The sequence below is a fragment of the Acipenser ruthenus genome, chromosome 32 (assembly GCF_902713425.1).
Source record: "Acipenser ruthenus chromosome 32, fAciRut3.2 maternal haplotype, whole genome shotgun sequence".
In the NCBI taxonomy this organism is placed as follows: domain Eukaryota; kingdom Metazoa; phylum Chordata; class Actinopteri; order Acipenseriformes; family Acipenseridae; genus Acipenser; species Acipenser ruthenus.
In genome coordinates this window covers 2,077,254-2,129,635 of record NC_081220.1, presented here as the reverse complement: position 1 = coordinate 2,129,635, position 52,382 = coordinate 2,077,254, and the positions used below count along the sequence as shown (strand labels likewise).

Below are 52,382 nucleotides of genomic sequence, written 5' to 3'. Positions count from 1 at the left end.
TGAGGATTGAGGGGAGGGGAGAGCTAGTACTGAGGATTGAGGGGAGGGAGAGCTAGTACTGAGGATTGAGTGGAGGGGAGAGCTAGTACTGAGGATTGAGGGGAGGGGAGAGCTAGTACTGAGGATTGAGGGGAGGGGAGAGCTAGTACTGAGGATTGAGGGGGGAGAGCTAGTACTGAGGATTGAGGGGGGGAGAGCTAGTACTGAGGATTGAGGGGGGAGAGCTAGTACTGAGGATTGAGGGGAGGGGAGAGCTAGTACTGAGGATTGAGGGGAGGGAGAGAAAGTACTGAGGATTGAGGTGGGGAGAGCTAGTACTGAGGATTGAGGGGGGGAGAGCTAGTACTGAGGATTGAGGGGGGAGAGCTAGTACTGAGGATTGAGGGGAGGGGAGAGCTAGTACTGAGGATTGAGGGGAGGGAGAGCTAGTACTGAGGATTGAGGTGGGGAGAGCTAGTACTGAGGATTGAGGGGAGGGAGAGCTAGTACTGAGGATTGAGGGGGGAGAGCTAGTACTGAGGATTGAGGGGGGAGAGCTAGTACTGAGGATTGAGGGGGAAGAGCTAGTACTGAGGATTGAGGGGAGGGAGAGCTAGTACTGAGGATTGAGGGGAGGGAGAGCTAGTACTGAGGATTGAGGGGAGGGAGAGCTAGTACTGAGGATTGAGGGAAGGGGAGAGCTAGTACTGAGGATTGAGGGGGGAGAGCTAGTACTGAGGATTGAGGGGAGGGAGAGCTAGTACTGAGGATTGAGGGGGGAGAGCTAGTACTGAGGATTGAGGGGGGAGAGCTAGTACTGAGGATTGAGGGGGGGAGAGCTAGTTCTGAGGATTGAGGGGAGGAGAGAGCTAGTACTGAGGATTGAGGGGGGAGAGCTAGTACTGAGGATTGAGGGGGGGAGAGCTAGTACTGAGGATTGAGGGGGGAGAGCTAGTACTGAGGATTGAGGGGAGGGGAGAGCTAGTACTGAGGATTGAGGGGAGGGAGAGAAAGTACTGAGGATTGAGGTGGGGAGAGCTAGTACTGAGGATTGAGGGGAGGGAGAGCTAGTACTGAGGATTGAGGGGGGAGAGCTAGTACTGAGGATTGAGGTGGGGAGAGCTAGTACTGAGGATTGAGGGGGGAGAGCTAGTACTGAGGATTGAGGGGAGGGGAGAGCTAGTACTGAGGATTGAGGGGAGGGGAGAGCTAGTACTGAGGATTGAGGGGAGGGGAGAGCTAGTACTGAGGATTGAGGGGAGGGGAGAGCTAGTACTGAGGATTGAGGGGAGGGGAGAGCTAGTACTGAGGATTGAGGGGGGGAGAGCTAGTTCTGAGGATTGAGGGGAGGGGAGAGCTAGTACTGAGGATTGAGGAGAGGGGAGAGCTAGTACTGAGGATTGAGGGGAGGGGAGAGCTAGTACTGAGGATTGAGGGGGGAGAGCTAGTACTGAGGATTGAGGGGGGAGAGCTAGTACTGAGGATTGAGGGGGGGAGAGCTAGTACTGAGGATTGAGGGGAGGGGAGAGCTAGTACTGAGGATTGAGGGGAGGGAGAGCTAGTACTGAGGATTGAGGTGGGGAGAGCTAGTACTGAGGATTGAGGGGAGGGAGAGGTAGTACTGAGGATTGAGGGGGGAGAGCTAGTACTGAGGATTGAGGGGGGGAGAGCTAGTACTGAGGATTGAGGGGGGAGAGCTAGTACTGAGGATTGAGGGGAGGGAGAGCTAGTACTGAGGATTGAGGGGAGGGAGAGCTAGTACTGAGGATTGAGGGGAGGGAGAGCTAGTACTGAGGATTGAGGGAAGGGGAGAGCTAGTACTGAGGATTGAGGGGGGAGAGCTAGTACTGAGGATTGAGGGGAGGGGAGAGCTAGTACTGAGGATTGAGGGGAGGGAGAGCTAGTACTGAGGATTGAGGTGGGGAGAGCTAGTACTGAGGATTGAGGGGAGGGAGAGCTAGTACTGAGGATTGAGGGGGGAGAGCTACTACTGAGGATTGAGGGGGGGAGAGCTAGTACTGAGGATTGAGGGGGGAGAGCTAGTTCTGAGGATTGAGGGGAGGGGAGAGCTAGTACTGAGGATTGAGGTGGGGAGAGCTAGTACTGAGGATTGAGGGGAGGGAGAGCTAGTACTGAGTGTTGCGGGGGGGAGAGCTAGTACTGAGGATTGAGGGGAGGGAGAGCTAGTACTTTGGATTGAAGGGAGGGAGAGCTAGTACTGAGGATTGAGGGGAGGGGAGAGCTAGTACTGAGGATTGAGGGGGGTAGCTAGTACTGAGGATTGAGGGGAGGGGAGAGCTAGTACTGAGGATTGAGGGGGGAGAGCTAGTACTGAGGATTGAGGGGAGGGAGAGCTAGTACTGAGGAATGATGAGGGAGAGCTAGTACTGAGGATTGAGGGGAGGGGAGAGCTAGTACTGAGGATTGAGGGGAGGGGAGAGCTAGTACTGAGGATTGAGGGGAGGGGAGAGCTAGTACTGAGGATTGAGGGGGGAGAGCTAGTACTGAGGATTGAGGGGGGGAGAGCTAGTACTGAGGATTGAGGGGGGAGAGCTAGTACTGAGGATTGAGGGGAGGGGAGAGCTAGTACTGAGGATTGAGGGGAGGGAGAGAAAGTACTGAGGATTGAGGTGGGGAGAGCTAGTACTGAGGATTGAGGGGGGGAGAGCTAGTACTGAGGATTGAGGGGGGAGAGCTAGTACTGAGGATTGAGGGGAGGGGAGAGCTAGTACTGAGGATTGAGGGGAGGGAGAGCTAGTACTGAGGATTGAGGTGGGGAGAGCTAGTACTGAGGATTGAGGGGAGGGAGAGCTAGTACTGAGGATTGAGGGGGGAGAGCTAGTACTGAGGATTGAGGGGGGAGAGCTAGTACTGAGGATTGAGGGGGAAGAGCTAGTACTGAGGATTGAGGGGAGGGAGAGCTAGTACTGAGGATTGAGGGGAGGGAGAGCTAGTACTGAGGATTGAGGGGAGGGAGAGCTAGTACTGAGGATTGAGGGAAGGGGAGAGCTAGTACTGAGGATTGAGGGGGGAGAGCTAGTACTGAGGATTGAGGGGAGGGAGAGCTAGTACTGAGGATTGAGGGGGGAGAGCTAGTACTGAGGATTGAGGGGGGAGAGCTAGTACTGAGGATTGAGGGGGGGAGAGCTAGTTCTGAGGATTGAGGGGAGGAGAGAGCTAGTACTGAGGATTGAGGGGGGAGAGCTAGTACTGAGGATTGAGGGGGGGAGAGCTAGTACTGAGGATTGAGGGGGGAGAGCTAGTACTGAGGATTGAGGGGAGGGGAGAGCTAGTACTGAGGATTGAGGGGAGGGAGAGAAAGTACTGAGGATTGAGGTGGGGAGAGCTAGTACTGAGGATTGAGGGGAGGGAGAGCTAGTACTGAGGATTGAGGGGGGAGAGCTAGTACTGAGGATTGAGGTGGGGAGAGCTAGTACTGAGGATTGAGGGGGGAGAGCTAGTACTGAGGATTGAGGGGAGGGGAGAGCTAGTACTGAGGATTGAGGGGAGGGGAGAGCTAGTACTGAGGATTGAGGGGAGGGGAGAGCTAGTACTGAGGATTGAGGGGAGGGGAGAGCTAGTACTGAGGATTGAGGGGGGGAGAGCTAGTTCTGAGGATTGAGGGGAGGGGAGAGCTAGTACTGAGGATTGAGGAGAGGGGAGAGCTAGTACTGAGGATTGAGGGGAGGGGAGAGCTAGTACTGAGGATTGAGGGGGGAGAGCTAGTACTGAGGATTGAGGGGGGAGAGCTAGTACTGAGGATTGAGGGGGGGAGAGCTAGTACTGAGGATTGAGGGGAGGGGAGAGCTAGTACTGAGGATTGAGGGGAGGGAGAGCTAGTACTGAGGATTGAGGTGGGGAGAGCTAGTACTGAGGATTGAGGGGAGGGAGAGGTAGTACTGAGGATTGAGGGGGGAGAGCTAGTACTGAGGATTGAGGGGGGGAGAGCTAGTACTGAGGATTGAGGGGGGAGAGCTAGTACTGAGGATTGAGGGGAGGGAGAGCTAGTACTGAGGATTGAGGGGAGGGAGAGCTAGTACTGAGGATTGAGGGGAGGGAGAGCTAGTACTGAGGATTGAGGGAAGGGGAGAGCTAGTACTGAGGATTGAGGGGGGAGAGCTAGTACTGAGGATTGAGGGGAGGGGAGAGCTAGTACTGAGGATTGAGGGGAGGGAGAGCTAGTACTGAGGATTGAGGTGGGGAGAGCTAGTACTGAGGATTGAGGGGAGGGAGAGCTAGTACTGAGGATTGAGGGGGGAGAGCTACTACTGAGGATTGAGGGGGGGAGAGCTAGTACTGAGGATTGAGGGGGGAGAGCTAGTTCTGAGGATTGAGGGGAGGGGAGAGCTAGTACTGAGGATTGAGGTGGGGAGAGCTAGTACTGAGGATTGAGGGGAGGGAGAGCTAGTACTGAGTGTTGCGGGGGGGAGAGCTAGTACTGAGGATTGAGGGGAGGGAGAGCTAGTACTTTGGATTGAAGGGAGGGAGAGCTAGTACTGAGGATTGAGGGGAGGGGAGAGCTAGTACTGAGGATTGAGGGGGGTAGCTAGTACTGAGGATTGAGGGGAGGGGAGAGCTAGTACTGAGGATTGAGGGGGGAGAGCTAGTACTGAGGATTGAGGGGAGGGAGAGCTAGTACTGAGGAATGATGAGGGAGAGCTAGTACTGAGGATTGAGGGGAGGGGAGAGCTAGTACTGAGGATTGAGGGGAGGGGAGAGCTAGTACTGCGGATTGAGGGGGGAGAGGTAGTACTGAGGATTGAGGGGGGGAGAGCTAGTACTGAGGATTGAGGGGAGGGGAGAGGTAGTACTGAGCATTGAGGGGAGGGCAGAGCTAGTACTGAGGATTGAGGGGATGGAGAGCTAGTACTGAGGATTGAGGGGAGGGTAGTTCTAGTACTGAGGATTGAGGGGAGGGGAGGGCTAGTACTGAGGATTGAGGGGAGGGAGAGCTAGTACTGAGGATTGAGGGGGGGAGAGCTAGTACTGAGGATTGAGGGGAGGGAGAGCTAGTACTGAGGAATGATGAGGGAGAGCTAGTACTGAGGATTGAGGGGGGGAGAGCTAGTACTGAGGATTGAGGGGAGGGGAGAGCTAGTACTGAGGATTGAGGGGAGAGCTAGTACTGAGGATTGAGGTGAGGGGAGAGCTAGTACTGAGGATTGAGGGGAGGGGAGAGCTAGTACTGAGGATTGAGGGGGGAGAGCTAGTACTGAGGATTGAGGGGGGGAGAGCTAGTACTGAGGATTGAGGGGAGGGGAGAGGTAGTACTGAGAATTGAGGGGAGGGGAGAGCTAGTACTGAGGATTGAGGGGATGGAGAGGTAGTACTGAGGATTGAGGGGAGGGGAGAGCTAGTACTGAGGATTGAGGGGAGGGGAGAGCTAGTACTGAGGATTGAGGGGGGAGAGCTAGTACTGAGGATTGAGGGGGGGAGAGCTAGTACTGAGGATTGAGGGGGGAGAGCTAGTACTGAGGATTGAGGGGAGGGGAGAGCTAGTACTGAGGATTGAGGGGAGGGAGAGCTAGTACTGAGGATTGAGGTGGGGAGAGCTAGTACTGAGGTTTGAGGGGAGGGAGAGCTAGTACTGAGGATTGAGGGGGGAGAACTAGTACTGAGGATTGAGGCGGGGAGAGCTAGTACTGAGGATTGAGGGGGGAGAGCTAGTACTGAGGATTGAGGGGAGGGAGAGCTAGTACTGAGGATTGAGGGGAGGGAGAGCTAGTACTGAGGATTGAGGGGAGGGAGAGCTAGTACTGAGGATTGAGGGAAGGGGAGAGCTAGTACTGAGGATTGAGGGGATGGGAGCTAGTACTGAGGATTGAGGGGAGGGGAGAGCTAGTACTGAGGATTGAGGGGGGAGAGCTAGTACTGAGGATTGAGGGGAGGGAGAGCTAGTACTGAGGATTGAGGGGAGGGGAGAGCTAGTACTGAGGATTGAGGGGGGAGAGCTAGTACTGAGGATTGAGGGGAGGGGAGAGCTAGTACTGAGGATTGAGGGGAGGGGAGAGCTAGTACTGAGGATTGAGGGGGGAGAGCTAGTACTGAGGATTGAGGGGAGGGAGAGCTAGTACTGAGGATTGAGGAGGGAGAGCTAGTACTGAGGATTGAGGGGAGGGGAGAGCGAGTACTGAGGATTGAGGGGGGGAGCTAGTACTGAGGATTGAGGGGAGGGGAGAGCTAGTACTGAGGATTGAGGGGAGGGGAGAGCTAGTACTAAGGATTGAGGGGGGAGAGCTAGTACTGAGGATTGAGCGGAGGGAGAGCTAGTACTGAGGAATTATGAGGGAGAGCTAGTACTGAGGATTGAGGGGGGGAGAGCTAGTACTGAGGATTGAGGGGAGGGGAGAGCTAGTATTGAGGATTGAGGGGAGAGCTAGTACTGAGGATTGAGGGGAGGGGAGAGCTAGTACTGAGGATTGAGGGGAGGGGAGAGCTAGTACTGAGGATTGAGGGGGGAGAGCTAGTACTGAGGATTGAGGGGGGGAGAGCTAGTACTGAGGATTGAGGGGAGGGGAGAGGTAGTACTGAGAATTGAGGGGAGGGGAGAGCTAGTACTGAGGATTGAGGGGATGGAGAGCTAGTACTGAGGATTGAGGGGAGGGGAGAGCTAGTACTGAGGATTGAGGGGAGGGGTGAGCTAGTACTGAGGATTGAGGGGGGGAGAGCTAGTACTGTGGAATGATGATGGAGAGCTAGTACTGAGGATTGAGGGGGGAGAACTAGTACTGAGGATTGAGGGGAGGGGAGAGCTAGTACTGAGGATTGAGGGGAGGGGAGAGCTAGTACTGAGGATTGAGAGGAGGGAGAGCTAGTACTGAGGATTGAGGGGGGGGAGAGCTAGTACTGTGGAATGATGATGGAGAGCAAGTACTGAGGATTGAGGGGGGAGAACTAGTACTGAGGATTGAGGGGAGGGGAGAGCTAGTACTGAGGATTGAGGGGAGGGGAGAGCTAGTACTGAGGATTGAGGGGAGGGGAGAGCTAGTACTGAGGATTGAGGGGGGAGAGCTAGTACTGAGGATTGAGGGGGGGAGAGCTAGTACTGAGGATTGAGGGGAGGGGAGAGGTAGTACTGAGAATTGAGGGGAGGGGAGAGCTAGTACTGAGGATTGAGGGGATGGAGAGCTAGTACTGAGGATTGAGGGGAGGGGAGAGCTAGTACTGAGGATTGAGGGGAGGGGAGAGCTAGTACTGAGGATTGAGGGGAGGGGAGAGCTAGTACTGAGGATTGAGGGGAGGGGAGAGCTAGTACTGAGGATTGAGGGGAGGGGAGAGCTAGTACTGAGAATTGAGGGGAGGGGAGAGCTAGTACTGAGGATTGAGGGGAGGGGAGAGCTAGTACTGAGGATTGAGGGGGGGAGAGCTAGTTCTGAGGATTGAGGGGAGGGGAGAGTTAGTACTGAGGATTGAGGGGAGGGGAGAGCTAGTACTGAGGATTGAGGGGAGGGGAGAGCTAGTACTGAGGATTGAGGGGGGGAGAGCTAGTACTGAGGATTGAGGGGAGGGGATAGCTAGTACTGAGGATTGAGGGGGGGAGAGCTAGTACTGAGGATTGAGGGGGGGAGAGTTAGTACTGAGGATTGAGGGGAGGGGAGAGCTAGTACTGAGGATTGAGGGGGGGAGAGCTAGTACTGAGGATTGAGGGGGGGAGAGCTAGTACTGAGGATTGAGGGGAGGGGAGAGCTAGTACTGAGGATTGAGGGGAGGGGAGAGCTAGTACTGAGGATTGAGAGGAGGGAGAGCTAGTACTGAGGATTGAGGGGAGGGAGAGCTAGTACTGAGGATTGAGGGGAGGGAGAGCTAGTACTGAGGATTGAGGGGAGGGAGAGCTAGTACTGAGGATTGAGGGGGAGAGCTAGTACTGAGGATTGAGGGGTTGGGGAGAGCTAGTACTGAGGATTGAGGGGAGGGGAGAGCTAGTACTGAGGATTGAGGGGAGGGGAGAGCTAGTACTGAGGATTGAGGGGGGGAGAGCTAGTTCTGAGGATTGAGGGGAGGGGAGAGCTAGTACTGAGGATTGAGGGGAGGGGAGAGCTAGTACTGAGGATTGAGGGGGGAGAGCTAGTACTGAGGATTGAGGGGGGGAGAGCTAGTACTGAGGATTGAGGGGAGGGGAGAGGTAGTACTGAGAATTGAGGGGAGGGGAGAGCTAGTACTGAGGATTGAGGGGATGGAGAGCTAGTACTGAGGATTGAGGGGAGGGGAGAGCTAGTACTGAGGATTGAGGGGAGGGGTGAGCTAGTACTGAGGATTGAGGGGGGGAGAGCTAGTACTGTGGAATGATGATGGAGAGCTAGTACTGAGGATTGAGGGGGGAGAACTAGTACTGAGGATTGAGGGGAGGGGAGAGCTAGTACTGAGGATTGAGGGGAGGGGAGAGCTAGTACTGAGGATTGAGAGGAGGGAGAGCTAGTACTGAGGATTGAGGGGGGGAGAGCTAGTACTGTGGAATGATGATGGAGAGCTAGTACTGAGGATTGAGGGGGGGAGAGCTAGTACTGAGGATTGAGGGGAGGGGAGAGCTAGTACTGAGGATTGAGGGGAGGGGAGAGCTAGTACTGAGGATTGAGAGGAGGGAGAGCTAGTACTGAGGATTGAGGGGAGGGAGAGCTAGTACTGAGGATTGAGGGGAGGGAGAGCTAGTACTGAGGATTGAGGGGAGGGAGAGCTAGTACTGAGGATTGAGGGGGAGAGCTAGTACTGAGGATTGAGGGGATGGGGAGAGCTAGTACTGAGGATTGAGGGGAGGGGAGAGCTAGTACTGAGGATTGAGGGGAGGGGAGAGCTAGTACTGAGGATTGAAGGGGGGGAGAGCTAGTTCTGAGGATTGAGGGGGGGAGAGCCAATACTGAGGTTTTGTTTCCCTTCGGTGAGTTTATTATTTCATAGTTCTTTTCTTTATTGCTCACCTTTTTGTTTGTTTTCTTTTCATGTAAACAGTTTGAAGTTAAGTTCGGTTCTTTGTTTTTTTTTTTATTCACTAGCCAGAGTGTTTGTTTATTTGTGCTCTGGAAAGTACCGGCTTATTTTTTCAAACCTGCTGTTTTCTGCGTTGTACCTTCTGCTTACCTGTTCGGATTTATCAATCTTCAAAACTGAATCAACTTTCGATCATCTGGTCGGACAACATTTTCCTTTCCTGGGCCGGGGTGAGGTCTTCCTTTCCTGGGCTGGGGTGAGGTCTTCCTTTCCTGGGCTGGGGTGAGGTCTTCCTTTCCTGGGCTGGGGTGAGGTCTTCCTTTCCTGGGCTGGGGTGAGGTCTTCCTTTCCTGGGCTGGGGTGAGGTCTTCCTTTTCCTTACAACCTTGCTGGGTGGATTACAATTATTATTTGGGTTTTTTTTGTTTTTGGATACGTATATATTTTTTTCTCCTTGGTTAAACTGATGAACGATTGGTTTGGGAATTTTGCTTTTTGCAAAGAGGATTTTTTTAACTTTACTTTGTGATTTTATATTCTTATGTTCCCGGACTTTTGATTTATTGACTTGTTTGTTGTATGGAGTTTTTACTCCTATCCTATCTCCTGATTTAGCCGCCGATACACTATACAGATGCTATATTGAGCTAAATGTGTGCTGAGGATATTAAGCATTCTATAACTAACGTTGAGTATTAATAAATATTTCCTACCACTTTTTTTGCATAGCAATGTGAACCCTGAATTCGTTTTTTCGCTGTCATACAGACCTGCTGTACCGAATAATTTTATTTTTTTGGTGCAGTAACCTGTTATTATTCTGGGAACTCTAAATGATTGGCTGAGGGTTTAGGTCTGTTTGTTACAATGATCCCTGACAATTCGAAGGGCCTCCGTTACCCAAGCAGCGGCAACAGAAGTATACTAGGCACAGCCTGGTAATGCATTCTTTATTCAACACGGACTCAGCAGCAGTGTTGTTGGAGGTCACTGTGGAAACTGTCAAACTCCCTGGAGGACCTGAGATCCCAAGGTAAAGCGTGGTGAAGGAGTCACCCACCCTGCCCTGCTGACACTTCCAAACAGGAGGGCCCATGATGTTGCCAGGCCCCTTGTGGAGGTGAAGGCCGTCCGGACTGTATCAGCGACCCAGTGCAATAGCCGCTGCCTGGCCCAGTAACCTGGGATCCATAACAAACCAAGAGCTACTCAGACCTCCTCCACAGGGAACTGTCTGTTCAGCCCTGGTCCTCCTCTGATTGAAAAGGAGGGGAGTGAAAGGGTTCCCGCTCCACAGGCGGGTTCATGTGGAATGCTGATACCACCTCAGGGAATTGAGGGTTATCTGAAGGGTTATGCTGGACTCAATACCCATAAAGACCTCACAGGAAAGATCCACTGAGAGAGCCTGTAGTTCATCTTCTTGACCAATGTAATGGAAATAAGAATATGAGATGGAATGTTGTAATAGTAATGTAACAGAAAATACATCTTTAGAGATAAAAACTTACCTCCAAGCTCCAGCCAGAACCACGTCCTTATGTGGGGGCCTTCCTTTAAAAACTGCCCCTCCAGGTAGCGTTCCCCTGGAAAAATAGAATCAGTAGGAGTCTGGCCGGGGGACGCAACCTCCAGGTAAACCTTCAGAGTGGAAGGGGTCTTCCATTCAGTTTGAAGAACCAGCAAAAATTGCAGTATGACGGCCACAGAACACATTGTGGGGTTGTGATCTCTTGCCACACTCCACTGCTGAAAAACACCCTATGAGAGCGGCACTCATGTTTTGCAGGGTGGAGATAACAGCAGCTGATAATCCAAAATTGCTCAGGCAGCTCTGCTCAAGCACCAGAACAACAGCTGGAGGGTCTGGATGCCTCAGTGCCCCCTCACTTGGCTCAGCAGCTCCAAACGTTATGGAAGCTCCACGGATGGTCAGACAGGCGCTGCATTTTCCCAGATCTTTTCCAGCCACAGGGAGGAGAGGTAAGGGAAGGAAAGCATTTAAAAGACCTGTCAGCAAAGGGTGTGTCAGTGCATCTATCCCCAGGGGTTAAAGGTGTAGAGTCACCTTGGCAACGAGCAGCAAAACAGAATGATGCAGTTGAAAAAAAAGCATCAACAACAGTTGGCCATTAAAAATGTTGATTTGATCTGAATACTTTCGAACTCGGTTCAACTGCGGACAGCTACAGGAGTGGCAGTGGCTCCGGGGTTTAACTGTGATAAGCAGGGTTTACCAGTCATCAATAATATCTGATATAAGATAAACGCGTCTGTGCACCAGAAGTGGTGATGTCTATACAGATAGGAGGCTAGCCAGTAGCTGATAGAAATTGATAGTGTAACCCCCCTCCCACTCCTATTATTGTGTTAAGTCAATATCACCTGATTCAATGACTGTGATAGCACATATATGATCCATCTGTGACTGCTATATGCCTTCTTTGCTTTGTGTAGACTATAAGGGAAAAACTACGGAAAAGTATCCTCTGATGGAAGGCTACATAAATTGCAAGGATCATGATTTTAAAATATTGTTTAAAAAATTGTTTTTAAAATAGCAGATTGTAGTGCTCCGGAGACTTGCAGCATTAACCCTTTGCGGTCCATTGTCGGACTGGGTCCGACATTGCAATTATTCCTCACAGGTCCTTTGTCGGACTGGGTCCGACATCATTATAGCAACGCAATAAACGGGTGTTTAGTCGTTTTTTCTCCGGAAAAAGCCGAGAAAACCATTCAATTGCCAAGTGGTAGCGACAGGAGCCGAGACAAGTCGGAAAAAAAAAAGGCGTATTTCATGAATAGTCATACATGGTATCAGGTATCAGATAACGGGGCGTTCATAGTAAACAAGCTGGCTAAGTGCGTCAGCGCACTGAGACTATCATGGACATTTGCAGAGCTTTTTTCAGATGTTATAGTAATAAAATAATGACTTGGATCGCATTATTGAGGAGTTTGGTGATAAAACGAGTGATCTGGAGATGATCGATCGGTATGTACGACTATTATTATTATTATTATTTATTTCTTACACAGCTGAACGCTATAGCAAACAAAAGGGTGGGGCGGGGCTGGAGATGCCTAGTGTGTGCTTTGTTGATATGCAGGGCCATTTAAACCCGTTTGACTGTGAAAAAAAATACTTTTTAACAGCGCGTATAAAATTAACTGCGCGTGTGAAAATTAATTAGACCTGGCGTGCCTGACGCGCGATTAATAAATGGACCGCAAAGGGTTAAGACTGGAGATGTGATGTCAGCGACTAGAACAGGTGAGATAACATTTCAAATTGGCCAATACACTTTACGTCACAGTGTCTGAGTCGCTGACATAGCAGACAATTTATTACTGGGTTTGGATCTCTTGCAGATACACCATGTGGTTTTAGATTTAACAAGGAATGTACTGTCCTTGGATGGCACACAGCTTGAACTACGTCACAAGCAGATGGAATCAGAACCCCATTGTGACGGGCATGGAGACTTACTGTTCCGGCAGGATCTGAGGTAGCAGCAGAGTTAGAAGGCGAAAGAGCTGACACTTTGCAATCTGGTTTAATTGATATTTGTCCTGAAAGTAACATGCACCCTAACATTTTAGTTGCAAGACCAGTAGTAGATCTAAAATCGAAAATAGTGCCTATAAGGCTTTTGAATAGCTTTTACACTGCCCAAGTAATTAAAAAAGGGTCACGTGTTAGCCGATTGGGAAGCTGCAACACTTGTACAAGCTGAGAGTGCAGTGTGCTGCTCACGCAGTCAGGCGCCATCCAGTGGTGCTTTTGAGAATTGCCGTAGACTAAACAGTGGATTAGTTCTCCGAACACTGCCTAAACATTTAAAAGTTTTGTGGGAAAGGAGCAGTGTTGAGCTTAATGAGGAACAACAAAGGAAACTTCAAACTGTGCTGGATGAGTACCAAGATGTATTCTGTAAAGATAAGGATGACTTTGGTAAGACTGCGTTAGTAACCGAGAAAATAAACACTGGTAACGCAGCCAAGCAAGAGGAGGTGGAAAGCATGGTTCGAGGCCTCAGAAGGCAGGGGGTTATTGAAGACTCCAGCAGTCCATGGGCCTCACCTACAGTGTTAGTAAAGAAGAAGAACGGCAGCACTAGGGTCTGTGTCGACTGAGGAAATTGAATGAGGTTACTGAGAAAGATTCTTACCCGCTGCCGAGAACAGATGACACCCTTCAGGCATTGAGCGCTTCTGTCTGGTTTAACAACACTAGATTTAAAGAGTGGCTATTGGCAGGTGGAGGTAGATGAAGCTGATAGACCAAAGACAGCATTCACAGTTGGACGGGGCTTGCACCAGTTCAATGTGATGCCCTGTGGTCTCTGCAATGTGCCTGCTATGTTTGAAAGGCTTATGGAGAGGGTGTTGTCAGGCTTGCCATGGGAAGTCTGTCTTATTTACCTTGACGATGTGCTGGTGCATGCGCACACATTCCCACAGGTGCCAGCTAATCTAGAGCAGGTCCTTGTCAAACTCCAGAAAGCTAGTTTAAAACTAAACCCTGCCAAATGCGAGCTCTTTAAAAGGGGGTGGGTTACCTGAGGTCACATAATGAGTGAGCATGGGGTTGCTACAGACCCAAGCAAAATAACAGCAGTCAGCAACTGGCCAAGGCCGACCAATGTAACTGAGGTACGTCGCTTTTTGGGTTAATGTTCCTACTACAGGAAGTATATTGAGTCCTTTGCAGACATTGCTAAGCCATTGCATCCTTTGACAAAGAAGGGACAGCCGTTCCTTTGGAGTGAAGCATGTGAGAGTGCTTTTATTCACCTCATACAGGCAGTAGGCTCTGCCCCTTTACTAGGCTACCTTCGATTTGACCTTCCGTTCACCCTGGATAACGTGGGAGTTGGAGCTGTCCGTTCCCAGGTCCAGGATGGAGTGGAAAGGGTTATAGGATACTATAGCCAGACACTGACTGCTCCGGAGAGGAACTACTGCACCACTCGCAAGGAACTGTTAGCTGTGGTAAAAGGTGTCACGCACTTTCATCATTATTTGTATGGCTGGTCTTTTGTTGTACGTACTGACCACTCTGCTTTCCAATGGCTTTTCAGGTCAAGCACCCGGAGGACCAGATTGCAAGGTGGCTACAAAGCCTACAGCAATAAGTGTTACAGCGGCAGGGGGTAAAGCATGGCAATGCTGATGCTCTATCTAGAGCACCCTGTCTGGGTACTGAGTGTGGTTTCTGTACCAGGGTAGAGCAGTGGGACCGTAGCAGTGTGGGAGGAGAGCAGGGTGCTGTAACAGAGGGCTCCCAGGAGGGCCAGGATGGAATTACTACAGCTCAAGAACCACTGTGCTGGTTAACAAGCAAAGCCGCTGCGAGCGAGCAGCTTGTTGATGGTCACAGTGCTGAAGAGCTGAGGGCTGCACAGCAACATGAGCCTGATTTCACTCCTCTGCTTAACTGGAAAGATCAGGGGGGGCGTCCACAGGGAAAATGTGTCACACCTCAGCTCAGACGTCACAGCATACTGGGCTATTTGGGACAGTATAGAGTTAAAAGATGGTTTACTCTGTTGTAAGTGGGAGGCTCCATCGGGGGGATGCTGCATGTATCAGCTGTTGGTTCCAGGGTCCCTGAGAAAGGAAGTGCTAACCATGGCTCACAGTACTAGGTCTGTAATTTCGAATCAGAGATTTTCTCCAGAATGTGTCAACTTCTGGGTGTGTGGAAGACACACACCACGCCATTGAGACCTCAGTCTGATGGTATGGTGGAGAGGTACATACGCACTCTCAAAAACCAGTTACCCTGTTTGTAGAGCAGAACCAGCGGGATTGGGATACTCACCTCCCTTTTCTGCTGTTTGCATGTTGAACAGCTAAACATGAAATAACCCAGAGTACACCTGCACTCCTGATGTTTGGAGAGGAGCTCCATTCAACACTGAGGCTGCTTTATGGAACCCCTGATACATCCTTATCTTTGAGGATCCTCTGGACTACGCTGACAGCCTGCAGCAGTCTCTTGAGTGGGTACACTAATTTGTCAGGGAGAACTTCAAATTGTCCGCTGACCAGGTAAAGAGGCGCTATGATGTAAGAGCTGTGGCTGACACTGTGGTTTGACTCCCACTTCCTTTAACACTGCAGCCCCACCATGCAGCCACTCAAGAGCTACAGCGTCGGAGGACAACGCAGCTCTCAAGCAGCTCACATGAAGCCCACAGGCATCCGGCCAGACCACAGGGGTCGCTGGTGTGCGGTTTCAATGTATTAGGGCTGGAGCTATCCTATGTAACAGGTGCTGAAACCACATCTGTTCATCTTCCAGGGACAGGTTTCCATGAGCCATTGTTTAAACTGCAAGCAAATGTGCATGATCACGCTCTTAAGAACAGGTTAGAGGCTTCTATACCTGTCCTGTTCTGTGAAAAACAGGGAGTGTTCCACGCTATGGAGCCGACTGGAAAAGGAGTGCATGTATTAAAACAATCTGGAAGCAACTGGTTTAACTTGCTGGGGTGACTAAACTTTTATTAGGTCATTGAGTCACACAAAGTGGCTCAAAGGACAATATAAATCAATTAGAGTCTCTCAACCAATTAAAACAATGAATTCATGAAGATGCCAATACATCTTTTAGGGGAATTTTCCAGATCTTTACTCTTTGAAAATATTCACGGTAAGTTGAGTCAGCCGAGCCTGTCTCTTATGGCATGAGAAGATCTCTCCACAACCTTAAAATGACAAAACACCGAACAGCACAAACTGCACTACACTCTGTGACCACAAGAGGGAGAGAGAGTAATAAAATGATGCTCTTTAATCCAGAGCAGTGGTTCTTAACCTGGGTTCCTCAGAGACAGTCCAGGGGGTCCACAGGAAAAAACTGGAAACTTTTCACACAACATTAGCAATGTGCAAAATCAAAATGTTTACTTCTTGAATGGATTTGATTTCACAAAATTTATAATGGATCTGTTAACCTGCAGCTCTGATTTTAATATTTGACAATTAATAATTATTTATACTGTGTAACAAAGCTACATAATCACAGCTGTGGCTAAGATGAATTGTTTGAGAGAAGGGAGAACAGAGAGAAATAGCTGTGTTTGTACAAACTCAACACAAACAAAACTACAAGCTATTTTTTTTTCCCTGAGTGGCAAAGAAACTGCATCAGCTGAAAATGAGTTTAAACTTAAGAGCACTGCTTGGCTACAAGTGGCTGCTGTGCCAAGGAAGACAATTTGCATAGAAAAGTCACTTTGCATTGGCAGCACATGCTTCAGTGCTCTGGGAGTGTTTATAGCCCTGTGAGTTTAACACTTCATGATTGAGAGCTGCCCTTCATGGCAACAGAATCCACAACAACAATGACTTTTATCAGCATCTTCATCTGGGCACTTGTCATCTGCACTCAGGGTAAGAATCATTTATAAAAACACTTTTTTTAAAATCTATTTGTGGGACATTTCTTAATATACAGTATAAGTGTTGAAATTAAACAGGAAAAACTGAAAAAGGCTTGACATTTAATATGTGTATTCATAATTCAATTGACTTGCTTATTATAATTTTCTATATTATTATTTATTATTTTCAGAATCCAGTGGACAAGTTACTGTGACTCAGACTCCAGCAGTGAAATCTGTTCTCCCAGGAGACACAGTCACTCTGAGCTGTAAAGTCAGCAGCGCAGTGTACAGCAATAGCGATGGCAACTTCCTAGCCTGGTACCAACAGAAAACTGGAGAAGCTCCCAAACTCCTGATCTATTTGGCAAGTAAACTTCAGTCTGGGATCCCAACTCGTTTCAGTGGCAGTGGATCTGGGACTGACTTCACTCTGACCATCAGTGGGGTCCAGGCTGAAGATGAAGGAGATTACTACTGTCAGAGTTACCACTACCTCAACAGTAAAGATGTGTTCACACAGTGCTACACACCCGTGCAAAAACCTCCCTCAGCAGGACTACACAGCGACTGCACTGCTGCAGCTGGGACCTACTGCAGGTGCTCAGGGTGAAGGCAATGAAACGGGACACGGCCTGTGGAGGAGCTCAACTGCACACAAACACACTGAGCTCAATAACAAGGGCTCAAAATAAAAGACAAGATCAATCTGGTAAATATCTTGATTATTCATGTATTCTAATACATTGCAGAGGCTGAAGGGCTGTCATTGGATTTATATTTACTAATTTAATTTCAAATAAAAATGAAAATACAATTATTGATTTATATCTAGTAAGGAAAAGATCAAGGTGAACATTGTTAATTTTCTGATACTTAAATACAAACTGAAAATAAACTAAATCAGACACTTTACTCCTCTTAAAGGAAATAAATAAATATATACATGCATACATACATACATGCATAGCATATTACAATCCAACATATTTCTATTCTGTTACAAGTTTTAAAGCAATCTATGATTTAAAACACATATTAACATATTTCAATATTAATATACAATATATATATATTTTTATTTCTTTAAATATCTTCATAGCAATTTAATATATTTCTAATTGAAACTATAAAATAAATAAATATAGTGAAATAAATATGAATAAAAATCTATTTCTATAAAGTGTATCAGTAATGCTACAAAATTTAAACCTCACGCTGAAAGTTCAATCATTTCATTCATTTGTATTTGGTGCGTTGATGCTCAGAAAAGTGTTGATAGTGTGAAAACATGGAGTACACACACAAACACATTGTTAATTCACCATTGTGCAATTTAAAAAACTATATTAAGGGTAGGGTTTGTTTCTTGTTTCAATTTGCAGATCGTTGATGGTTAGATCATTCATTGTAAATTTCACTTCATTAAGTGTATGTTTGTGGTAATGAGCTGGCTGTTTAACAATACCTGTATCTAATCATCTTCATCAATTGATTAATAACTATTAAGGTTTGTTTGGTTTACAAATTGTAACTTATTTGCCAATCATTGATGTTGGGATATCTGATTGAAAACTTTACTTGATGAAGTGTATGTCTGTGATAATGAATTGTCTGCTTAACAAACCTGTGTTTAATCATGTTCACTAATTGGTAATAACGATATTAAGGGCTGGGTTTGCTTTGTTTCTTTTAAACACTGAGGACGGCTCTTTGGAGTCGAAACACGTCTTGTTTGAAGTTTTGGTCTCTGTTTTTAAATAAATGTGGAATGTTTGAAATATCACAATGGTGAATTAACCAGTTTTGCTTTCCTGCTATAAATTGTAGCAATGACAGGAACACACCCAGATGTTTAGCTGTGGAAGCTGCTGTATGTGCAAGGACTTGACACTATCAGTGTGAAGCTCTGTGTGGAATGCATGCTTTCACAGGCTGATACAACCAATGCATCGCATTGAAAGAGGAAGAAACCATTCTGACTTCATTATCAACCATAGAGGACATTGTCAGTCAACGAGCAGACTGGGGTAACAGAGTGATATACTGTAAGCAAGGAGCGAGTCAAGTCTTGTGAGGCTTTTGTCTGCTCCTTGTCTGGTAAAGCAGGAGATGATGTTGAATGGGGTTACAGATTGATCTGCAGCAGAAAATGATGCATGCAGCTCTCCGACATCCCCTGCCTGCGCGCACTGCTGTGTTTTGTGTTGTGTGTTGTTTTCAGAGCGGTCGTTGTTTATATTTGTATTTATTTGTAATGATTGCAATGTTAAATCAATCATTTTTCACAGGTATTTATTGCACCGCGCACTTTAGTGTGCTTCTGGTGCTGAACATTTCCTGCTGTGTATTAATCTGCTGCTAACATTCCATTTCTTTTTATCTGCAATAAAATCAAAGATTCTTTTTTAATTGGAAGAGGCCGTGTTTCTGATCCCATCCTTGATTTGCTTTCAGAATAAAATAACCTGTAACTGTTTTATTTGTCCAGTGTCTTACACACTAATCTGGCGTAGACCGACTCCAAATGTGATTATGTATTTCAATTCTGCGTAAGCCCTGCCTAGCGGGTGTTACAGTTACATAAAAGAACTCTATAGAGTCCTAATGCAAAAAGAAAGAGCAAAAAGCAAGTTGGGAAAGGGGAGGAGGGTGTCAGTAAATATCCAGAGTGCTCTGAGGTTTAAACACAAAACACACAGCTGATAGGAAAGAGGAAACACTCTCTGAGCCTCCAGCTCAATACAGCAAATCATGGAATAAAGAGATTCAGTGACAGCTAACACAGGAGCTGCTCTGTGTTCAAGTGAATAAAGTGCACTCATTAATGTGACCTCCGAGAGACACACTGCAGATATTAATACTGACCACACGAGGGAGCCAGAGCACCTCTAACACCCCCGACTGCCCCAAACCCCCTCCCTCCTCCAGCCCTTCCCCAGTGCAGTAAGAAGGATCCTGTGTGTATTCCTGCTGTCTGCTTCTCTCTGCCCCCCTCTCTCCTGTAGAATCCACACCAGCCGTGTTGAACAGAGCCCAGTGGCACACAAGCCTTTATCAGAGCACTGCCACTCCCCACACTTGATCAGTGTCTCACTGTTTCTAAATGACATGTGGGATTGGACACTGCACAGGACACTGGAGTGTTAGAGTGGCAATCAGATGAAGCAGGAGCCTGGAGACGTGTCAGAAACATCAAACAGAGCCCTGACAAGCAGCACAGACTGCAGATATTAACACTGACCACAAGAGAGAGCCAGAGCACCACTGCTCTCCATAATCAATCAATCAATCAATCTTTATTTTATATAGCGCCTTTCATTGTGGACCACCATCACAAAGCGCTTTTCAAGACAGTGAGGAACAATGCATAATACATTAAATACAGTGAAATACAGGGCATAGTACATTAAATACAAACAGTAAAAAACAATGCAAATGCATTAAATACAAGCATATTACATTAAATACTAAACATTGTGGATGCGTGTGTCATACAGAATCATATGAATACGATGGAGTGAAAAACCTGAAATAGCAATTTAGACAACAATTAATAACAGATATCAGGCTTGAAGAGCATTGAAAGGCAGAGAGAACATGGGGATGAATAATGTAATAAAACAGTAAAAAGACAATTGAAATAGGCAGCAGTTACCTCCCCAGTTCTCCCATTGTTAACACAAGGCTCCTCACACCCAGTCATCTAAACACTACAGCATGGGAAGGGATTTTACTGCAATTCCACAGACCATCAGCACAGTCTGCACTACAACCTGTGACCACAAGAGGGACAGAGAGAGAGTAATAAAATGATGCTCTTTAATCCAGAGCAGTGGTTCTTAACCTGGAGTCCTCAGAGACAGTCCAGGGGGTCCACAGGAAAAAACTGGAAACTTTTCACTCAACAGTAGCAATGTGCAAAATCTAAATGTTTGCTTCTTGAAAGGATTAGATTTCACAAAGTTTATGATGGATCTGTTAACATGCAGCTCTGGTTTTAATATTTTACAATTAATAATTATTTATACTGTGTAACAAAGCTACATATTCACAGCTGTGGCTAAGATGAATTATTTGAGAGAAGGGAGAACAGAGAGAAATAGCTGTGTTTGTACAAACTCAACACAACGAAAACTATAAGCTACTTTTTCCCCCGCGAGTGGCAAACAAACTGCATCAGTTAGAAGAGTTTAAAGTTAAGAGCACTGCGTGGCTAGAAGTGGCTGCTGTGCCAAGGAAGACAATTTGCATAGAAACGACACTTTGCATTGGCAGCACATGCTTCAGTGCACTGGGAGTGTTTATAGCCCTGTGAGTTTAACACTTCATGATTGAGAGCTGCCCTTCATGGCAACAGAATCCACAACAATGACTTTTATCAGCATCTTCATCTGGGCACTTGTCATCTGCACTCAGGGTAAGAATCATTTAGAAAAACATGTTTAAAAAATATCTATTTGTGGGACAATTCTTAATATATAAGTATAAAAAGTAAAACAGGCAAACTGGAAAAAAGACTTGAAATGTAATGTGATTTAATCATTTAATTCAATCATTTACTTTAATTTTCTATGTTATTATTTACAGAATCCAGTGGACAGTATACTGTGACTCAGACTCCAGCAGTGAAATCTGTTCTCCCAGGAGACACAGTCACTCTGAGCTGTAAAGTCAGCAGCGCAGTATTTGGTAATAGCTACCTAGCCTGGTACCAACAGAAACCTGGAGAAGCTCCCAAACTCCTGATCTATTCTGCAAGTTCCCTGCAGTCTGGGATCCCAACTCGTTTCAGTGGCAGTGGATCTGGGACTGACTTCACTCTGACCATCAGTGGAGTCCAGGCTGAAAGATGCAGGAGATTACTACTGTCAGAGTACACACTACTCCAGTGGCTATGTGTTCACACAGTGCTACACACCCGTACAAAAACCTCCCTCAGCAGGACTGCACAGCGACTGCACTGCTGCAGCTGGGACCTACTGCAGGTGCTGAGGGTGAAGGAGGAGCTCAACTGCACACAAACACACTGTGCTCAATAACAAGGGCTCAAAATAAAAGACAAGATCAATCTGGTAAATATCTTGATTATTCATGTATTCTAATACATTGCAGAGGCTGAAGGGCTGTCATTGGATTTATATTTACTAATTTAGTTTCAAATGAAAAGGAAAATATAATTCTTGATTTAGCTACAGTAAAGAAAAGATAAAAGTGAATAGTGTTAATTTTCTGATACTTAAATATAAACTGAATCAGACACTTTACTCCTCTTAAAGGAAATAAATAAATATATACATGCATACATACATACACACATAGCATATTACAATCCTACATATTTCTATTGCGTTTTAAAGCAATCTATGATTTATAACACATATTAACGTATTTCAATATTAATATACAATATATATTTTTTTTATTTCTTTACATGTCTTCAAAGCAATGCAATATTTTTTTCTAATTGAAACTATAAAATAAATAAATATTGTGAAATAAATATGAATAAAAATCTATTTCTATAAAGTGTATCAGTAATGCTACAAAATTTAAACCTCACGCTGAAAGTTCAAGCATTTCATTCATTTGTATTTGGTGCGTTGATGCTCAGAAAAGTGTTGATAGTGTGAAAACATGGAGTACGCACACAAACACATTGTTAATTCACCATTGTGCAATTTAAAGAACTATATTAAGGGTGGGGTTTGTTTCTTGTTTCAATTTGCAGATCGTTGATGGTTAGATAATTCATTGTAATTTTCACTTCATTAAGTGTATGTTTGTGGTAATGAGCTGGCTGTTTAACAATACCTGGATCTAATCATCTTGATCAATTGATTAATAACTATTAAGGTTTGTTTGGGTTACAAATTGTCACTTATTTGCCAATCATTGATGTTGGAATATCTGATTGAAAACTTTACTTGATGAAGTGTATGTCTGTGATAATGAATTGTCTGCTTAACAAACCTGTGTTTAATCATGTTCACTAATTGGTAATAACGATATTAAGGGCTGGGTTTGCTTTGTTTCTTTCAAACACTGAGGACGGCTCTTTTGAGTCGAAACACGGCTGTTGTTTGAAGTTTTGGTCTCTGTTTTTGAATAAATCTAGAATGTTTGAAATGTCACAATGGTGAATTAACCAGTTTTGTTTTCATGCTATAAAGTGTAGCATTGACAGGAACACAGCCAGATGTTTAGCTGTGGAAGCTGCTGTATGTCGGAGTCACCCTGGACCCCTGCCTGTATTATTCCCAGCACATCTCCACTCTGGCTGCACTTGCCGATTCTTCTGAGCAACATCCGAAGAATCCGACCCTTCCTCACCAACTATGCCACCCAGCTCCTGGTCCAGGCCTTGGTACTCTCCCGCCTAGACTACTGCAACTCCCTCCTGGCTGGCCTCCCTGCGTCCGCCACCCGTCTGCTCCAGCTCATCCAGAACTCCGCTGCTCGCCTGGTGTTCTCTCTGCCTCGCTTCAACTCCACTACTCCGCTCACTCCACTGGCTCCCGATCACCGCTCGCATCCAGTTCAAGACTCTTGTACTAGCCTACAGATGCCTTGACCAGACTGCACCCAGCTATCTCCAGACCCTCATCTCTCCCTACACCCCCACTCGACCTCTCCGCTCCGCCTGCACTAGAAGACTGCCTCCAGAGCCCGCTCTTTCTCCACCCTCGCTCCGCAGTGGTGGAATGACCTTCCTACAGATATCAGGACTGCCCAGTCCCTGACCACATTCCAGCGCCTCCTCAAGACTCACCTCTTCAGACAGCACCTGTAGAACTCCTCTGTTTTTCCCCTGGGACACTATCACCCTTCCTTAAATGTGCTTTACTTGCTCTTACCTGCCCCCTATTTTACTGCATTTAATCCTGTACTTCAGAGTACTGTAATCTGCCAAGTGTTTAATCTGTAGTATTTTGTATTTAATCATATCCTGATGTAACTATCACTGACACTGTTATCTGCTCCGTTACTGAATTGTAGTTTGTCATACTTGTACTTGCTTGAACCAAAGTTATTGTATTTATCTTGCACTTAATTGTGTTGTTACTTGTACTGTGATACTTGAAATGTATTTGCTTACGATTGTAAATCGCCCTGGATAAGGGGTCTCCTAAGAAATAAATAATAATAATAATAATAATAATAATAATAATAATAATAATAATAATAATAATAATAATAAAGTAGTATACAGTTTGAACACATTACAAGCTGTTCAAGGACACACATTTTAATGACTAGTCTATATGAAAACTTTCTTTTAAAAAAACAACCAGCTAAAAACAATTATTTGATTTTCCTGTCTTTATTTTTAACAAAGACAATAACGTTTGCAGACAGCATGTTAGTGTTCTGGTAACCGAGAAGTACTGAATAACTGTTTGCACTGTTCCGTGTTTGTTTTCAGCTCATTGAAAGATGACATGCTACAATGACATTTATCCATTTCACCCTCAACAAAGGACGCCCTTTATCTTCAGCCTCAGCCAGCTCATAGTCATTCTGGTGTTTTTAGTCCTTGCTTGCAGTTTCCTTGTTATATTAACAGTCATTTCTAATAAGAAAATACTGTTTCCAGCTAAACCGACACATGCACCAAAATGTGAGTGTAACATAGATTATTTTGCTCCAGTTTAGGACTGCAAATGCATGTAATGATCTTCTCTTCCACTAGGCGTCGCTTAAAACACAAGAATCCACTGTTATTTAATATTAATAACCCGCTTTCCAAACACTACACACTTAAACTAGATAATATATCCTATCTTTATGAAACTCTAATACATCTCATACACCACGATGCTAACAAATATAAAACTCCTTTTTATTTTTTATTTACCATTTATAAAATTTCACGAACCACTCGGATTGTGTTCTTCCTCCATCCTCGAAATAGAGCGGAACGGTCATTAATGATCAAGAGCAGCAACTTTGAAACAGACCCGCTTCACGCTCAGAAAAAAAACACTGTAACTCCTCATCACGGTTAGCAAGACCAAACACTTTAGAAACGCATTCCATTAGAAACAAACTACAGAAATGATCCTTGAAAGTACAGTCTTAACAAGAATGTGGGTAAAACAACTTCCCTACTCCTGGCATGTATCACTGCAGTGACGGAGTCTGATTCAGTTTCCTTTCTAGTATATCACTTGTTCATAGTAATGTTAATAATTGCCAATGCGTTTCAAACACAAAATTCACATAATGAAATAACCACTCAATTAAAGTATAATGTAAAAAAGAGAAGATAAGTAATACCCAGGGTGCACCTCTCTATGCATAATTTAAAGAAACAACCAATCACCAATCTCTCTAGCCGGGGGAGGTTTCAGTCCCCGCCCACCTGCATAGTATTCAGGAGGAGGAAGGCTCTGGTCATTTCAAGGGTTTTGCTGCAAATGTGTTTCTTACCCTTTCAGTGCCGTTGTCCTAATCTGAGGCTACTTTGTCGTTTTTGGCGCATTTTTAACTGGCATCTTATTTAAATGTTCTTTTAGCTCTATTGTTATGATAACTTACTCTAATTGTGTTAACCGTAACAGTTAAATCTAGATGTAACGTATCAGATTACATAAACACACCTTGTGTTCAGTTTTTTTTTTTTAAATGTATTGGTCCTCTATGGGTAGAGGCAGATAAGCTGCATACCTGCCTGCCCCAACTGGCAAGCTCTACTTCATATGATACAATGACTGGGCAACAATGAGGGTTCCATTAACAATACAAACTAACTTGACACAGCCAAGACGTTAAAGCATACCTTCAGTTTGTCATGTGATACAAAAGCAAGTTTTGGCATTTTTGCATTGCCTGCCTCGTCAAACAAGCTCGAGCCACAGCACACAGCGCTGCTGCATTGGGACAGAGGTGGATTTTAAAGCGACTGAATCAACGAGCTGAGACTACTTTTTGAAGAAATTGAAAACATACCTCTAGTCGAAATATTTGCTATTTAGTTAATTAATGTATTTGTTGAATTTGCAAATGGCAGACATTGCCAAAAAAAACTAGGACAATCTGAATTGATCATATCAAGCTGCGATGTAGCCTATGAGAATCGCGGAGACAGTCCAAGGGGAATTAGCTCTAATGGTAGAGCGCTTGATCGTTGCCCGCATTCTCCAAATAGTTTTTAACGTAGCTGCGTATTTAGTCCCAACGCATTATGGAGATACATACAGTGTGACAATTCTTTGTAACAGAGTCGCCCGTCCTACATGTGTATTTTAAAGCATAGTCTGCTAATTTGTAATATTCCCCACTGAAAAACTGCAGTGCGCCCTCCATCGTATGCCTTCCGAGAAGCACAAAGGGAGATTTTTAATTTATTTATTTATTTTTTAGCAATTGAAGAGTTTGTGTTAATTGAGAATAAATATAAATGGCTTGAAGTTTGCTTTCATTTGTAACGTGTTTGTAATTATCAGTTTTCGTGGTTTTTTACCAATCATTGTGCTGTATACTAGCTACTATTGCATGTCCATGAGCTCATTAATCAGCTTCCCATATGGTCTAGCGGTTAGGATTCCTGGTTTTCACCCAGGCGGCCCGGGTTCGACTCCCGGTATGGGAACGTCTTTGTTATTGTCATTTTGTTACAGAACTGTGGTCATGTGTAATGTGTTTTCATTATGATAATAAAGCTACAGTTACTTGAAATATATATATATATATATATATATATATATATATATATATATATATATATATATATATATATGTAACTGACTCTATTCACATTCCCATCGCGTGGAACCATCGCAGTTTGTTTTTAAATTATATTAATCCCTGGTCAAGACAAAGTCTCTCTGGGGTGGGACGATCATTAGATTGCTGATGTAAGGTCCCTGGTCCCATCGTAGAAGCAAGATAGTTTATTCACCAATAAATACATACACTTTTATTTATGTTTCTTTTATTGGTAAATTTACACATTGCATTCTGTCATGTCACGCTGTGCACTCTAGCATTGCATAACAAACATGCACTTCACCAGGACTTCGTGGCGCAACGGTAGCACGTCTGACTCCAGATCAGAAGATTGCGTGTTCAAATCACGTCGAGGTCAAAGCCGTCTTTATTTCTATTCCACTCTATTTCATTTTTTTTAACGTGTTTGGATTTGAATGTCTCCGGACATTTATTTGTACAATCTAGCCTACACAACATATTGATTATATAGCGACAAACAAATTACTTCCTGGGGGGGCAGTTCAGTTTCAATCAAGTTCCAGTCTCTCTGCCATTATCTTGTGCAGCTCTGTTTGGTCAGGTAAAAAGGGCGTGACCAGAGCGGTATGGGCAATCCCGTTAGGTAGCTTGCATGTCAATCTCTCCTTCTTTTCTATTTCTACACCCAGCACTGCTTCCGTCCTTCGTCTGTGTTTGTTTTTGGTCTGTGTTTGTTTTTTGTTGTTCGCTCTTTTCACTGCAGGTCATTTCTCTGCTCAGCGCTGGTAGACAGTATCAGCTATTTTCCTACCTGCTCGGGTGATTCTTTTCATCATTCAGCTTTTGTATTTTTCTGCAGGAGCTCCATCGTTAGTCTTCTCTGCTCCCTCCAGTCTCCAGCGCAGCTACAGCGCTGTTCAAAGCGCAGCGTCATTCTCAGCTTGATCTGCGTTTTCATCAGAAAGACTGTTCCGACGTCACCGCTGCACTGCAACTCTTTCACACCGGCGCCTCACAGACCATGGTTACCACGGCAACGCCTCATCGAGTGACTACTGGGAGTGGTAAGTTGCCATGGCGACCAGGCAGCTTTAACAGGCAATGCGAGCCTGTGCCTCACTACTGCAATCTTCTGGCTCCTGCTGCTGCGCTTTTGCAACATGAGAGCTTCAACTCGCCGAATTGTGACATCTAAATACTGCAGGCTCCTCTTCTAGGCCTACGTTAACTTACTTATATCATCACTAACTGTTCTGAAGCAAATGTTTTATACATAGACGAGGATTTTAATCGCATTAAATATATGCTACCCTGCTTCACTGAAGCCAATAGTTTCAATTCCAATCACAACCTCTAGATGGCAGCATAACACCACAAGCTCTACATAATTTAAGCTGATTTGCTATCGCTGCGAATCTCACACAATCCAAACTTCTATCAATTCCTGCAGTTCGTTGTCTTTCTGAGGGATTCTCATTCCCCTCCTGCCTCATTGTATTTTTATCTTGCTCTTAATTGTATTATTACTTGTACTGTGATTCCAGAAATGTATTTGTTTACGCCTGTAAATCGCCCTGGATAAGGGCGTCTGCTAAGAAATAAATAATAATAATAATAATATTTGTTGGAAAACGGTCTGGAACTGAAGTAAAGTATTTTTTAAATACAGTGCTATTTGAGTATTTAAAATATGTTTTTCTTCCCAATTAAAATGCCAGCAACGGTGTGTTAATTTAACGAAGCGCCTAACGCCGCTCAGAACGTTCGCATTTTTAAATTCTAACGGTCTCTGCTCAGCTGAGTGGAATGTTCACGAGCCTGTTGCCTAGCAGCGTCTCCCCCTCCTTCTCTGCCCCGCCCTCTCGCCCTCTCTCGTTGTACCAGCTAGGAGTTCAAATTTAGCTTCGTTATATTAGCGCAACTCTTTACTAACTTTTACAAATTAGCTTATTAGGGGCTTCGTGTTTTTAAGATGGTTCAGGTGCAGTCCGGGCAGACTGACTGGAGCATCATTACAGTATACCGCACTGCGCTCAGCTTTGTGTGGCGGCTGATACACAAAATAATGAACGACTATTAAATAATTCACATGTATTGCTTTTTAATGCTAAATATGTATCTGGTATTCTAAGTATTATCTACAATTAATAATTCAGCTATATTTATATTCAGAATGTAATACAGTATTAAGACAGGGTCCAGTATTATAAATAAATAAACACGCTTTAAGAGAAACAGCAGTGATGTTTATTATCCCATACATTCTCTATATGTTTCTACATTGTGGTTGCACAGGGACAAGGGACTCAGTCATGTTAAAAAAAGACTAGAGCCCACATTTAACCAATATAGAAAGGAAGGGGGAGAAATGCATTCCCTGTGTGCAGTACCTTACACTTCTCTATTAAATGTAATTTGCCATGTGTCTGCCCATTTATGAATGCTGTCTAGAATTGGCTCTGCTTTCCAAGCAACCTCCTGACGACTTCTGTAGACATAGCGATCACGTGGCAATTTGAGAACTCTAGAACTCTAATTGTTATCACCCACCACGAGCCCCGGATTGGTGACCGTGTTCACTATACAGTTTATTATTTGGGCTGCAACCCATTATTATTGTTACCTCCATGGTTTACACATTGCTGTGTATTGCCAGAGTTTTATTGTTTGGTCGTCAGACCGGGATTACAAATAAAAGAGCCCTTTTCCAAACGGATTCCAAATTCTGGTTGTGATTATTCCTGCACTGCATCGCCTCTGCACTTGTTCTCACTCAGTAGCCACTTTGACACAGTCCCACCACTCATTTATTTGGACTAGCTGTAGGAGTTTAAAGCTTTAGTTATTTTAAAACAAAACCAGACTATAAGGTGTTTTTGTAAGATAACTAAAACATGATTGCAGCAGGTTCCACTGAGATATGAACCAGGATCACTGGATTCAGAGTCCAGAGTGCTAACCATTACACCATGGAACCATCGATACAGGTTCCCCATTGCAGGGACTCTCATCAATTTTGCTTTTATTTGAAACAGTTTCAATGTATTATGGCTGGAGCCATCGTATATAACAGGTGCTGAAACCACATCCGTTCATTTTCCAGGGACAGATTTCCTGTGAGCCATTGTTTAAACTGCAAGCAAATGTGCATAATCACGCTCTTAAGAACAGGTTAGATTCTTCTATACCTGTCCTGTTCTGTGAAAAACAGGGAGTGTTCCACGCTATGGAGCCAACTGGAAAAGGAGTGCATGTATTAAAACAATCTGGAAGCAACTGGTTTAACTTGCTGGGGTGACGAAACTTTTATTAGGTCATTGAGTCACACAAAGTGGCTCAAAGAACAATATAAATCATTTAGAGTCTCTCAGCCAATTAAAATGCTGAATTCATGACGATGCCAATACATCTTTTAGGAGAATTTTTTCTGATCTTTACTCTGAAAATATTCACGGTAAGTTGAGTCAGCCGAGCCTGTCTCTCATGACATGAGAATATCTCTCCACAACCTTAAAATGAGAAAACACCAAACAGCACAAACTGCACTACACTCTGTGACCACAAGAGGGGGAGAGAGAGTAATAAAATGATGCTCTTTTATCCAGAGCAGTGGTTCTTAACCAGGGGTCCTCAGAGACAGTCCAGGGGGTCCACAGGAAAAAACTGGAAACTTTTCACTCAACATTAGCAATGTGCAAAATTAAAATGTTTGCTTCTTGAAGGGATTTGATTTCACAAAGTTTATGATGGATCTGTTAACCTGCAGCTCTGATTTTAATATTTTACAATTAATAATTATTTATACTGTGTAACAAAGCTACATAATCACAGCTGTGGCTAAGATGGATTGTTTGAGGGAAGGGAGAAGAGAGAGAAATAGCTGTGTTTGTACAAACTCAACACAAAGAAAACTATAAGATTTTTTTTGTGCTTGATAGAGAAGACTTATTTTTTCTGTTTTTCTGAAAGGCAAAGAAACTGCATCAGCTGAAAATGAGTTTAAACTTAAGAGCACTGCTTGGCTAGAAGTGGCTGCTGTACCAAGGAAGACAATTTGCATAGAAAAGACACTTTGCATTGGCAGCACATGCTTCAGTGCTCTGGGAGTGTTTATAGCCCTGTGAGTTTAACACTTCATGATTGAGAGCTGCCCTTCATGGCAACAGAATCCACAACAACAATGACTTTTATCAGCATCTTCATCTGGGCACTTGTCATCTGCACTCAGGGTAAGAATCATTTCGAAAAACACTTTTAAAATAAAATCTATTTATGGGGCAATTCTTAATATATAAGTACTAAAAGTAAAACATGCAAAGTGAAAAAGGATTGACATTTAATGTGATTTAATCATTTAATTCAGTCATTTACTATTATTTTCTATATTATTATTTTCAGAATCCAGTGGACAGTATACTGTGACTCAGACTCCAGCAGTGAAATCTGTTCTCCCAGGAGACACAGTCGCTCTGAGCTGTAAAGCCAGCAGCGCACTGAGCACTTGCAACAGTAAACCCTGTCTAGCCTGGTACCAACAGAAACCTGGAGAAGCTCCCAAACTCCTGATCTATGCTACTGGTACCCTTCAGTCAGGGATCCCAACTCGTTTCAGTGGCAGTGGATCTGGGACTGACTTCACTCTGACCATCAGTGGAGTCCAGGCTGAAGATGAAGGAGATTACTACTGTCAGAGTTTACACTACCCCAGCAGTAGCTGGGTGTTCACACAGTGCTACACACCCGTACAAAAACCTCCCTCAGCAGGACTGCACAGCGACTGCACTGCTGCAGCTGGGACCTACTGCAGGTGCTGAGGGTGAAGGCAATGAAACGGGACCCGGCGCGTGGAGGAGCTCAGCTGCACACAAACACACTGAGCTCAATAACAACACACAGTTACATGAAGGTATGGATTCAATAGTAGTCTATTTAAACAAACTGATTTTGTTGTGACTACAGGGTCATCTAGTAATGTAGTGATGATACCATCTATTCTAAATTCTGAAACATCATTCAATTATTCCAAGAATTGTAAAAATGTAACTCATTTTTTTCATATCTGATTCTCATATGAAGATGTCCATGAATCCTGGGCTGGGTTGCACCAGCTGTGTGTAAGTTCTTACTTAGCTTAGCTATAGTGTAAGTCTTACTAACTTTAATTTGACACATTACTACATTGACACTAGTTGCAGCAGGTCAGATAGTTCTAACACAAGGCTTAGTTGTTGTTTAAAATGTATCCATACCTTTGAGTGGGTGTAATCTATTCGTAGAATCCCATTTCCAGACGGCTCGGCAGCTGTTGCTGCTTCTCTTTCATGCTGATTTTAACAGAGTTTTTCGGCGTCAGCATATCTTGCGAGGCCGCATCCATCCTCTTGACAGTTAAGATATTGACATTGATGCCGTTTTAGACGAGAGAATATTCTGATCACTGATTATGTGTGTGTATATAATAGGTGAAATGTGAATACAAATAAAAATGTATTTACTGAAATGTACAATTCCTCATTCATATCACTGTCACATGTCATGTATATTTTGCAATATTTATAACACATTCATAATATTCACTTGAATTCCCTACATCACAGACTCCCCACTAATTCAGTCTAATTCCAAATGAAAGAAAGCTGGTTTGTTCCAATCTTTCTCAAAACAACATGTCAATACAAGAGCCATGTGTTTCTCAGTGAGCTGGGATTGCCATGGCAATGGAGTGTGATCAGTCACTGTGTGCGCCCTTTCACACACATCAATCAATCAATCAATAAAGAAATCAATACATGAGTTTTCTACCTTTTCCCCTGGCTTGTTAAATATTAGCATGATTGAATTCATGAAAACACACTCATAGCAGTTCAAGGTACATCTTGGAAAGGCCTGTGAAAGACAGTGAAGTAGATGTTCCATTTAGAAGAGTAAGAAGCTGTCAAAATGAGAACAATGAAAAGAAAAATTACAGGTCCATTACTTGTACAGCAGCAGCAACACATGGGAAGGTATAACACTAGGGTCAGGGGTAGGGCACTACATACCCTTTAATTCTCAATAGGATTGAAATAATGACACAAACACGAACATTATTGTCAGTTTAGACATACACACAGATTAGACAGCAGTGATATACTGAGAGCTTTGACTGGGGGAAAAATAGAAGAAAACAGTAAAAGTGGCCCAACCCTATGAAGCCCCACTGGTGCTCACGGCTCAGATCTCATCTAACTGCCTGGGACAGGATTTGTATAAAGGAAGGTGCTTTGCATACCTGTGCCTGCCTCACTGCTCTACACAACAGCTAGAATAACTGCACTGCTCCATTGCTCAGGGTTTTTAAAGCTGACAGTTCAGCCCTTTCACAGTCACTGAGACACACAGAGAACATGGCTTCACTGGGGCTCCACCTCTGCACACTGTCACTCTTTGTTCATGGTAAGAAATCCTCATTATTATGAATTATTATTAATATCAGCGCTTCCTCAGCACACAGTGGAATGCAGTTAATGGACGAGGCTGTTGACTCGGTGGGTTGATGTTCTGTGTTTGTATTTTCAGAATCCAGCAGTCAGATTGTCCTGACTCAGAGTCCCACAGTGGAGTCTGTCTCTATAGGAGGGAGTGTCACTCTGAACCGCAGATCCAGTAGCTCTGGTTTTACCAGCAGTCTAGCCTGGTATCTGCAGAAACCCGGAGGAGCTCCTAAACTCCTCTTCTCTTCACTGAATAGCCGAGTCTCTGGAGCTCCAGCTCCATTCACTGACAGCAGGTCAAGTACAAACTTCATGCTGACCATCAGTGGAGTCCAGGCTGAAGATGCAGGAGATTACTACTGTCAGCAGCACTATAGCTTCCATTCATTTGATCTACAAGAGACACACTCCTGATATTAACACTGACCACAAGAGGGAGCCAGAGCACCACTGCTGTCCATAATGTAATAACACAGTAACAGCCCAGTCAGCCCAGTTCTCCCATTGTTAACACAAGGCTCCTCACACCCAGTCATCTAAACACTACAGTGTGGTCTGTGTCTGGAGGAAGGAGCTGCTCACAGTGATGCATGCTGGGAAACACTGACTCTAATATCTCAACATCTGCAACTTCCACCCCTGACAGTGAATATTAAAGAATGTTAAAATGTCCCTTTAGCAGGCCAGCATTTTAAACACAATGATTCTCCCCTTGCTCTCCTCTCTGAGAGTTTCTGTAAGCTGTCTGTCCCACACCCCAGTTATTCCTGCAGACTCACATCAGTGTGTGTCAGCATAGAGGTTACAGCATGTCATTCCACCAGCATGGGAAGGGATTTCTGTTGCAATTCCACAGCCCAGCAGCAGACTGCACTACACTCTGTGACCACAAGAGGGAGAGAGTAATTCCACAGCCCAGCAGCACAGACTGCACTATACTCTGTGACCACAAGAGGGAGAGAGTAATTCCACAGCCCAGCAGCACACTGCTCATGTATTGAGGATGTTGAGCAGGATTGCTGCCCCTTCTTTGCACAGGTAATAATTCATTCCATCCCAGATGCTCACATCAGTAACCTGCTTCCCTGGTGCTCTAGTGGTTAGGATTCAGCGCTCTTACCGCCCCCGTCTGGGTTTGATTCCCGGTCAGGGAACTTGTTTTGTTGCCCAAATCATTTCCGATTAAATCCCGCAATTGCTTCTCGTGAATCACTTTTAATGCCAGGCATTGTGGACCGACTTTATTAAAGCAAAATAAGTTATTCAGCTGTGCGGTCCCCAGCCCGGCCAGCTGTCCCTCCCACCCAGCCAAAAGGCGATGTTCAATCTTGACAATATCTTGGTAGTTTTGACCAATCAAAGCCTGAGTCGCTACCAAGAATTGACAAGGAAAGAGCCAATCAGATTTCGCAGAGCTACCAAGAATGAAGTGACGGAATTATCCAATCAGATCTCGTAGAACTCCCAAGAATACTGAGCGTTTTCAACGATGGGAGATTATTGAATCTTGAAGTCTTTCGGTTTATTTCGAAATACAATCATCTGAAGGGAAGAATTTTATTACACTATTATTTTAATTGTCACTAGTACTGTACGTATAGTCACCAAAAATTAAAAAAATGCCAATAATAATATATGTTCGTATTACAAATGTCAGCTGTAGAAATGCGCGGATAGTAAACTCTATGTTTTGTAATATTATCAATAAAAATACACGATTGACATTTTTACAATAGGTGTCAGTTCTGAGTGTTAAAAAATGTAATATTTACGACAGCTAGAAACTTGTTTGAGGGACTGTTTTATCCAAAGCGCAATTATATTTAATATATTTGTCCGTTATAATGATACTGTAATACTTGTATCCGGGACAACAGAAATCGTACCATGGTAAAATAAATAGTACCATATAGTACCGTGGTGTAGTGTTGCATTATACTGTAGATACCAGGATACTTCTTAGAAATAAAAAGTACAATCGTATTATCATGGTGGTACTGCATTATAGTACCAGAATAGTGCATTGTACATTGATAGGATAGGATACACTGTGTTTTTCTATCATTTATTTTTAATTATGTATCCATGAACGTTATAGTACTGTATTTAACTTTAGGTTTTTAATTTAGTTTTCATTGAAAAATGATCTTGTTTTGAAAGCAATACTTAAAAAACTTGAACATGGGTACTCCATGCTTTTTTTTTTTAAATAATCTCTCTTTTTTCAACAGTAAGTCCCTTTTGTCATTGTATAGTAGTGTTTATTTGTTTTCACCCAGTGAACCCCTTTTTGATTTCTTGTTGTTTTGTGTAGAAACCTTTTATTTGGCCATTGTGACTATTTTGTGTTTAGGCTATTTGTTTAATTGAAGTCTTTTGTTTAACTGCATCCTTGCTATTCTGTCACAAATGCTCTTTTTTCAGGTTCAGATGGAACCCTTGTTTAGAAGAAAGGCTGATGGCAGACTCAACCTGACTGATACGAAGTGATCCATAAGCTGGTATCGCCCCAGAAGGTTCAACCATGTAAGTTCGAATTTGAATCAATGCTTATAAAAATAATGATCTTCACATTATAACTACTTTATAGGTCTCCCTTTCAGTGCTAATTTCATTATCTATTACAATGCATTTTTATAACTGATGGTGTGATTTGAACTTGGGTGCTATATAATCAATGTTTTAGTATACACATATCAAATACTGGCATTATAATATTTGGAGGAAAACATTCAGTTGATATAAATGATATGTGATCCAGTTACCATACCAGGTACCTATTGCTGTTGTTTTTCAGCTCTGATGACTGGTGCTGAACTGAGCAACCAAGAACTCCAGAAAAATCGTACCTTCTTACACTGGACCATGCAAATACACAGGTACAGTGAACTTGATAAAGGATTGTCAGTATTACCACTAAAAATATAGGAATAATGGAATAAACAATGATGCAAATGTATTTGACTCTATTCACATCCCCTCACATTTAAAATCCTCCACAGGTTGGGAGCCTCTCAACTCAGATTAAGGTTGATACTGTATAAATGCAGAACCAATCGTTCCAGATGGATGAGACCATTCATTTTTAAATACATGTAATTTGATTTTTCATTTGGTATTATTTGTATTGAGGCAGGGAGGCTGCAGTTGTTTCTAAGCGACAATGAATCTGGAAGAACATTCTTAGGGTTCGTGTCATACGACTTTGTGTCATCAAAGCTGTTTCCGGTGACGTCCAGTGGATTATATTTGGAATCTTTGGTTCTGTCGTTCAGTATTTTCTCAAATAAGACGACAAATTAATAGCTCAGTTGGTTACAGTGAAAGAAAGTTCCACCAGTCAGCCCGGCTAGCTCAGTCGGTAGAGCATGAGACTCTTAATCTCAGGGTCGTGGGTTCGAGCTCCATGGTGGGCATCCTTTTTAAATACAAATTGAAGATGTTTCTTCGAGGCAACGGAGCAATGTCTGATTCTGTTCACATTGTATACAGTATTGCAACAAAATTACTTATTGGTCATTGTCAAATAGCAATTGCTATTGTAAAATGCATGCATCGTTTATAGCTATAACGATATTGAAATAAATAATCTTACTTTTTTGGGTTGACTTCAATCCGTTTCTTTTTTTTACACTTGTCATAACATCATTCATGGAGCAACAGTTGGTATGTGCGTAATAAACCCAATCGGGCCTTGATACGAGAACCCTAGTGTGTGCTGAAATAAATAATGCGGTTTTCTACAATAACAAACACAGCTTGTCAGAATGCCGAGTGGTCTAAGGCGCCAGACTCAAGGTCTCTGTCTTTCCAAAGAATTGTGTGTTCTGGTTTCTGAATGGACGAGTGGGTTCAAATCCCACTTTTGACAGTTCAATTTTACTTATTTTTAAAAAGAATACATTTCTTTATTTTACTATAAAAGATTGTTTTAAGAAAATCAACAGCTGATACCAAACTCTTGTCAGCACTCAATACCATTTTAATTTCCATTTTAAATCAGACTAAAATAGTGTTCCTAACACAGATTGCATTTTTGTTGTAAACAGACTACTTGTTAAAGTCACTCAAAAATATTTTGTGTCTAAACATGTTATTTAACTTGATTGTTTTAATATTCCAAATAACATATTACTTGAAAAACATCGTCTACCACTGGATCGTGGTCTCAGGCTGGGATGTGGACCATTGAGAACAGTATAAACGATCTATTACTGGAAGTAGCTTACATGAGAAATGCCCTCGTTTAACATGCTAGGATGATCCCTACCGTATGCTTTGGTGGTTTAACAGGTTGGTCTCTGTGGCGCAATCGGTTAGCGCGTTCGGCTGTTAACCGAAAGGTTGGTGGTTCAAGCTCACCCAGGGACGATGCTTTTTGCATTTCTTAATCACATTAGAAAATGGCACTCTGATATGCTGTTATTTCTTCCATTTACACTGAAGAAAAAAATATGCTCTGTTTGTCAGTCCAGTAAACCTGTGTATTATGAGAAACGTTCAACAGCTCGGAAACACCATAATAGAATCCTGACAAGCTGCGTTTGTTACAGTAGAAAACCACATTATTTATTTCAGCACAGTCTAGGGTTGTCTATTGTATCAAGGCCCAATTGGGTTTATTACGCACATACCAACTATTGCTCCATGAAAGATGTAATGACAACTGGAAAAAAAAGAAACGGATCGAAGTCAACCCAAAAAAGTAAGATTATTTATTTCAATTTCGTTATAGCTATAAACGATGCACTCATTTTACAATAGCAATTGCTATATGACAGTGACCAATAACTAATTTTGTTGCAATCCTGTATACAATGTGAACAGAATAAGACATTGATCAGTTGCCTCGAAGAAACATCTACAATTTGTGTTTAAAAAGGACGCCCAACGTGGGGCTCGAACCCACGACCCTGAGATTAAGAGTCTCATCCTCTACCGACTGAGCTAGCCGGGCTGACGTAGGGCAAATTCTTTCACTCTAACCAACTGAGCTATTAATTTGTCATCTCAGAATACTGAAAAAAGATTCCAAATATAATCCACTGAATGTCACCAGAAACAGCTTTGATGACACAATGTCGTATGACACGAACCCTAAGAATGTTATTCCAGATTCATTGTCGCTTAGAAACAACTGCAGCCTCCCTGCCTCAATACAAATAATACCAAATGAAAAATCGAATGACATGTATTTAGTCTACAGGAACCAGGGACTGAGGCAGAGAGGTAAGTTCCTGCTTCAAGTAATTTTTAAATTAACTCCATTCAGTTCCATTATAAGGTGGTGTTTGAATTAGCTGAGTTAGTGTGTGATTAGTACCAGGTGAGTGGTTAAATTGATTAGAAGTTGATTTGCTATTTGATTGGTTTCCACACAGTTTAGTTGGTTCTTTTGCCACGCAGTTGTTATATATATATATATATATATATATATATATATATATATATATATATATATATATATATATATATATATATATATATATATATATATATATTAGGCAGCCTATTTCCACGCCAGCAAGAAGCGCCAGCAAACAGAAGAGCCTCAACAAAAGAGCTGGGAGTCTAGCTGTGAAAATCCAGTGAGGGCAGGCCTGCACCGAGACGCTGTTCGAATAGATCAGAACCTAACAGCGCTCTGGAAGAAGCCATCTACTAGTCAGGTCTGTACCCTCCACCCCACTGCTCCCACTGTGCATATTTGTTTTGCCTGTCCTGCTATGACTGTCTCTCACATCCCTGTTCTGTCCTCTCGTCCTCGTCCTCTGCCCTCTCTCCGCCGCTGCTCCTCCAACCCCTCTAACCTCATCCCTCTGCCTCTCCCCCCCTCCCGCACACTCTCTGGTGCACTCTGGAACTGTCACTCTTCTGCTAACAAAGCTGATTTCATCTCTGCCTTTGCCTCCCACCTCTGTCTCGATTTCCTTGCTCTCACTGAAACCTGGCTGTCCCCTGATAACACTGTTACTCCTGCTGCCCTGTCCTCTCTCTACGTCCTGTCCCATACTCCGCGTCTCACTGGACAGGGAGGTGGAACTGGTCTTCTCCTCTCACCCTCCTTACTCTTTTCGGACCCCTCCTCACTCTCCTCACTCTCTTTTAATACCTTTGAATTGCATGCTGTCCAAATAAACTCTCCCTGTGAACTCCTGTTAATTGTACTGTACCGTCCCCCTGGTCCTCTCGCTCACTTTCTAGGTGAACTCGACTATCTACTCTCCTCCCTCCCCTCTCTGTCTACCCCAACTATCCTGTTAGGTGACTTCAATATCCATCTCCCCAACCCCAGCCACTCTGCTGGATTCCTCCCTCTCCTTCACTCCTTCGACTTCTGTCTCTCTCCATCCCCCCCTACCCACAAAGCTGGACCTCACCCTCTCTTTTTCTCTGTCTCTCCCCTCTCTCCCTGCTCCTCCTACCCCCACTGTCACCTCTTGTCGTAACCTCCGCTCTCTCTCCCCTTCTGTCCTTGCCTCCACTGCTCTCTCTCACCTCTCTCCTATCGACTCCTTCTCACAACTCTCCGTAGACTCTGCTACCTCCACCCTCTTCTCCTCCCTCACCTCCTCCCTCGACTCCCTCTGTCCCCTCACCTCCCGACCTGCTCGCCCCTCCTCTCCCCAACCCTGGCTCTCCTCTGTGATCCGCTCAGCAAGAATCACATCTGCTGAAAAGAAATGGAAGAGAACCAAACTCCCTGCTGCCCTAGACCTTTACCGCACTCTCCTCTCCTCCTTCTCCTCTACTCTCTCCTCTGCTAAATGTACTTATTTCCAATCTGTAATCCAAGCCTCCACTAACAACCCACGTAAACTATTCTCTACCTTCTCCTCCCTCCTAAACCCTCCCCCTCCTCCTCCCTCCTCTGTCTCCTCTGATGACTTTGCCTTTCTTCTCTTCTAAAATCTCAGATATCCGCAAACTCTTTAACACCTCTCCTCCCCCCTCACCCTCTCCTACTCCAACCCCTACACCCACTGCATCCCCTACTAACTCACCCTCCATCTCCAGCTTCTCTCCCATCTCAGACTCTGACCTCTCCTCCCTGCTCCAGGGTCACAAACCCACCACACGTGCCTTGGACCCCCTCCCCACTCACCTCTTTCAAGCTGCTGCTCCTGCTCTACTTCCCTTCATCTCCTCCCTTCTCAACAACTCTCTCCTTTCTGGTCTCTTTCCCTCTGCCTTCAAACAAGCCTCTATCACTCCCCTCCTCAAAAAACACCCTTGACTCCACCACCCTCCAGAGCTACCATCCTGTCTCCCTCCTACCCTTCCTCTCCAAAACCCTTGAGTGGGCTGTACACCGCCAGCTCTCTGCTTTCCTCTCCAACCACTCTCTGCTTGACCCTCCAATCTGGCTTCCGCTCTGCTCACTCCACTGAAACCACCAACTCACTAAACTCTGCCAGAGCTGCCTCTCTGTTCTCTGTCCTAATTCTCCTCGACCTCTCTGCTGCCTTTGACACTGTCGATCACTCAATTCTACTATCCTCTCTCGCTGACCTGGGAATCTTTGGCACTGTTCTGGCCTGGTTCTCCCCTAACTCTCCAACTGCACTTACCAAGTAACCTGACGTGGAGCAACTTCCACACCTCGCCCTCTCACAACAGGAGTCCCCCAAGGGTCAGTCTTGGGTCCTCTCCTTTTCTCTCTCTACACCCGCTCCCTGGGCCCACTCATCGCATCCTATGGTTTCTCACAACATTTCTATGCTGATGATGATCAGATTCTCTCTAAATCTGACCTCCTTTTCTTTCAATCCTCCTCCTCTTCTGATCTCTCTATCTCCATTCCTCTGGAATCTACCACACTCTCTCCCTCCTCCTCAGCTAAGAAACTCAGAGTCACCCTGGACCCCTGCCTCTCTTATTACCAGCACATTTCCACTCAGGCACGCACTTGCCGATTCTTCCTGAGCAACATATGAAGAATCCGACCCTTCCTCACCAACTACGCCACCCAGCTCCTGGTCCAGGCCCTGGTACTCTCCCACCTAGACAACTTCAACTCCCTCCTGGCTGGCCTCCCTGCGTCCGCCACCTGTCCGCTCCAGCTCATCCAAAACTCTGCTGCTCACCTGGTGTTCTCTCTGCCTCGCTTCTCCTATGCAACCCCACTGCTCCGCTCACTCCACTGGCTCCCGATCACCGCTCGCATCCATTTCAAGACTCTTGTACTAGCCTACAGATGCCTTGACCAGACTGCACCCAGCTACCTCCAGACCCTCATCTCTCCCTACACCCCCACTCGACCTCTCCGCTCCTCCTGCACTAGAAGACTGGCTCTACCTCCACTACGCTCCCCTGCCTCCAGAGCCCGCTCCTTCTCCACCCTCGCTCCGCAGTGGTGGAATGACCTTCCTACAGATGTCAGGACTGCCCAGTCCCTGACCACCTTCCGGAGCCTCCTCAAGACTCACCTCTTCAGACAGCACCTGTAGAACTCCTCTGTTTTTCCCTCTGGATACTTATCACTCTTCCTTAAATGCGCTTTACTTGCTCTTATCTGCCCCCTATTTTACTGCATCTAATCCTGTACTTTAGAGTACTCTAATCTGTCAAGTGTTATTTAATCTGTAGTATTTTGTATTTAATTATATCCTGATGTAACTATCACTGACACTGTTATCTGCTCCGTTATTGAATCGTATTTTGTCATATTTGTACTTGCTAGAACCAAAGTCATAGTATTTATCTTACTCTTAATTGTATTAATACTTGTACTGTGATTCTTGAAATGTATTTTGGTTTACGACTATAAGTCGCCCTGAATGCAACAGCAAATGTCATTCAAAATGATCTAGACAGCATTCAGAACTGGACAGACACATGGCAAATGACATTTAATAGAGAAAAGTGTAAGGTACTGCACACAGGCAATACATTTCTCCCCCCCTTCCTTTCTATATTGATTAATTGTATGCTGTAGTTTTTTGGTTTTTTTAACTTCACTGAGTCCCTTGTCCCTGTGCAACCACAATGTAGAAACATATAGAGAATGTATGGGATAATAAACATCACTGCTGTTTCTCTTAAAGCGTGTTTATTTATTTATAATACTGGACCCTGTCTTAATACTGTATTACATTCTGAATATAAATAGAGCTGAATTATTAATTGTAGATAATACTTAGAATACCAGATACATATTTAGCATTAAAAAGAGCAGTGCGGTATACTGTAATGATGCTCCAGTCAGTCTGCCCGGACTGCACCTGAACCATCTTAAAAACACGAAGCTTCTAATAACCTAATTTGTAAAAGTTAGTAAAGAATTGCGCTAATATAACGAAGCTAAATTTGAACTCCTAGCTGGAGCAACGAGAGAGGGCGAGAGGGCGGGGCAGAGAAGGAGGGGGAGACGCTGCTAGGCAACCGGCTCGTGAACATTCCACTCAGCTGAGCAGAGACCGTTAGGATTTAAAAATGCGAACGTTCCGAGCGGCGTTAGGCGCTTCGTTAAATTAACACACCGTTGCTGGCATTTTAATTTTGAAGAAAACCATATTTTAAATACTGAAATAGCACAGTATTAAAAATACTTTACTTCAGTTCCAGACCGTTTTCCAACAAATAAAAGGAGTTACGTATTTATAATAATATGATATTAAGATATGATATTCAGACTAAACAAATGTGCTACAGTTTGGTGTATAATTTATTCATTTATTAAATGTTGTGGTAATTCTTTTTTTAATTTTGTATTGTTTTCACAAAATAACATCCATACATTATCAGTTCATCTGCTAGAGTAATCAAATCACTAATATTACTCGTCAGTAATTCATACACAGACATGCTGTGGTAACTTCAAGAAGTTAAAATGTAAGGCTGGATTCAAGTTTAACCAAATAAATAAGTAAATACATTAATAACGACATGAAACAAAAATACGTTTTGGTAGCTCATACGTAGGCCTATTTAAATTACAAAATGCGACCTGTTTTAGAAATTGATTTATATACTACCTGCCATTTAAATCTAAATTATATTTAAAACTGTTTGAGGGGCAGACTAGCATAGATGATTTCTAAAATCCATTAATATGTTAAACTATACACCACATTAGCACTCCGAGAAACATAGAAATTGATCATTGTAAATAATTAGCTGTGAGATTATTTAGATAAATAATCAGAATCATGGATGCATGGATTTTTGATTAAAATACACCAACATGTACTTTTGTTTCATGTCGTAATTTATTTATTAATTTCATTTTAACCTCTTGCTGGTGTCACGGCTTGTCTCTGTATCAATTCACTGATATTTGAGGTTTTGTTTAGTACACACTAGCAGGTGATCTGATAATCTTATTGATGTTATTTTGTGAAAACAATAACACGTTAATACTGTGCTACAAAAAATGACTCGCCGTGTTGTAACTTGTGCGGGTGATGTCATGGGTTGTCATGGCAGCGCCGATCATCACGGGAGGGGTTATCAGTGGTTGTCGGAGAAACGCTGGAGTTCCGCTGGCTTCCGAGGTATCCAAACCGAATATCTAAATCAATACAGTGACAACAAAGGAATGTGACATATAAACCTAATGACTACATTAATGAAGCAGTAATACACGACAGGGTGTGTGTGTTATCATGAGGTAATATCACCACGCCTTGGGTGCGTTGGGAGGCACTAGACGAAGTCGAGTTCTTCAACCGCCCAGGAAGTGGTGATATATCTCATGATAACACACAGACCCTGGAATGTATTATTGCTATTATTAAATGGGTCTGGGAGTGTGTTGTTGTTGGTAAATAAAGAAGACTTTAAACTTTATTTTAATAATTGTTATTTGTGTCACCTTCCACTGAGAGAAGTAGTTCCACAGTAACTAAAATGGTTAGATTAACAATTAAATATTTGATTTTAAACTGTTTTGTAGAATATTTTCTTTTTCGGGGCTTCGCTAATAGTGTCTTGTTTAGGCTTTGTAGATATTGAACTGGATCATTGTTTCAACGTGCATGTCTGGGTTTTGTCCAGTAGATGGAGCTGCTGCTGTTGTGATGTTTTGTTTAGCAGAATGCAGTTCACGTACCGTGTTACAAACGGGACGGTGCTGCACAGAGTGGTACAAACTGTGCAATTAAAATCTCCGGTAGTACTACAGACGGGCCGCCGATAGTCATCTCTGATTAACCCAACATGAATATAAATACAAACCCAGTCTGTTTCAAAGAGCACTCAGAGTGACGGTGCCGGAGAGTCTGCAAGCAGGTTTAACTGCATGTTTTAATTTCAGACACTGTTCCTAAAGCCAGAGTGTTCAATGTGACCCTGGGGACATTCCTGCCTGATGTGGAGCTGGTCAAATTTATAGTTGGACCAGAGAAGTTAACTGTGCCAGAAGCCAACCTAAAAGGTTATCATGTCCAGGAGCATGTCTTTCCCAATGGATCAAAGACCTACACTCTCCAGGTGCCATTTGAGGACCCCAATGTGAAGCAAAAGGTAACATCCCACCTGTTCAACCATCCAATTGCCCTTTGAAAACACTTGCTTCCTGTGGATGTGTTGCTTGCTGTTTGACTTTGGGTTTAATCCTACAAACCCTTGCTCTTTCAGGTAACTCCTCCAGACACCAGAACCTACATTCTGCCCCTGACCTACTTACTGAATATAGTGCCAGAGAATACACCCTTTACTCATCCTGCTGTAGTCGAAGCTGTTCTCAAAGACATCAGTAAGTGCCTGACTATTTGGTCTACAATTACCTTTTTCTAACCAATCCAGTCCATTGCCGTGACAATTGCTCTTCCTCTTGCAGTTCCACCTACAGTAACTGGCTACTGTGATGGTGCTGCATTCTATACCATGGTAACATATGGCAACATGGGTCGCAACTGGATTCCTTTTGTGGGCTCAAGAGAACTTGGTGGAAGTCTGCTTGCCCTGTACAAGTATAATGCCAACTCTACCAATTTCTGGGTGACTGTGTGCCATACAATTCAGTTGATGCCACATATGAAGTAAGTGATGGAACTTTAAAATGTGTTTAGCTGTTTTGGGTTCAACACATTACTGACCTGATGTATTGTCTCTGTAGGTGATCAGTTCTTCAGGCATCAGAAGCAGGCTTGACTTGACCTTGAAGGATATTGGGACCATGGTTGTGGTGGCTGACTTCTCCCTGTCCTGCAGTTTCCCTACAAAGATGATTGGTAACTCTCCTGTGAACAAAGCATTCTTTAGAATAGCTGCTTTTGAGATTGGCACAAGGCTGCATGAATTGGTATTGAAGCTATAATCTGTTTCCTTAACCTCGCTCCAAATGCTGTGTTTTCAGATTGCTTCACCAATGGCACTATGGCAGCTCTTGCTGTGAAAGTGGAATCTGTCCCCAGCTTGTCTCCTAGTCAACTAACTCTAAGGGATCCAATTTGCCGGCCTCTTCAGTCTGATGCTATCAATGCGCTTTTCTACTTCAATGTCAACTCCTGTGGCACAACTAGAAGGGTTGGTATTGACCACATTTAAAACCATATTTTGAGGAGGTTCAACATATTGACAAGTTGGCTCCAACACCCCTGGATCAATCTGGGGAGCCATGGTGACCTGTGTTTCTATCCGCTGAATTACTTGCATGAATTGTGGACATCTGAAGGATGCCACCTTTTGTATTGAACTGCTTGTCCAGTTGACAAAGGCGTTGTGACACATGACATGACTCTTGGTTATGGCATTGCATGTGCTGCCTAGAGACCTTTTGGGTCAATTGCAGTGAACTGGAAGGAGCGTACTTACTGGGGATGATCCCGTGGTGAGGCCGGGACTAAACTAATACACAAGTTGATACCAATTGCAGCTCAAGAGTCACCAGCTGTGTATTCAAATGTGTATTTGCAACAAATCCAAAATAACTGCTGTTGCCCTCCTAGAGGTTACTAAAACAATACCATATTAGTCTAGCAGTTTCTGTAGACAGACTTGTGGTATCATACTAACTGTAACAATCATGAGGTCCCAAAAAAGTGTTCAATTATGAAATTGCAATATTCATTACCATTTTTATTTTTTAAATTGTTTAATTGGTACTAGGTTAGTACACAGCTGGGGATGATCCAGAGTACCATATTAGCTAGTCTGCAACTTGGTATGCAGCTCCATACTAAATCTACAAGTTCATTGCAACCTGGGTCTTTGATTTCTCTTCCAGTTTGACAACAACCTCCTGACTTATGGGAATGAAGTGCTGTTCACATCTTACCGGTAAGGATTGCAATCAAATTGAGTATCCTTGTGGTTGAGGCTGAAACTCTGCTAACCCCATCTCCTCTTTCCAGGTTGAGAGTTGCCTGTCACTATCTGGTCAATGACAGCAAGGTAGTACAGTTCTTGTACCAGAATAATCCTGCACCTGTAGTCCTGCCTGGCTTGGGGGACCTTGCGGTCATCATGCGGCTTGCATTGGGTAGGACTTGGCAATTTAAATAATATAGATGCTCTAGTAGCGTGTTTCCACCTATAAAATTCTCCCTTGCATCTCTGCAGATTCAACCTACAATGACTTCTATGGAGCTCAGGATTACCCTGTTGTGAAGTACTTGCGAAGACCCTTGTATTTTGAGGTAGAGCTCCTGTACAGCAGGGATCCACAGGCTGAATTGTTTTTGGAGAACTGCTGGGCAACCTATTCTGCTGACAGGAATAGCTCTCCAAAGTGGGATGTTGTTGTGGACAGGTAAGATGCTGGAATATGATATTGCTGCTACAAAACCTAGGAATTGGAGTTGTGGCTGATGTGCTCCTGACCTACTTTCTCTTTCTAGCTGTGAGAACTCTGCAGATGAGTACTTGACCATCTTTCACCCAGTCTCCAGCAATGCAAGAGTGCTGTTCCCTTCCCATCTGAAGAGGTTTGAAGTGAAAATGTTTTCCTTCACAAGCGGCCGGGATGCACTGAAAGGACAGGTAAAGTGGAGTGTTGGGATGGGGGTCTTGTACCACAATGCATGGTTTGGATTGCTTTGCAAGCAGCAAATGGTCACTGTGCTCAAATCTTTAGTGAGTTGGAATGAAAACCTATAACTGCACATTTGCAAGAAACGCTTACTATGATGCAATATATTTGTTTTTCAATTCAGTAATCCTCATTGGCTGATGGTACTGCCTGATCTATTGATGCTTGTTTTACTTGACAAGGTGTGCTGTCTTTCAGATTTACTTCCACTGCAGTGTTGTGATATGTGATTCAAACCGGCCATCAGACAGCCTCTGTAGCAGACGGTGCATTCCAGGGAAACAGAGGCTTGGTAAGAGCTCTGTCTGTTGGGGGGAGGGGGGACATTTTGCATGCATTTTTGTCCATTTGTTTTGATGGACTCCTCCTAATTCCTCCTGTAGGTCGCAGTGCTGAAGGGATGGATGGTGGTGCAGTAAAGGCATTTGTGTCTTCTGGCCCAATTGAGCTGAAGAGAGATGGATCCCTTCGCTTTATGCCTAGAAGCGGTAATATGCATGATGTGAACACAATTGCAGTTCAAGTAAAATATACAACTATCTCTTTATATTCCACTAACTATTTCTTTCTTCTCTTGCAGACCAATTCAATGTGTGGTCCCTTCTGGGAGCTGCAATGGGTGTGTGTTCAGTGATTGTCTTTGTAGCTGGAGTTGTATATTTTTGGAAAATGCCCAAAAGTGTGTATTGATAAATAAAAATCTTGCTTTTAAAGACTGTTTTGGATTGTGTGTTGGTTTTTTATTTATTTTTTTGGTGGGTGCTTGACTAATTCTACATAGATTATATATTGGTGTGTGTCAGAATGGCCATGTTAATGGGATTCTCTCTTCTTACTGCATTGAATGCTTTGCTTGTTTCCTGATCAGGCCATTCTCAATATGGAGTGTTACTCAAGGACTCTTCACTACTTCACTGAGTGAACCTGGGGGCAAAGACTTTCCTTCTCCATTGAACTGTAACCCTCTTTTTATGTTCCTTTTTGCTTTGACATGCTGCTTTCAGTATGAAAGTTTAGGGTGAAATTATCAACGCTCATATATATATATAAACCTTGTTCTAGCATCACAAAAAGTGTGTAGATTTAAATGGGCTGATTGCTTGTTGTTTTTTTGTTTTTTTTTTTTGTTATGAATAAAAGTTTGTATTCATTTTGTTCACTGAGATTAATACGTCTTTTACTGGAAGTGGTCCCTGGTGAGAGCTCCAAGTAAGGTATTAGTTTAACTGTTTCAGTTTTAACACTATAGAAATGAGGTTGTGTGTTTTTTCTTTTTTTTTTTTTTTTTTTTTTTAAGTAATTTGAGTTACTGGTCAAACAAACCACTACTTGGCAACATGTTTTCATGTTTGTTTTGACTGGTTTATATAGTCTGTTACTGGATAAACTCATTTTATGAAACACGTTCCGTAACAAACCGGTACACCCGATGCGGGGAATCTTTAGATCTGCGCACCAGTCCGAACCAGAAGTTCCATTCTTTGAGCTGTTCGGTAAAACAGGAGGACTAGATTTTTTTTATATATATAATAAAATATAGAGAGAGCTGAGTAAAAAGAACTGAATTCACTACATCCGCTGGCAACCCCTTGTGTAATGTGTTTATACTATATAGAGGACGCTGAGTTTGATGCAAGACTCTCGTGCAGACACATTCATATTATTAAACCTGCTTGCAGACTCTCCGGTGCCGTCACTCTGAGTGCTCTTTGAAACAGACTGGGTTTGTATTTATATTCATGATGGGTTAATCAGAGATGATTATCGGCTGCCCGTCTGTAGTACTACCGGAGATTTTAATTGCACAGTTTGTACCACTCTGTGCAGCACCGTCCCGTTTGTAACACGGTACGTGAACTGCATTCTGCTAAACAAAACATCACAACAGCAGCAGCAGCGCCATCTACTGGACAAAACCCAGACATACACATTGAAACAATGATCCAGTTCAATATCTACAAAGAATGAACAAGAAACTATTAGCGAAGCCCCGAAAAAGAAAATATTATACAAAACAGTTTAAAATCAAATGTTTAATTGTTAATCTAACCATTTTAGTTACTGTGGAACTACTTCTCTCAGTGGAAGGTGACACAAATAGCAATTGTTAAAATAAAGTTTAAAGTCTTCTTTATTTACCAACAACAACACACTCCCAGACCCATTTAATAATAGCAATAATACACTCCAGGGTCTGTGTGTTATCATGAGATATATCACCACTTCCTGGGCGGTTGAAGAACTCGACTTCGTCTAGTGCCTCCCAACGCACCCAAGGCGTGGTGATATTACCTCATGATAACACACACACCCTGTCGTGTATTACTGCTTCATTAATGTAGTCATTAGGTTTATATGTCACATTCCTTTGTTGTCACTGTATTGATTTAGATATTCGGGTTGGATACCTCGGAAGCCAGCGGAACTCCAGCGTTTCTCCGACAACCACTGATAACCCCTCCCGTGATGATCGGCGCTGCCATGACAACCCATGACATCACCCGCACAAGTTACAACACGGCGAGTCATTTTTTGTAGCACAGTATTAACGTGTTATTGTTTTCACAAAATAACATCAATAAGATTATCAGATCACCTGCTAGTGTGTACTAAACAAAACCTCAAATATCAGTGAATTGATACAGAGACAAGCCGTGGCACCAGCAAGAGGTTAAAATGAAATTAATAAATAAATTACGACAGGAAACAAAAATACAAGTGGTTATATTTAATCAAAAATCCATGCATCCATAATTCTGATTATCTAAATAATCTCACAGCTAATTCTTTACAAATGAATAATTTCTATATTTCTCGGAGTGCTACTGTGGTGTTATAGTTTAACATATTAACGGATTTTAGAAATCATCTATACTAGTCTGCCCCTCAAACAGTTTTAAATATAATTTTGATTTAAATGGCAGGTAGTATATAAATCAATTTCTAAAACAGGTCCATTTTGTAATTTAAATAGGCCTGCGTATGAGCTACCAAAACGTATTTTTGTTTAATGTCGTTATTAATGTATTTACTTATTTATTTGGTTAAACTTTAATCCAGCCTTACATTTTAACTTCTTGAAGTTACCACAGCGTGTCTATGTATGAATTACTGACGAGTAATATTTATGATTTGATTACTCTAGCAGATGAACTGATAATGTATGGATGTTACTTTGTGAAAAAAATACAATATTAAAAAAAGAAATACTACAACATTTAATAAATAAATAAATTATACACCAAACTGTAGCACATTTGTTTAGTCTTAATATCATAACAAATATACTTATTATAAATACGCACTTCCTTTTATTTGTTGGAAAACGGTCTGGAACTGAAGTAAAGTGTTTTTTTTTTTTTTTTTTTTTTTTAATACAGTGCTATTTGAGTATTTAAAATATGGTTATATTCAAATGCCAGCAACGGTGTGTTAATTTAACGAAGCGCCTAACGCCGCTCGGAACGTTTTTAAATCCTAACGGTCTCTGCTCAGCTGAGTGGAATGTTCACGAGCCGGTTGCCTAGCAGCGTCTCCCCCTCCTTCTCTGCCCCGCCCTCTCGCCCTCTCTCGTTGCTCCAGCTAGGAGTTCAAATTTAGCTTCGTTATATTAGCGCAATTCTTTACTAATTTAGAAATTAGCTATTAGTATGAGGCGCCGTTAGGGACAAAATTCAAACCGACACCTCATACACTACACACTGAAATTGCATGCGGTACACAGTGAAACCTCATACGCTACATACTGAAAATTTAAACAAGGTCAGTGATGTCACATCATAAAATACTCCCGCGTCAGGCAAAGGAGTTAATTTCAGTTGCACAGGTTGTCAGAATGGAGGGGCGGCAGAGCTAATAGAACACGTTTTAACTAGACCTGGAATCATAAATACTCTTTCAAATGATTAATAATCAGGGTATCTTCCTCCAATTAATTAACATTAAGAAACAAAAACGACACAAATACAGTGCAAAACAGACATTTACTAATAGACAATGCTAACATATTTTAATTTACACATCATTATATATATATATATATATATATATATATATATATATATATATATATATATATATATATATATATATATATTGTGAGATTAAGAGTGTCAAAGGGGTCTCTGTCACGTTCTTCTGCACCAAAAACAGGCACTACTTGCACATCTCATACTTACGTGGACTATACCAGTTCACATGTGGTGTCAGAGTGGGATGTGCTAAGCCTGTAGTATCCATTACAGCACCCACTTGTCTGTTACCTGATTGCAGAAAATGGCTGATCTAGAAGCCCTGGTCCGTGTGATCATGAATGCCACGGCCGCACAACAGAACCTCGCAGCCATCCAACAGGAAACCAACCGGTTGCAGAACGAGCAGATACAGGAAGCAAAGAAGGAAAGGGTAGCCATTTTGCAACGGATGGAAGAACTGGTGAGCACTCCGGCTCCCTCGGCGGCCACCGCTTCTATACGGTCAACGCACGTACTGAATAAAATGACCAACGGCGATGACATTGAAGCATATCTCCTGGCCTTCGAAAGGACGGCAATTAGAGAAGGCTGGCCACGGGTGCAGTGGGCCGGTATATTATCAACCTTTTTAATTGGAGATGCCCAGAAAGCATACTTTGATTTGGCCACCGAGAATGCCACCAATTACGATGTACTCAAGGCTTAAATCCTGGCCCGGGCCGGGATTTCTACCGCTCTCCGAGCACAAAAGTACCACAGCTGGAGTTACAGCGGGTCCTTACCTCCCAGGTCCCAGCTGTTCAATTTGGTCCATCTGGCCAATAGATGGTTAAAACCCGAAGTGAACGACAGTCACACGGTCGTGGAATGGTTGGTAATGGATCGTTATCTCAGAGCGCTACCCCCAACGATGAGGAAATGGGTTGGCCAGGGGAACCCTAGCACATTGGACGACTTCATTGCCTTAGTAGAGCGCCAACTAGCGGCTGAAGAGCTAGTGCGCCCTGGGGCCTCGGGTCATAAAGTGACGACCGGACCAGACAGTTGGAAACCACGTGTCCTAGACCCGAGGAGTAAGCCGCAGTCCACAGGAAATGAAGAGCGAGTACCTGTGGTGAAGGGACAGGGGGTCAACAGCAGCCGGGAGGGGATCGATTATTCTTTTTACCGCTGTTATAAGTGTAATCAAGTGGGTCATATAGCCAGGTTTTGCACACAAGGCGAGCCTATGCAGTGTAATATGGGGGATTATTTGTGTGGTAGTATAATAGTTCCAGGGAAAATAGAAAGAGGGGCGCCCTACCTCGCCCCAGTAGAAGTAAATGGACGTGAGGTCATGGCTCTCATTGATACAGGCAGTGCAATTACCTTGGTAGTGTCCAATTTGGTACCTACTTTCCGATTGAATTATGATCTCAGTACAGGGATTATGTGTATACATGGCGATACTAAACCTTACCCCACTGCTCTGGTTGATATAACTTACCAAGACCACGTGTGTAGCATGAGAGTGGGCGTGGTTAAAAGTTTGCCGCACTCAGTAATCCTGGGCAGAGATTATCCCAGGTTTAAAACCCTGTTGGACATTAACGGGAAATTGAGTCCTCCCGAGTTAAACACTGAGGTGGGCAATACCACCCCTGAGAGTCTATTAACCTTATTTCCCTTTACAGACAGCAGCCTGTTTGAAGGAACGAGACCCAGTAAGATTTATAAGTCGCGACGACAAAGACGGTTAGAAAAGGGGTATGGACCGCAAGGTGCACCAGTCCTAGTGGGGGAACAAAGGAGGAGGCAAAGGAGAGAAACAGGCACCCAGTGTACCGTCAGTGATATTATGGATACCACGGAGGAGGAAATAATGGATATAGGGGAGAGTGATGAACCAGAAAACTGGTATGAACCTTTTCAACCCTCAGCCCAGAATTTCGGAAGGGAACAAGCCCAAGACAGTACCTTAGTAAATATC

At 43.7% G+C, this 52,382-nt stretch overlaps 1 protein-coding gene, 1 long non-coding RNA gene, 3 other non-coding genes and 1 gene segment (V, D, J or C); 5 read left to right on the top strand and 1 right to left on the bottom strand.

Moving 5' to 3' along the window:
* The first annotated feature begins 16,206 nt into the window (after positions 1-16,206).
* On the top strand, positions 16,207-19,448 carry LOC131703071 (immunoglobulin kappa variable 3-15-like). The segment is given in 3 exon segments: positions 16,207-16,308; positions 16,490-16,820; positions 19,307-19,448. Coding segments are annotated over 3 exon segments (546 nt in total).
* Positions 19,449-24,175: 4,727 nt separating this feature from the next.
* Positions 24,176-24,379, bottom strand: LOC117965312 (small nucleolar RNA U3). The gene has a single exon (XR_004661435.1). It is a non-coding gene; the product is annotated as a small nucleolar RNA U3 (small nucleolar RNA).
* Positions 24,380-25,821: 1,442 nt separating this feature from the next.
* trnae-uuc (transfer RNA glutamic acid (anticodon UUC)) lies at positions 25,822-25,893 on the top strand. The gene has a single exon. It is a non-coding gene; the product is annotated as a tRNA-Glu (tRNA).
* Positions 25,894-26,316: 423 nt separating this feature from the next.
* On the top strand, positions 26,317-26,388 carry trnaw-cca (transfer RNA tryptophan (anticodon CCA)). The gene has a single exon. It is a non-coding gene; the product is annotated as a tRNA-Trp (tRNA).
* Positions 26,389-43,729: 17,341 nt separating this feature from the next.
* LOC131703185 (uncharacterized) lies at positions 43,730-44,409 on the top strand. The gene is made up of 3 exons (XR_009309707.1): positions 43,730-43,930; positions 44,045-44,162; positions 44,247-44,409. It is a non-coding gene; the product is annotated as an uncharacterized LOC131703185 (long non-coding RNA).
* Positions 44,410-46,255: 1,846 nt separating this feature from the next.
* LOC131703182 (zona pellucida sperm-binding protein 2-like) lies at positions 46,256-47,154 on the top strand. The gene is made up of 4 exons (XM_059006160.1): positions 46,256-46,390; positions 46,638-46,731; positions 46,823-46,927; positions 47,020-47,154. The coding sequence occupies exons 1-4, from the start codon at positions 46,349-46,351 to the stop codon at positions 47,127-47,129; spliced, it is 351 nt and encodes a 116-aa protein (XP_058862143.1). The 5' UTR covers positions 46,256-46,348; the 3' UTR covers positions 47,130-47,154.
* The last annotated feature ends 5,228 nt before the right edge of the window (positions 47,155-52,382 follow it).

Bases quoted from the DNA above. Each gene is read 5' to 3' on its own strand.
- LOC131703182 (XM_059006160.1), top strand. From the start codon at position 46,349: ATGTTTTCCTTCACAAGCGGCCGGGATGCACTGAAAGGACAG. The intron at 46,732-46,822 runs GTAAGAGCTCTG...TTCCTCCTGTAG, and splicing joins TCCAGGGAAACAGAGGCTTG to GTCGCAGTGCTGAAGGGATG. The intron at 46,928-47,019 runs GTAATATGCATG...CTTCTCTTGCAG, and splicing joins TCGCTTTATGCCTAGAAGCG to ACCAATTCAATGTGTGGTCC.